Source organism: Odontesthes bonariensis, chromosome 11, assembly GCF_027942865.1.
Source record: "Odontesthes bonariensis isolate fOdoBon6 chromosome 11, fOdoBon6.hap1, whole genome shotgun sequence".
Classification (NCBI taxonomy): domain Eukaryota; kingdom Metazoa; phylum Chordata; class Actinopteri; order Atheriniformes; family Atherinopsidae; genus Odontesthes; species Odontesthes bonariensis.
The window spans coordinates 17,592,425-17,662,010 of NC_134516.1; the positions used below are offsets into that span (position 1 = coordinate 17,592,425).

General features: G+C 43.5%; 4 protein-coding genes across 6 annotated transcripts in view; 2 read left to right on the forward strand and 2 right to left on the reverse strand.

Annotated features, from left to right (window-relative positions):
* Positions 1 to 791: 791 nt before the first annotated feature.
* Positions 792 to 29,238, reverse strand: txndc16 (thioredoxin domain containing 16). Of its 2 annotated transcripts, none has more exons than XM_075477795.1 (20): positions 28,870 to 29,238; positions 28,419 to 28,573; positions 27,461 to 27,543; positions 26,272 to 26,345; positions 24,218 to 24,292; positions 23,943 to 24,064; positions 23,702 to 23,792; positions 23,186 to 23,354; positions 21,743 to 21,912; positions 21,562 to 21,622; positions 21,349 to 21,487; positions 20,568 to 20,714; positions 20,230 to 20,289; positions 18,903 to 19,101; positions 18,678 to 18,814; positions 5,622 to 5,706; positions 4,323 to 4,464; positions 2,825 to 3,012; positions 2,553 to 2,743; positions 792 to 1,600 (listed from the first exon to the last, which is right to left on the reverse strand). In XM_075477795.1, exons 2-20 carry the CDS (start codon positions 28,570 to 28,572, stop codon positions 1,395 to 1,397), a joined length of 2,493 nt encoding a protein of 830 aa, XP_075333910.1. In that variant the 5' UTR covers position 28,573; positions 28,870 to 29,238; the 3' UTR covers positions 792 to 1,394. The 2 variants fall into 2 exon arrangements, with proteins under 2 accessions (XP_075333910.1, XP_075333909.1); XM_075477794.1 differs by having other exon boundaries at positions 28,419 to 28,599.
* A 643-nt stretch (positions 29,239 to 29,881) lies between these two features.
* On the forward strand, positions 29,882 to 43,415 carry gpr137c (G protein-coupled receptor 137c). Its single transcript, XM_075477796.1, has 8 exons — positions 29,882 to 30,554; positions 36,088 to 36,137; positions 36,350 to 36,457; positions 36,564 to 36,702; positions 37,622 to 37,771; positions 39,006 to 39,131; positions 39,208 to 39,329; positions 40,275 to 43,415. The coding sequence occupies exons 1-8, from the start codon at positions 30,180 to 30,182 to the stop codon at positions 40,558 to 40,560; spliced, it is 1,356 nt and encodes a 451-aa protein (XP_075333911.1). The 5' UTR covers positions 29,882 to 30,179; the 3' UTR covers positions 40,561 to 43,415.
* Positions 43,416 to 44,705: 1,290 nt separating this feature from the next.
* acp2 (acid phosphatase 2, lysosomal) lies at positions 44,706 to 60,489 on the reverse strand. Of its 2 annotated transcripts, none has more exons than XM_075477831.1 (13): positions 60,319 to 60,488; positions 57,435 to 57,530; positions 56,464 to 56,550; positions 56,255 to 56,315; positions 56,065 to 56,156; positions 55,877 to 55,975; positions 55,324 to 55,413; positions 51,881 to 51,964; positions 51,752 to 51,800; positions 51,109 to 51,197; positions 50,880 to 50,986; positions 50,573 to 50,748; positions 44,706 to 45,594 (listed from the first exon to the last, which is right to left on the reverse strand). In XM_075477831.1, exons 1-13 carry the CDS (start codon positions 60,457 to 60,459, stop codon positions 45,449 to 45,451), a joined length of 1,317 nt encoding a protein of 438 aa, XP_075333946.1. In that variant the 5' UTR covers positions 60,460 to 60,488; the 3' UTR covers positions 44,706 to 45,448. The 2 variants fall into 2 exon arrangements, with proteins under 2 accessions (XP_075333946.1, XP_075333948.1); XM_075477833.1 differs by lacking the exon at positions 44,706 to 45,594 and adding an exon at positions 49,417 to 49,546 and having other exon boundaries at positions 60,319 to 60,489.
* A 4,594-nt stretch (positions 60,490 to 65,083) lies between these two features.
* The window catches only part of LOC142391757 (insulin receptor substrate 2-like), a 16,737-nt gene continuing 12,234 nt past the window's right edge, over positions 65,084 to 69,586 (forward strand). Inside the window, exons 1-2 of the mRNA XM_075477797.1 lie at positions 65,084 to 68,016; positions 68,112 to 68,611. Coding sequence (XP_075333912.1) covers positions 65,351 to 68,016; positions 68,112 to 68,611 — 3,166 coding nt within the window. The 5' untranslated portion in view covers positions 65,084 to 65,350. The remainder of the gene's footprint in view (positions 68,017 to 68,111; positions 68,612 to 69,586) is intronic.

Sequence of the window (69,586 nt, forward strand, 5' to 3'; positions counted from 1 at the left end):
AGCTGCAGTCTGCAACTCTTTTTCAAGCATAATGCCTGGAACTGTCCGGGGATTCTGAAAGTAGTACATTAAATACCCCAATACAAAAAAAATGAGTTCTCTAGGTCCCCTATATGTCCCGCTAGGTCCCTCCAAAGCCAGCAGGTTTGTTTACAAAATTGCAGACCGGACCGGTAAAAGGTAACCAATCAGGTTTACGAGCTGGGCTCTGCTGCCTGTCAATCACCGATTGTGCACGCGCGATACAAGGTAGGCTCGTCCCCACGCTTATTTATCTGGACTTTTGAACTTCATTACGGGCTAGTCTACTTACTGTGTCTTCCATGATCGCAAATGACAGGTGAGTTGATGAATGAGGAGTCGTGTACGCGCATCTGGCGTGCACGTAGACGTGCACGAGTTCTCATGTGTTTTTATGGGGCGGGACAGGAAGTTGAATAACTTTTTATTTTTCGGTTAAAAAATAAGCATTTCTTGCATCTTGCGACTACGGAGGTCACCGTTTTCAACTTCAAGCGTTCTGATAGATCATGTAAACTCTTAAAATGCCAAAAAGTAGGACTTTACGTATGACAACAACAAATCCTGCAGACTGCAGCTTTAACTATAAAAACTATAAAGCTGATGTCAGGAGTGAGAATGTTTTTCATCATTCAGTAAAAATGTTGTAGTTCTCCTGTTCATTGTGCAGAATAAAAAGACAGGATGTTCTCTGCTTTGTAGCTTTGATTCAAATATTACAGCCAAGCTAGAATGTTCTGTAACAACTTAGCAAGCCTGGATGATCAGAATCAGAATCAGAATTACTTTATTAATCCCTTGCGGGAAATTCCTTTTTTGCAGTGCCCTCGTTACAGAAAAAAGAAAAAAGATTAAGTCAGGATCTTCTCCCACTTCACTTTCAACACCTGTCAATAAAATATTAGTTTATGAGATTTACAAATCACTGTATTCTGTTTTTATTTAATGTTAAACAGCGTCCAAACTTTTTGGGACGAGGGCAGTTAAACAGATTCATCAAACTTACTTACAAACATAGTTTAGTTGAACATCCCTATTCAATGAAGCCCGTCTTTACCAGACTGCATTTGGAGAGATGGAATAAATCCTGTCAAGACATTTTAAAGTGATGTGAACATTTAAAAAAGTTAGAAACCACCGTCTTCACTGAGAAATTATCAAGAAACCAGAGCTCGCTGTAAGAAACAAGGACATTAAACGCTTCCTATAAACAGACAGGAACAAAAAAGTATTCAGTACAATTCATTTCAACACTCACAGTCTCTTTGTTTTGGGAAATCATAGAGCGTCTTACTCTGAGACAACTCTGTTAACTATTGAAGTAACCGATAACCAATTTAAATCAGTAGTCATTTCCATCCAATTCTGTGCTCTTATAGTTCAGAGTGAATGTTCGGATCAATGTCAGAACTGTCATCTATCATCAAATGCTCCTCAACGTTAACTTCTTCTTCTTCTTCTTTGTCTTCTTCCTCTGCAGCAGTGTGCTGCTGGGTGGAGTCGGGCTCCTGCGTGTCCATGACTTTCAGGAAGTCGTAGAAGTCGACAGGAGGAGGCCAGCTGTCCTCACCCAGCATCCCTGCAGAGAAACGGCAACAACGTGCAGTTTGTGAAGCACAACATATGACAATGTGACCATATTATGGGCTGGTTTGTTCACAGGACTCAATTATAAAGTGAAAGAATTCTCCAAGGAGTCCCAAAGTGGTTAATGTTCAGTTTAATCAAATAATAATTTGTGGAACAATTAAAAACACCACTTTAAATGAGCTAACATTAAACTTTTACTGCGAGTAAAATACGAGTTTATTTTCCACATATAGACCCTCAAACTTCTCACTCCTCTTTTGTTATCGTCGCCCTCCGAGCAGAATTCTTCTTCATGTGCCTTTTACAGCAGTAATATGGCCACTCTCCCATTTCATTATCAGTCAGATGCCAACTGAAACATATTTTTATCTAAAGGACCTTTGTTACTGTTACACAATGAATGAAGCCATGTTTCCACTTTACTTTACTGACATGCTGCACATTAGACGCATTTCTCAGGCAGTTATCCATCCCTTTAAAACCTCCCCTCAACATTATAAAACGTTCATAAGATACCTTTATTCTCTACTCAGTGAATGGGGATCTGACACCAGCCTTCCCTGCTCACACTATGCTCTGTTTAGGACATCTAATATCAGGCTAATTTGGGTGTGAATGTTTCAACCAGTGAGCTCCTGAGAGGCTGAATTCTACATAATCAAGTAAAAGTATCAGAATAATTCTTGGCCAAACGAATCCCAAGTCACTCAGCTTCTGGACCAACTCCAGGCTTCTGCTTCTGTCTGGCCAAATCCTAATCCATAAAACCCCTTACAGACATGTTATTAAGGTGAAAAACTTTCACATAAATGGATATAATAAAGAGGGAGGGAGCAGGATGCCATCTATGTACATTTTAAACACACACAGGTTCCACTTCCTGTGGTCTTCTTTACTTTCCTCTGATCGTGCTGCTGTTGGATTTATTCTCTCCTCCTTACCTGCCGGTGTCTCGGTCCCATCCTCGACCCTCTGCAGCCACTGCAGCACAGACGAAGCCACGATGGGGGTGTTGGGCGGGTACTGGTAGATTTCCCCTCTGGAGGGTAAATGTGTGAGAAGCAGGGCAGGAAGTGGGGGCATTGTGCCCAGGTATGAGCCCAGGACCGACATGCCAGCTGGAGTGCGGCCACTGAAACGCACACCAACAAATATCCTTAAATAATAATAATAATGCTTCAAAAAGAAGAGCAAACACGAGTGATGTACGCACAGGTGGATCCAGCAGGCCAGGTATCGCTCCATCTTCATCCCTCCCACCTCCACCACTCCTCTCATCTCCTGCAGAAGCGCCTGGTTCTGCTTCCACCCGACCTCATCCTCCTCGTCCCCCACAAAGAGGAGGAGGAGGGCTTTACCCAGCGAGAGGAAGGAGGGCAGGTTTTCCACAGTCAACTCAGGCTGGAGAAAGAACATATCTTTATATCTTCGGGAAGACGTGGAGAGGAGGCTGTCTTTGCTCCTTCTTATGTCTAAAAAGCTGTGGCATCAGAATACATTGAGTAAAAGCAGGCTCTTAGATTCAAACTATGTGATCAGTATGAATGATTTGGACCGTTTTTGAGCAGGAAAGGACAACTTGAACATATTAAAGTCTTATTAGTCTGGGTTCCCCTCTGAATGTCAACACATTCTGGGATTTACTGAAGGAATCTGTCATTGAATGCAGGTTTGACCTTGACCTTGATCATAGCCAACTAACCAAAGCGCTAACCTAACCCCTAATCAAAGCGCTAACCTAACCGCTAACCAAAGAGCTAACCAAAGAGCTAACCTAACCGCTAACCAAAGAGCTAACCAAAGAGCTAACCTAACCGCTAACCAAAGCACTAACCAAAGCGCTAACCAAAGCGCTAACCTAACCGCTAACCAAAGCGCTAACCTAACCGCTAACCAAAGCGCTAACCTAACCGCTAACCAAAGCGCTAACCTAACCGCTAACCTAACTGCTAACCAAAGCACTAACCAAAGAGCTAACCTAACCGCTATCCAAAGCACTAACTAAAGCACTAACCAAAGCGCTAACCTAACCGCTAACCAAAGCGCTAACCAAAGTGCTAACCTAACCGCTAACCAAAGAGCTAACCTAACCGCTAACAAACCGCTAACCAAAGCGCTAACCAAAGCTCTAACCTAACAGCTAACCAAAGCGCTAACCAAAGTTCTAACCTAACAGCTAACCAAAGCACTAACCAAAGCGCTAACCAAAGAGCTAACCTAACCGCTAACCAAAGCACTAACCTAAGCGCTAACCAAAGCGCTAACCAAAGAGCTAACCAAAGCGCTAACCTAACCGCTAACCAAAGCACTAACCAAACCGCTAACCAAAGAGCTAACCTAACCGCTAACCAAAGCACTAACCTAACCGCTAACCAAAGCGCTAACCAAAGAGCTAACCAAAGCACTAACCAAACCGCTAACCAAAGCGCTAACCTAACCGCTAACCAAAGCACTAACCTAAGCGCTAACCAAAGAGCTAACCAAAGCGCTAACCTAACTGCTAACCAAAGCGCTAACCAAAGCACTAACCAAACCGCTAACCTAACCGCTAACCTAAGCTCCTCCTCTTTTTACCTTTATAGTGCGACCGAAATGAGTGTGGAGCCGAATTCATTGGACCATAACAGCAAATAAAACAGTCAGAGGACCTTTTAGCATTTAAATTAACATGACAGCACAGCAGAGAGAGTAAAAAGCACACAAACACACACCATGGAGTGCAGCAGTGCAGTGTTAATGTGTGTTAGCAGCTCTTTAGCAGAGGAGGACACGGGCAGCGTGGAGGGACGAGCGTGTGTCCTCCAAGATGGAAACACCAACACTGCAGGAGGGTCCACAGCGTGGTCTGCGGCCCTGTGCAGCAAACACACAAAGGTACAAATTTAACACGTCAAAGATGAGCAAGGCAGTTCGGCATCTTTATCTGAACTGTAAGAACTGATAAAAACAGATTTTTCCTTGTTTATCTTTTTAATTTTGGCTAAACTCTAAAGTTTTAATACATGAACATTAAACGTTCATAACGTTAAATTTTCTCATTGTTTCAAAATTAAATCCATTAAAATGACTAAGTTTGATCCATCGGTGGCTAAAAGGAGACCTCGGGTGTCACTTTTCAGAACTTTTTAACCACGCTGAAGGAATGATGTGGTAGAGGAGAAAAAGATGAGGAGGAAGAACATGACCGAGTGGACAAAAAAGAAGAACATGAAGAAGAGGAGGAACAAGAATTAAGGAGACAATGATGGAATAATGAGAATAAAGGATCCATCTATCTCATTGCAATTTAAAAAGTGTGCATTACTTTGTATCTCTCAACTCAAACTTTATTTAAAAACACATTTAAAAACAACCGGGGTTGACCAAAGTGTTAAAGGTTAAAGCAGCATGGCTGATAAGAGAAAGAAATGAAGATAAATACTAAAATACATAAACACAATGCAATGAAATAAAATAAATTAGAGTAAAACTGTTTTTTCACGACTTTTCGCCAACCTGGCGATCAAATTTCAGCCTGTCAGCAAATATTTTTACAAAAAATGTATCTGTGTGTTGATTTGACCCATTTTGTCGATTTGTGAGCAGGTGTTCATCCCATAATCCCATCAGTCTTGTTCTTGTTAGGGCCTGTAACATCATCCTTTCATTGTGTCTTTCACTGACTCCAGGTGTCTTTTGTCAGCCTGTAAATAATGACGGCACATTTCTGTGTGTAGGTGTGCGTGTGCAGGGCTCAGACGGCACATTTCTGACCGTTTTGTTACATTCCACAACTGTAGAATAAACTTTAAACTTTAAACCCATTGGGGGATGAATAAAGTGTTTTTCTATTCTATTCTAGAAAGAGCCACAGAGCCCAAAAAGATCTGCCAACACCTCACCAAACACAGCTTTTGTCCTCTGCATACTCCAGCTACCCTGTGTTTGATCATTTCTACAGTCATTGGCATTTCTGCAGAAACAGCCTTGAAACAGCAAAGATGGAGTGAATGTGAAAGCAGAGCCGGTACCATTTCTCTGCCGGTGCGCCTGTCAGCAGTCCACTCAGCACGTCTCCTCTCAGTGACTTTGCTGCTTCCACAAACGCAGAGAAACCTGGCAGGAGAAACATCGAGGTCACCTTTTATGCAGGCATTAATAAAAAGATAAAGCAGGCTATGAAGACACATGGAAAAGCAGGAAAATTCCATATTCAGTCTTATTTCCGTTTAATCTGCTCTGAACTCCGATATTTGAAGGCATTCAAAATTACATCTTAAAAGATTACAATAGGATCAAATCTGGGGAGTATTTGGAGTCTTTGTACCGTTTTTGGTGTCGAGGTTCAGTGCTCTAACACCAGATGCCAAATCCTGATATTCAAAATACTTTTTAGACGTAATTTTTAGCTTCTTCCCTCCATTTTGAGTGTTTTAGCTGATATATGTTTCAGTTTCTTTCCTCATCACAATAATCTGGTTCTGGTTCCTGAATGGTTCCGGTTCTCTCTGGTTCCGGTTCCTGAATGGTTCCGGTTCTCTCTGGTTCTGGTTCCTGAATGGTTCCGGTTCTCTCTGGTTCTGGTTCCTGAATGGTTCCGGTTCTCTCTGGTTCTGGTTCCTGAATGGTTCTGGTTCTCTCTGGTTCCGGTTCCTGAATGGTTCCGGTTCTCTCTGGTTCCGGTTCCTGAATGGTTCTGGTTCTCTCTGGTTCTGGTTCTCTCTGGTTCTGGTTCTCTCTGGTTCTGGTTCCTGAATGGTTCTGGTTCTCTCTGGTTCTGGTTCCTGAATGGTTCTGGTTCTGGTTGCTGAATGGTTCTGGTTCCTGAATGGTTCTGGTTCTCTCTGGTTCTGGTTCTCTCTGGTTCTGGTTCCTGAATGGTTCTGGTTCCTGAATGGTTCTGGTTCCGGTTCTCTCTGGTTCTGGTTCCTGAATGGTTCTGGTTCTCTCAGGTTCTGGTTCTCTCTGGTTCCGGTTCCTGAATGGTTCCGGTTCTCTCTGGTTCCGGTTCCTGAATGGTTCTGGTTCTCTCTGGTTCTGGTTCTCTCTGGTTCTGGTTCTCTCTGGTTCTGGTTCCTGAATGGTTCTGGTTCTCTCAGGTTCTGGTTCTCTCTGGTTCTGGTTCCTGAATGGTTCTGGTTCTGGTTGCTGAATGGTTCTGGTTCCTGAATGGTTCTGGTTCTCTCTGGTTCTGGTTCTCTCTGGTTCTGTTTCCTGAATGGTTCTGGTTCCTGAATGGTTCTGGTTCCGGTTCTCTTTGGTTCTGGTTCCTGAATGGTTCTGGTTCTCTCTGGTTCTGGTTCCTGAATGGTTCTGGTTCCTGAATGGTTCTGGTTCTCTCTGGTTCTGGTTCTCTCTGGTTCTGGTTCCTGACGGTTCTGGTTCTGGTTCCTGAATGGTTCTGGTTCTCTCTGGTTCTGGTTCCTGAATGGTTCTGGTTCTCTCTGGTTCTGGTTCCTGAATGGTTCTGGTTCTCTCTGGTTCTGGTTCCTGAATGGTTCTGGTTCTGGTTGCTGAATGGTTCTGGTTCCTGAATGGTTCCGGTTCTCTCTGGTTCTGGTTCTCTCTGGTTCTGGTTCCTGAATGGTTCTGGTTCTCTCTGGTTCTGGTTCCTGAATGGTTCTGGTTCCTGAATGGTTCTGGTTCCTGAATGGTTCCGGTTCCTGAATGGTTCCGGTTCTCTCTGGTTCTGGTTCCTGAATGGTTCTGGTTCTCTCTGGTTCTGGTTCCTGAATGGTTCTGGTTCTCTCTGGTTCTGGTTCCTGAATGGTTCTGGTTCTCTCTGGTTCCGGTTCCGGTTCCTGAATGGTTCCGGTTCTCTCTGGTTCCGGTTCCTGAATGGTTCCGGTTCTCTCTGGTTCTGGTTCCTGAATGGTTCTGGTTCTCTCTGGTTCTGGTTCCTGAATGGTTCTGGTTCTCTCAGGTTCTGGTTCTCTCTGGTTCTGGTTCCTGAATGGTTCTGGTTCTGGTTGCTGAATGGTTCTGGTTCTCTCTGGTTCTGGTTCCTGAATAGTTCTGGTTCTCTCTGGTTCTGGTTCCTGAATAGTTCTGGTTCTCTCTGGTTCTGGTTCCTGAATGGTTCTGGTTCTCTCTGGTTCTGGTTCCTGAATGGTTCTGGTTCCTGAATGGTTCTGGTTCCGGTTCCTGAATGGTTCCGGTTCTCTCTGGTTCTGGTTCCTGAATGGTTCCGGTTCTCTCTGGTTCTGGTTCCTGAATGGTTCCGGTTCTCTCTGGTTCTGGTTCCTGAATGGTTCCGGTTCTCTCTGGTTCTGGTTCCTGAATGGTTCTGGTTCTCTCTGGTTCTGGTTCCTGAATGGTTCTGGTTCTCTCTGGTTCTGGTTCTCTCTGGTTCTGGTTCCTGAATGGTTCTGGTTATCTCTGGTTCTGGTTCCTGACGGTTCTGGTTCTGGTTGCTGAATGGTTCTGGTTCTCTCTGGTTCTGGTTCCTGAATGGTTCTGGTTCTCTCTGGTTCTGGTTCCTGAATGGTTCTGGTTCTGGTTGCTGAATGGTTCTGGTTCCTGAATGGTTCCGGTTCTCTCTGGTTCTGGTTCTCTCTGGTTCTGGTTCCTGAATGGTTCTGGTTCTCTCTGGTTCTGGTTCCTGAATGGTTCTGGTTCTCTCTGGTTCTGGTTCCTGAATGGTTCCGGTTGCTGAATGGTTCCGGTTCCTGAATGGTTCTGGTTGCTGAATGGTTCCGGTTCCTGAATGGTTCTGGTTCTTGAATGGTTCTGGTTCTCTCTGGTTCCGGTTCCTGAATGGTTCCGGTTCTCTCTGGTTCTGGTTCCTGAATGGTTTTGGTTCTCTCTGGTTCTGGTTCTCTCTGGTTCTGGATCCTGAATGGTTCTGGTTCTCTCTGGTTCTGGTTCCTGAATGGTTCTGGTTCTCTCTGGTTCTGGTTCTCTCTGGTTCTGGTTCCTGAATGGTTCTGGTTCTCTCTGGTTCTGGTTCCTGAATGGTTCTGGTTCTCTCTGGTTCTGGTTCCTGAATGGTTCTGGTTCTCTCTGGTTCTGGTTCCTGAATGGTTCTGGTTCTCTCTGGTTCCGGTTCCTGAATGGTTCTGGTTCTCTCTGGTTCCGGTTCCTGAATGGTTCTGGTTCTCTCTGGTTCTGGTTCTCTCTGGTTCTGGTTCTCTCTGGTTCTGGTTCCTGAATGGTTCTGGTTCTCTCTGGTTCTGGTTCCTGAGTGGTTCTGGTTCTCTCAGGTTCTGGTTCCTGAATGGTTCTGGTTCCTGAATGGTTCTGGTTCCTGAATGGTTCCGGTTCTCTCTGGTTCTGGTTCCTGAATGGTTCCGGTTCTCTCTGGTTCTGGTTCCTGAATGGTTCTGGTTCTCTCTGGTTCTGGTTCTCTCTGGTTCTGGTTCCCTCTGGTTCTGGTTCCTGAATGGTTCTGGTTCTCTCAGGTTCTGGTTCTCTCTGGTTCTGGTTCCTGACGGTTCTGGTTCTGGTTGCTGAATGGTTCTGGTTCTCTCTGGTTCTGGTTCTCTCTGGTTCTGGTTCTCTCTGGTTCTGGTTCCTGAATGGTTCTGGTTCTCTCTGGTTCTGGTTCCTGAGTGGTTCTGGTTCTCTCAGGTTCTGGTTCCTGAATGGTTCTGGTTCCTGAATGGTTCCGGTTCTCTCTGGTTCTGGTTCCTGAATGGTTCCGGTTCTCTCTGGTTCTGGTTCCTGAATGGTTCTGGTTCTCTCTGGTTCTGGTTCTCTCTGGTTCTGGTTCCCTCTGGTTCTGGTTCCTGAATGGTTCTGGTTCTCTCAGGTTCTGGTTCTCTCTGGTTCTGGTTCCTGACGGTTCTGGTTCTGGTTGCTGAATGGTTCTGGTTCTCTCTGGTTCTGGTTCCTGAATGGTTCTGGTTCTCTCTGGTTCTGGTTCCTGAATGGTTCCGGTTCTCTCTGGTTCTGGTTCCTGAATGGTTCCTGAATGGTTCTGGTTCTCTCTGGTTCTGGTTCCTGAATGGTTCTGGTTCCTGAATGGTTCCGGTTCTCTCTGGTTCTGGTTCCTGAATGGTTCCGGTTCTCTCTGGTTCTGGTTCCTGAATGGTTCCGGTTCTCTCTGGTTCTGGTTCCTGAATGGTTCTGGTTCTCTCTGGTTCTGGTTCCTGAATGGTTCTGGTTCTCTCTGGTTCTGGTTCTCTCTGGTTCTGGTTCCTGAATGGTTCTGGTTCCTGAATGGTTCTGGTTCTCTCTGGTTCTGGTTCCTGAATGGTTCTGGTTCTCTCTGGTTCCGGTTCCTGAATGGTTCCGGTTCTCTCTGGTTCCGGTTCCTGAATGGTTCCGGTTCTCTCTGGTTCTGGTTCCTGAATGGTTCTGGTTCTCTCTGGTTCTGGTTCCTGAATGGTTCTGGTTCTCTCAGGTTCTGGTTCTCTCTGGTTCTGGTTCCTGAATGGTTCTGGTTCTGGTTGCTGAATGGTTCTGGTTCTCTCTGGTTCTGGTTCCTGAATGGTTCTGGTTCTCTCTGGTTCTGGTTCCTGAATGGTTCTGGTTCTCTCTGGTTCTGGTTCCTGAATGGTTCTGGTTCTCTCTGGTTCCGGTTCCTGAATGGTTCCGGTTCTCTCTGGTTCTGGTTCCTGAATGGTTCCGGTTCTCTCTGGTTCTGGTTCCTGAATGGTTCCGGTTCTCTCTGGTTCTGGTTCCTGAATGGTTCTGGTTCTCTCTGGTTCTGGTTCCTGAATGGTTCTGGTTCTCTCTGGTTCTGGTTCCTGAATGGTTCTGGTTCTCTCTGGTTCTGGTTCCTGAATGGTTCTGGTTCTCTCTGGTTCTGGTTCCTGAATGGTTCCGGTTGCTGAATGGTTCCGGTTCCTGAATGGTTCTGGTTGCTGAATGGTTCCGGTTCCTGAATGGTTCTGGTTCCTGAATGGTTCTGGTTGTCTCTGGTTCCGGTTCCTGAATGGTTCTGGTTCTCTCTGGTTCTGGTTCCTGAATGGTTCTGGTTCTCTCTGGTTCTGGTTCCTGAATGGTTCTGGTTCCTGAATGGTTCTGGTTCTCTCTGGTTCTGGTTCCTGAATGGTTCTGGTTCCTGAATGGTTCCGGTTCTCTCTGGTTCTGGTTCCTGAATTGTTCTGGTTCTCTCTGGTTCTGGTTCCTGAATGGTTCCTGAATGGTTCTGGTTCTCTCTGGTTCTGGTTCCTGAATGGTTCTGGTTCTCTCTGGTTCTGGTTCCTGAATGGTTCTGGTTCTCTCTGGTTCTGGTTCCTGAATGGTTCTGGTTCTCTCTGGTTCTGGTTCCTGAATGGTTCTGGTTCTCTCTGGTTCCGGTTCCTGAATGGTTCTGGTTCTCTCTGGTTCTGGTTCCTGAATGGTTCTGGTTCTCTCTGGTTCCGGTTCCTGAATGGTTCTGGTTCTCTCTGGTTCCGGTTCCTGAATGGTTCTGGTTCTCTCTGGTTCTGGTTCTCTCTGGTTCTGGTTCTCTCTGGTTCCGGTTCCTGAATGGTTCTGGTTCTCTCTGGTTCTGGTTCCTGAGTGGTTCTGGTTCTCTCTGGTTCTGGTTCCTGAATGGTTCTGGTTCCTGAATGGTTCTGGTTCCTGAATGGTTCTGGTTCTCTCTGGTTCTGGTTCCTGAATGGTTCTGGTTCTCTCTGGTTCCGGTTCCTGAATGGTTCTGGTTCTCTCTGGTTCTGGTTCCTGAATGGTTCTGGTTCTTTCTGGTTCCGGTTCCTGAATGGTTCTGGTTCTCTCTGGTTCCGGTTCCTGAATGGTTCTGGTTCTCTCTGGTTCTGGTTCTCTCTGGTTCTGGTTCTCTCTGGTTCTGGTTCCTGAATGGTTCTGGTTCTCTCTGGTTCTGGTTCCTGAGTGGTTCTGGTTCTCTCAGGTTCTGGTTCCTGAATGGTTCTGGTTCCTGAATGGTTCCGGTTCTCTCTGGTTCTGGTTCCTGAATGGTTCCGGTTCTCTCTGGTTCTGGTTCCTGAATGGTTCCGGTTCTCTCTGGTTCTGGTTCCTGAATGGTTCTGGTTCTCTCTGGTTCTGGTTCTCTCTGGTTCTGGTTCCTGAATGGTTCTGGTTCTCTCTGGTTCTGGTTCCTGAATGGTTCTGGTTCTCTCAGGTTCTGGTTCTCTCTGGTTCTGGTTCCTGACGGTTCTGGTTCTGGTTGCTGAATGGTTCTGGTTCTCTCTGGTTCTGGTTCCTGAATGGTTCCGGTTCTCTCTGGTTCTGGTTCCTGAATGGTTCCGGTTCCTGAATGGTTCCGGTTCCTGAATGGTTCCGGTTCCTGAATGGTTCCGGTTCTCTCTGGTTCTGGTTCCTGAATGGTTCTGGTTCTCTCTGGTTCTGGTTCCTGAATGGTTCCGGTTCCTGAATGGTTCTGGTTCCTGAATGGTTCTGGTTCTCTCTGGTTCTGGTTCCTGAATGGTTCTGGTTCTCTCTGGTTCCGGTTCCTGAATGGTTCTGGTTCTCTCTGGTTCCGGTTCCTGAATGGTTCCGGTTCTCTCTGGTTCTGGTTCCTGAATGGTTCTGGTTCTCTCTGGTTCTGGTTCTCTCTGGTTCTGGTTCCTGAATGGTTCTGGTTCTCTCAGGTTCTGGTTCTCTCTGGTTCTGGTTCTGGTTGCTGAATGGTTCTGGTTCTCTCTGGTTCTGGTTCCTGAATGGTTCTGGTTCTCTCTGGTTCTGGTTCCTGAATGGTTCTGGTTCTCTCTGGTTCTGGTTCCTGAATGGTTCTGGTTCCTGAATGGTTCTGGTTCTCTCTGGTTCCGGTTCCTGAATGGTTCCGGTTCTCTCTGGTTCTGGTTCCTGAATGGTTCCGGTTCTCTCTGGTTCTGGTTCCTGAATGGTTCCGGTTCTCTCTGGTTCTGGTTCCTGAATGGTTCTGGTTCTCTCTGGTTCTGGTTCCTGAATGGTTCTGGTTCTCTCTGGTTCTGGTTCTCTCTGGTTCTGGTTCCTGAATGGTTCTGGTTCTCTCTGGTTCTGGTTCCTGACGGTTCTGGTTCTGGTTGCTGAATGGTTCTGGTTCTCTCTGGTTCTGGTTCCTGAATGGTTCTGGTTCTGGTTGCTGAATGGTTCTGGTTCCTGAATGGTTCCGGTTCTCTCTGGTTCTGGTTCTCTCTGGTTCTGGTTCCTGAATGGTTCTGGTTCTCTCTGGTTCTGGTTCCTGAATGGTTCTGGTTCTCTCTGGTTCTGGTTCCTGAATGGTTCCGGTTGCTGAATGGTTCTGGTTGCTGAATGGTTCCGGTTCCTGAATGGTTCTGGTTCCTGAATGGTTCCGGTTCTCTCTGGTTCTGGTTCCTGAATGGTTCTGGTTCTCTCTGGTTCTGGTTCCTGAATGGTTCCTGAATGGTTCTGGTTCTCTCTGGTTCTGGTTCCTGAATGGTTCTGGTTCTCTCTGGTTCTGGTTCCTGAATGGTTCTGGTTCTCTCTGGTTCCGGTTCCTGAATGGTTCTGGTTCTCTCTGGTTCTGGTTCCTGAATGGTTCTGGTTCTCTCTGGTTCCGGTTCCTGAATGGTTCTGGTTCTCTCTGGTTCCGGTTCCTGAATGGTTCTGGTTCTCTCTGGTTCCGGTTCCTGAATGGTTCTGGTTCTCTCTGGTTCTGGTTCTCTCTGGTTCTGGTTCTCTCTGGTTCTGGTTCCTGAATGGTTCTGGTTCTCTCTGGTTCTGGTTCCTGAGTGGTTCTGGTTCTCTCAGGTTCTGGTTCCTGAATGGTTCTGGTTCCTGAATGGTTCTGGTTCCTGAATGGTTCTGGTTCCTGAATGGTTCCGGTTCTCTCTGGTTCTGGTTCCTGAATGGTTCCGGTTCTCTCTGGTTCTGGTTCCTGAATGGTTCCGGTTCTCTCTGGTTCTGGTTCCTGAATGGTTCTGGTTCTCTCTGGTTCTGGTTCTCTCTGGTTCTGGTTCCTGAATGGTTCTGGTTCTCTCTGGTTCTGGTTCTCTCTGGTTCTGGTTCCTGAATGGTTCTGGTTCTCTCAGGTTCTGGTTCTCTCTGGTTCTGGTTCCTGACGGTTCTGGTTCTGGTTGCTGAATGGTTCTGGTTCTCTCTGGTTCTGGTTCCTGAATGGTTCTGGTTCTCTCTGGTTCTGGTTCCTGAATGGTTCCGGTTCTCTCTGGTTCTGGTTCCTGAATGGTTTCTGAATGGTTCTGGTTCTCTCTGGTTCTGGTTCCTGAATGGTTCTGGTTCCTGAATGGTTCCGGTTCTCTCTGGTTCTGGTTCCTGAATGGTTCCGGTTCTCTCTGGTTCTGGTTCCTGAATGGTTCCGGTTCTCTCTGGTTCTGGTTCCTGAATGGTTCCGGTTCTCTCTGGTTCTGGTTCCTGAATGGTTCTGGTTCTCTCTGGTTCTGGTTCCTGAATGGTTCTGGTTCTCTCTGGTTCTGGTTCCTGACGGTTCTGGTTCTGGTTGCTGAATGGTTCTGGTTCTCTCTGGTTCTGGTTCTCTCTGGTTCTGGTTCCTGAATGGTTCTGGTTCTGGTTGCTGAATGGTTCTGGTTCCTGAATGGTTCCGGTTCTCTCTGGTTCTGGTTCTCTCTGGTTCTGGTTCCTGAATGGTTCTGGTTCTCTCTGGTTCTGGTTCCTGAATGGTTCTGGTTCTCTCTGGTTCTGGTTCCTGAATGGTTCCGGTTGCTGAATGGTTCTGGTTGCTGAATGGTTCCGGTTCCTGAATGGTTCTGGTTCCTGAATGGTTCCGGTTCTCTCTGGTTCTGGTTCCTGAATGGTTCTGGTTCTCTCTGGTTCTGGTTCCTGAATGGTTCCTGAATGGTTCTGGTTCTCTCTGGTTCTGGTTCCTGAATGGTTCTGGTTCTCTCTGGTTCTGGTTCCTGAATGGTTCTGGTTCTCTCTGGTTCTGGTTCCTGAATGGTTCTGGTTCTCTCTGGTTCCGGTTCCTGAATGGTTCTGGTTCTCTCTGGTTCTGGTTCCTGAATGGTTCTGGTTCTCTCTGGTTCCGGTTCCTGAATGGTTCTGGTTCTCTCTGGTTCCGGTTCCTGAATGGTTCTGGTTCTCTCTGGTTCCGGTTCCTGAATGGTTCTGGTTCTCTCTGGTTCTGGTTCTCTCTGGTTCTGGTTCTCTCTGGTTCTGGTTCCTGAATGGTTCTGGTTCTCTCTGGTTCTGGTTCCTGAGTGGTTCTGGTTCTCTCAGGTTCTGGTTCCTGAATGGTTCTGGTTCCTGAATGGTTCTGGTTCCTGAATGGTTCCGGTTCTCTCTGGTTCTGGTTCCTGAATGGTTCCGGTTCTCTCTGGTTCTGGTTCCTGAATGGTTCCGGTTCTCTCTGGTTCTGGTTCCTGAATGGTTCTGGTTCTCTCTGGTTCTGGTTCTCTCTGGTTCTGGTTCCTGAATGGTTCTGGTTCTCTCTGGTTCTGGTTCTCTCTGGTTCTGGTTCCTGAATGGTTCTGGTTCTCTCAGGTTCTGGTTCTCTCTGGTTCTGGTTCCTGACGGTTCTGGTTCTGGTTGCTGAATGGTTCTGGTTCTCTCTGGTTCTGGTTCCTGAATGGTTCTGGTTCTCTCTGGTTCCGGTTCCTGAATGGTTCCGGTTCTCTCTGGTTCTGGTTCCTGAATGGTTCTGGTTCTCTCTGGTTCTGGTTCCTGAATGGTTCCGGTTCCTGAATGGTTCTGGTTCCTGAATGGTTCTGGTTCTCTCTGGTTCTGGTTCCTGAATGATTCTGGTTCTCTCTGGTTCCGGTTCCTGAATGGTTCTGGTTCTCTCTGGTTCCGGTTCCTGAATGGTTCCGGTTCTCTCTGGTTCTGGTTCCTGAATGGTTCTGGTTCTCTCTGGTTCTGGTTCTCTCTGGTTCTGGTTCCTGAATGGTTCTGGTTCTCTCTGGTTCCGGTTCCTGAATGGTTCCGGTTCTCTCTGGTTCTGGTTCCTGAATGGTTCCGGTTCTCTCTGGTTCTGGTTCCTGAATGGTTCCGGTTCTCTCTGGTTCTGGTTCCTGAATGGTTCTGGTTCTCTCTGGTTCTGGTTCCTGAATGGTTCTGGTTCTCTCTGGTTCTGGTTCTCTCTGGTTCTGGTTCCTGAATGGTTCTGGTTCTCTCTGGTTCTGGTTCCTGACGGTTCTGGTTCTGGTTGCTGAATGGTTCTGGTTCTCTCTGGTTCTGGTTCTCTCTGGTTCTGGTTCCTGAATGGTTCTGGTTCTGGTTGCTGAATGGTTCTGGTTCCTGAATGGTTCCGGTTCTCTCTGGTTCTGGTTCTCTCTGGTTCTGGTTCCTGAATGGTTCTGGTTCTCTCTGGTTCTGGTTCCTGAATGGTTCTGGTTCTCTCTGGTTCTGGTTCCTGAATGGTTCCGGTTGCTGAATGGTTCTGGTTGCTGAATGGTTCCGGTTCCTGAATGGTTCTGGTTCCTGAATGGTTCCGGTTCTCTCTGGTTCTGGTTCCTGAATGGTTCTGGTTCTCTCTGGTTCTGGTTCCTGAATGGTTCCTGAATGGTTCTGGTTCTCTCTGGTTCTGGTTCCTGAATGGTTCTGGTTCTCTCTGGTTCTGGTTCCTGAATGGTTCTGGTTCTCTCTGGTTCTGGTTCCTGAATGGTTCTGGTTCTCTCTGGTTCCGGTTCCTGAATGGTTCTGGTTCTCTCTGGTTCTGGTTCCTGAATGGTTCTGGTTCTCTCTGGTTCCGGTTCCTGAATGGTTCTGGTTCTCTCTGGTTCCGGTTCCTGAATGGTTCTGGTTCTCTCTGGTTCCGGTTCCTGAATGGTTCTGGTTCTCTCTGGTTCTGGTTCTCTCTGGTTCTGGTTCTCTCTGGTTCTGGTTCCTGAATGGTTCTGGTTCTCTCTGGTTCTGGTTCCTGAGTGGTTCTGGTTCTCTCAGGTTCTGGTTCCTGAATGGTTCTGGTTCCTGAATGGTTCTGGTTCCTGAATGGTTCCGGTTCTCTCTGGTTCTGGTTCCTGAATGGTTCCGGTTCTCTCTGGTTCTGGTTCCTGAATGGTTCCGGTTCTCTCTGGTTCTGGTTCCTGAATGGTTCTGGTTCTCTCTGGTTCTGGTTCTCTCTGGTTCTGGTTCCTGAATGGTTCTGGTTCTCTCTGGTTCTGGTTCTCTCTGGTTCTGGTTCCTGAATGGTTCTGGTTCTCTCAGGTTCTGGTTCTCTCAGGTTCTGGTTCTCTCTGGTTCTGGTTCTGGTTGCTGAATGGTTCTGGTTCTCTCTGGTTCTGGTTCCTGAATGGTTCTGGTTCTCTCTGGTTCTGGTTCCTGAATGGTTCCGGTTCTCTCTGGTTCTGGTTCCTGAATGGTTCCTGAATGGTTCTGGTTCTCTCTGGTTCTGGTTCCTGAATGGTTCTGGTTCCTGAATGGTTCCGGTTCTCTCTGGTTCTGGTTCCTGAATGGTTCCGGTTCTCTCTGGTTCTGGTTCCTGAATGGTTCCGGTTCTCTCTGGTTCTGGTTCCTGAATGGTTCCGGTTCTCTCTGGTTCTGGTTCCTGAATGGTTCTGGTTCTCTCTGGTTCTGGTTCTCTCTGGTTCTGGTTCTCTCTGGTTCTGGTTCCTGAATGGTTCTGGTTCTCTCTGGTTCTGGTTCCTGAATGGTTCTGGTTCTCTCAGGTTCTGGTTCTCTCTGGTTCTGGTTCCTGACGGTTCTGGTTCTGGTTGCTGAATCGTTCTGGTTCTCTCTGGTTCTGGTTCCTGAATGGTTCTGGTTCTCTCTGGTTCTGGTTCCTGAATGGTTCTGGTTCCTGAATGGTTCTGGTTCTCTCTGGTTCTGGTTCCTGAATGGTTCTGGTTCTCTCTGGTTCTGGTTGCTGAATGGTTCTGGTTCTGGTTCCTGAATGGTTCCGGTTCTCTCTGGTTCTGGTTCTCTCTGGTTCTGGTTCCTGAATGGTTCTGGTTCTCTCTGGTTCTGGTTCCTGAATGGTTCCGGTTGCTGAATGGTTCCGGTTGCTGAATGGTTCCGGTTGCTGAATGGTTCCGGTTGCTGAATGGTTCTGGTTCTCTCTGGTTCTGGTTCCTGAATGGTTCTGGTTCCTGAATGGTTCTGGTTCTCTCTGGTTCTGGTTCCTGAATGGTTCTGGTTCTCTCTGGTTCTGGTTCCTGAATGGTTCTGGTTCCTGAATGGTTCTGGTTCTGGTTGCTGAATGGTTCTGGTTCTCTCTGGTTCTGGTTCTCTCTGGTTCTGGTTCCTGAATGGTTCTGGTTCTCTCTGGTTCTGGTTCCTGAATGGTTCTGGTTCTCTCTGGTTCTGGTTGCTGAATGGTTCTGGTTCTGGTTCCTGAATGGTTCCGGTTCTCTCTGGTTCTGGTTCTCTCTGGTTCTGGTTCCTGAATGGTTCTGGTTCTCTCTGGTTCTGGTTCCTGAATGGTTCCGGTTGCTGAATGGTTCCGGTTGCTGAATGGTTCCGGTTGCTGAATGGTTCTGGTTCTCTCTGGTTCTGGTTCCTGAATGGTTCTGGTTCCTGAATGGTTCTGGTTCTCTCTGGTTCTGGTTCCTGAATGGTTCTGGTTCTCTCTGGTTCTGGTTCCTGAATGGTTCTGGTTCCTGAATGGTTCTGGTTCTGGTTGCTGAATGGTTCTGGTTCTCTCTGGTTCTGGTTCTCTCTGGTTCTGGTTCCTGAATGGTTCTGGTTCTGGTTGCTGAATGGTTCTGGTTGCTGAATGGTTCTGGTTCTCTCTCTGGTTCTGGTTCTCTCTGGTTCTGGTTCCTGAATGGTTCTGGTTCTGGTTGCTGAATGGTTCTGGTTCCTGAATGGTTCTGGTTCCTGAATGGTTCCGGTTCCTGAATGGTTCTGGTTGCTGAATGGTTCTGGTTCTGGTTGCTGAATGGTTCCGGTTCCTGAATGGTTCTGGTTGCTGAATGGTTCTGGTTCTGGTTGCTGAATGGTTCTGGTTCCTGAATGGTTCCGGTTCTGGTTGCTGAATGGTTCTGGTTCTGGTTGCTGAATGGTTCTGGTTGCTGAATGGTTCTGGTTCTCTCTGGTTCTGGTTCTCTCTGGTTCTGGTTCTCTCTTAACTTGATTGATTAGTTTCTTCCCAGTAAACAAACACAGCCAACAGTCTTGTTTTGGCACATGGATGCTGTCAGGTCAGTTAATTAAGTTAATATAAACGCTAAAAACCAACCTTCTACAGTTGCTTGTATTTGATTCTGAAGGATATCTTGTGATCCGTTAGTTTGAGTAACATCATTTAGACTTTTTGGATTCCGACCATGAAAGGGATCAAAGGTCGTCATCAGCCGGTGAGGTGGAGCGAAGCGGCCTCTTACCCGTCTGTGAATTTGCCTGGAACAGTCCCAGGATCCTGTCAGGTCTGAACCCTGAGAGCTCAGGGTGAGGTACTTCCTGGAGGAATGATGTCACTTCCTCTTGGGCGGACAGCAGCAGAGGAGAGGCCGTGCGGCTCCTGGTTAAAGAGTCAGAAGGTCGACACACGTTTATCTCAAAGTCTAATAAATAACTCCCATGGCACACGTTGGTTATTTTCTTCTCACATCATGATGAAGCGGTGCAGCGCCTCACTACCCAGCATGCCTCTGTAGTGCTGGGCTGACTCCTGGGGGCGGAGCAACAGGACACCGGGAAAGGCCGTGATTGGCTGGAAAGGGACGGCCGCGCCCGGCTCAGCGGCACACAGGTCGGTCCACTCTCCACAGTCGATGGCGCTCATCTGAACATCGTCAACGTCTGAATCTAAAGAGACAATTTAAGGAGACATCTGATGACATCTTACAGATGAGTCATAACAACAAGTCAGAGACTCAAAGCTCAGACGTAAGCATCTGTGGCACCTGCTGTGGGACTGGGAGCACAACTAAAGAAGGAGGATCAAAAGAATCTGCGGACCACTGGAATTAAAGAAAGAGATTATCCTCATGGTTATATTTACCTCATTTAGACGCCAGGAATCAAATCAAAACTTTATTTATAAAGCACTTTTCATACATTAAAAATGTAGCACAAAGTGCACAAAGTGCTACATTTTTGGGAAGGTTCCCAAAGCACAGCCTGAAACCATGCTGCAGAATCCAATGAGCAGCCCATATTATAGGTTTATTTTATCTAAGAAAGCCACCTCGTCTTCAAAGCTTAGTTAAACCGTCAGAAATCTGGGAGTGACCTTTGACCTTTGATCTGAGGTCGGACAAACAAATGAACAATGTTGTCAGGACTAGTTTTTTCCAGTTGCATCTCCTGGCCAAAGTTAAAATGTTTTTAAGTTGACCTTGAGAAAGCCATCCATGCCCTAATAAGTTCAAGGTCAGACTATTGCAATGCACTTTATGTTTCCCAGTCTTCTCTCAGCCGCCTTCAGCTGGTGCAGAACGCTGCTGCCCGTCTTTTAACCAACACCAACAGACGTGTGCACATCACTCCTGTTCTTAACTCCCTCCATTGGCTTCCTGTCCTTTATAGAACTGATTTTAAACTTTTAAATGTTTGTTTTTAAAGCTCTTAACGGCCTCGCCCCATCGTATTTATCTGAGCTGTTAACAGTCCTGGTCGAGCTCTGAGGTCAACAGATCAGTTTCTGCTGGAATTTTGTTGTATTTTATTGCTTTCACTGTTCTTTTATTGTTTTTATTTGTTTTTACTTATTCTTCTCTTTATTTATTATCATTTTTTTTATTATTATCAATGTGTTCCATCCCCGACCCTGTCAGCTTACAGCTGTTTAACAGCCACGTCTAGTCTTTAAACTGCTGAGTGTCGGGTATAACCGACGGTTGGACCTTTTTCATGAAGTTTGGCCACTTGTTAGGACTTTTCCACACGAGAAAGGACTCGTTAGGTCACATCCTCCGACATGCATTCGTTTACCTGCAAGTCTCTCTGCAACTTCAATGAAGGAGCTGAGAAAAGCCACTGAAACAGCATCCCCTGGTGGTGAGAAATAAAAACAGCGCTTGATTTAACCCAGACATGATCAACTTTAACTTTATATTTTTTTTTATTAACAATATGTTTATTGTTTTTTAGAAAGAACATACAGTCACAGGGACAGTAACATTACGAACATCCCTCCTCCCCCCACCCTCGACAGCACAGTCAGGGAAAAAAAAAAACTTTAACTTTATATTTGACACACTGAAGTTCTTTTTTAAAAGAATTAACACAAAAGAGCGATAAACATGCCGCAGGAGTAATCTGCGTCTTACATTTGAGGTAGAAGAGCGCCACCGTGAGGCTGCTTTGTGCCACTCTGGTGTGGAAGTTGTCGGAGGTCAGATGGGTTATCGAGTCCAGGTCCAGCGAGTCGCCTCGGTTTGCAAAGACAGACGCTGCAATTTCATCATCCAGCTTTCCTGGAGACACAAGCAGAACCAGAAATGTACTCCTGCTCCTCTTTTTCTTCCTACTGGTTCATGTTTGATTCCTCTCTGCCACACTCTTGCAAATATGCATTTCTACATATAAAACACTCCACAAAAAAAGAAACAACACAGCCAATACATTTTCAATTAAGACCACATTTATCTTAATACTGGGATGAGCGGAAGCTGGCATGCATGTCCTTGACTTTCTTCATGTTGTATTTGTAGTTTGTTGTTGTAATCATAGTGAGAAATTCAGGATGAGCACGGTTTTTTTGCTGGTTTTTGCCCTTTTTTAGTTAAAAACCGATCCATTGTGCCTGCATCTCGCGCTGGCTAAAGGAGCTAGCGTGCACTGCGGTTTAAGCGGGCTGCGTTGCCAGGTTTAACAGAGCCCCCTTTAGGAAACACCATTAAGCCTTAATTAATACTTAATAAAAATACTTAATACTACAAAAACGCAAACTTAATAAAAATACTTAATACTGTGCAGTATTCGCTGTGTGTTATTTGAAAAAAATGTATTGTTATTTTTACCATATTGTTATAAGCTACTATGCGAGTGCGAGCCACCAACTAAAGCTTGAGGAGCCGCACAATGAGTATCTCTGCTCTACATGTTTACCAAAATGTGAATCCTCCTCCTCGTCCTCCTCTTCATCCTCCTCTTCCTCCTCTTCTTCTTCTTCTTCTTTCTCTTGGTTTGTGAAGAGCTCCAGCACATCATCGAGGCTGTGTAAGGTCAGATACTTCACCTCTGAGCCCTGGAAGCGCACGCAAACACAGAATAAGAGGAAGGAGTAACTTCAGCCTGTCAGTTGGTGTGTGAGCGCCGTACCTCGTCGGGCAGCCGGTAAGCAGCGTTGTATTCGTCGGGGGTTTTCACTGCAGGACTCTGCCTGTTCAACACAGCCAGACAGTGACAAAGATGGACTGAGACTTTGGGGTAACGGTATCAGAGACGGCAGAGACGTGTGTTCAGATGGGAGATCATACGTGTACCTGCAGGTTCTGCACACCTGTGTACAAGCAGCAGCAGAGCGAGCCCACGCAGCCTCCAGGCCAACGTCGCGGCAGTGCCCAGGTCCAGGTGCTCGGTTGCGGGATGAGAGAACAGGAATACCTGCGGGGTCAGCTGGTACGGGAACTGTGGGGACGGGACTGAGGAGGGGTCCACGTATACTTCAGACTGGCAGGGAGAGACAGGACTTATATTCACAGCTGCCTTTTTAATGGAGCTGCAGCAGAGACATCCCTATGTGTGAATGCGTGAGAACACGTGCAAGTAAAATAAGGAGGAGATTGTTGGCATCTTTAACCCAGATAGTCACCGTGGTTCAACTTCAAATCGGACGGCTGTGGCAGGACTTTCCCACCATGATTGGTTAGCAGTTAGCTCAATCTGATTGGTGCGTTAACCCGAGCATCACCACTGGTTACTCACAGGCGAGTGTATTTGATTTGTACCCGTCATCACACACTCAAATATATTAATACAAGCTACAAGACTTTTGTCTCTAAGATGTGCTGCAGAATCAGACAAAACTGCAGCTAAAAGTAATTCATCAAGCACACGAGTCCATGAGTGGACCTGTGGGGCTGGTCTTTATCCATCCTCAGACGGAATGATAAGAGTGCCACAAAAAATAATAAACCTGGAAAAGAATAGGAAAGAAATAAACAAATGTATTTTAAATTAGGGCTGGGCGAGTTAACTTGTTATTATCACGTTAACTCGTTAATTATTTAACGCCGATAAATATTTTATCGCGCATTGACGCAGGTTTTATTATTTATTTTATTTTGTAAAAGTCTGTTGCTGTCTGCGGCGGAACCGGAAAAGAAAGTAATCGGCGGATCCACCAAACATGGAGAAGGGTACGGAACTTTTACTCTGCCATTTTCATTTTAAAGTTCTTCCAGACGACGGAGTCGACAGAACCAAAGTCATCCGTAAACACTGCCAAGTTGAATTGTCTTCTCACCGTAGTAGTTCCAGTCTAAAATATCACTTAAAGGCAAAACACACAACTGATAGCAGCAAGTCATTCAAGGAAACAGACAGTGGAGCGAGGCTTCTACATAAAAACTACAGAAAGATGCTGATGTTAAAAGTGTGTTTGCACAACAAATGTTATGACACTTTCATTCATATGGCAGCACATTTAAAATAAAGCTAAAAGCTATTCACTACTTTTGAATTCATTTTTGCATTTTGCGTACAAATGCGATTAATCGTGATTAATCAGGGAAATCATGTGATTAATTAGATTAAACATTTGAATCGTTGCCCAGCCCTAATTTTAAAAAGGCAGAAATATAAAGCCAAATGTCCCTTTTATGTTTTGTCATTTCTTTGTCTTTAGATGTAAAAATACAGATGTGTTTGCTCTTTAAACGGCGCTCTTATCGTTCCATACGGCAGACACACTCAGAGTCTTAGATGTTGGTCTGTTTTTTACCACCAGCGGCGCCTCCATAAGCTGCAGGAAGGAGTGCAGGCTCAGCGTGGACAGGAGCCTCCTCATGCGCGTCACAGGGCAGCGCTCGGCAGTCATCGGGGTCACGAAACCACTGTGAACTCTGCAGTGGAGGAACCACACTCGAGAGGACAGAGACGACTCGTTGACTCTAAAACAGATGCAGAGAGAACTGCTCTTGTACAAATCTCGACTAAACCAATAATACATCAAACCATTAACTGTCTTCAGCATTAATAACCTAAAGACTTCGCACTGTATTCTATCTAGTTAACGCACGAGTTAAATGTTGATTGTTTTTGCCTTTTCGTGGTGTGTTTCTTAGAGTATTTGCTGGTCTGAGGTCTCAGGAACAAGCAGCCATTCAACTAAATTAGATTTACTCTTATCTTGTTACATCTGATAGGCTTGCACAATATTTTCCACCACAAGCTCTGCTCCTGCCAGCAAACACGGCTGCGTTTGATTCACATCACAAAAAAAAGAAAAGGATCTTACCCCAACTGCTTCAAAACCGGACCTCCGGTTATGAGAATAAACTGATATTTAGATCCGTACACGTACGCCGTCTCCATCATCGATCTGTGCTCTGAATTAACACAATTAAATTCATTTAGTGGCAGTTATGTCAGTTTTCTAACTCCATCAAACATCAAGAGAGCTCACAGAATACTAATTAGTTATCAGTCACTTCTGTTTCTGTCACTTTAAGCCCTTTTTTCCCCCTCTCCATCCTCACCTAATGTCCCCAAACTGCGAACGTAACCCAAAACAATGTCCTTCTTCCCTCTGGCAGCCTTCTCCATGGCCAGCAGGTCGGCGTCTGTGTGGACGTACTTTACCTCTTCACGCAGGATGGCGCTGAAGGAGAAAGACACAGAAACTGGTTTCCATCGATCTCACACGACATTCCTGTGCCTGAATATTCTAGACTTAACTCCGTCTCTGTTCCCCTTGTTCTTTCCAACTTCTCTGCCTTACCTCCATAACATTGTAATTCATGGGCTTACTCACAATAGGACTTCAGAGACGATGGAGTTCACATCAAACACTGTGTCCAAGTCGAAACTCAAGAACTCCTTTCCGCCTCTGCAAACACAAAGACGTGGGGCCGAGTTTCAGAGGGTTCAGTGCAAAGCAGCTCAGCTCACATGAAGGTTACGGCGCTCGTTTGGGTTGAAACAGCTGTGCCGACAAGTATTTCTGTCATTCAGCCTAAATAACCTCTTAGTTGTACATGATTAACCATAAGATTGTGACCACTGACCTGAGGGGGATTATGCTGTCACAATACCACCTGGCAAAGCATGAGATACATCAGGCAGAAAGTCAGCCTTTTGTACCGTGAGTTGATGTGTTAGAAGCAGAAAAAACGGGAAAGTGGAAGCATTAGAGCGACTCCGACAAAGGCAAAACTGTGCGAGGCAGACGGCTGGGTCATACCATCTCCACAACTGCAACACTTGTGGGATGTTTGCTCTGCAGAGGTAAACCCAGAGGTGAACCTACAAAAGGGTATCAGGCAGCCCAGACACACCGATGCACCTGGGGAGCAAAGACTGTCCTCCAATCCAATAAAAGGAGCTAATGCAGCTCACAAAGTTGAATAAGTTCATGGTGGTTCTGACAGAAAAGTGTCACAGTTTGTTGCAGACCTGCTTCTTCTGCTGAAAGCTCTTTCCACAGACAGGTCAGCATCAGAATCTGGAACAATGGGTTTGAACCGGTGCTCCAAATTCTCCAGATCTCAGTCATGTTGATCATCTCTGTACAGGCTTAAAGGCTCGCCTGGTGGCTCGGTGTCAGATACCACAGCAGACCTTCAGATGCAGAGTCCATGCCTCAGGGGGGCCTACTGAGCATCCGGCAGGGGGTCATGTCATAGCAGATCTATGTAAAGTCTCACAAACACAATCAACTCGTCTTTTTTTTTTTATCCTACAGTGACGTCTTATCAGCAGCAATCCATCCAAACTACCAGTTTGCCTCTGGAGGCTGGAACATTTATCTGATTACCAGGCGTGAAAGGAAGTTAAAGCTGGGAGCTTCAATTAGAGGTTTTAATACTGTTTACAAGCAGGTTGGGGGAGACACACTGCTGATGGAGGCTTCTTAGATCAAAAACTGATCCCAATGTAGAACTACGTTTCTCCTACACTGACCATTTTCAGTTTTTTTCTTTGTTAAGCCGCTTAACTCTGACCTATGAATTATTCAGGCAGGAAAAAGGCTCCTAACTCAAGGGATGAACCAGAGTTGTGTCCACACAGAACAGACAACTTAGGAAAGAAGCCATTTTAAACTGGATCTTTAGGCACTTTGTTCCCAGCAGCCTGTCACAGAGACACATCATCTGTTCCCATTTCTTTAGCTTCATCTGTGAAAAACAGCAAAGATAACACAGTCTGACAGACAGAAAACAGGATTTCTGCAGCAACAAGGTGATTCCCAAAGAGCTGTTAGCTGAAAACTTGGCATATCTCAGCATGGTGTGCAGTGTGTCCTTAAAACATTTGAGGAAACTGGACCAGTGGAGGACAAAAGAAGAAGCGTCAGGCCTAAAGAACTATCTACAGCAGATGAACAGGATCTGAAAGTGATGTCCTTCAGAAAGAGGAAAACATCCAGCAAAGACCTGACACAGGAGCTGAGAGATGCATCTGGACCTTCAGCTGATCCATCTGCTGTTGGCCCAAGCCTCATCAGAAACGGGCTCCATGGAAGGGTGGCTGTCAGGAAGCCGTTCTTAAGGAAGGGAAACAGGGAGAAAAGGCTGAGCTGTGCCAAAGGACACAAGAAGTGGGCTGAAAATCAGTGGCAGCAGGTCTGATGGAGGGATGAATCCTCCCCAGAGCCCGGAGCTCAACATTACTGAAGCAGTGTGGGATCATGTTGGCAGAGAACGGAACAAAAGGCAGCCCACATCCAAAGAAGAGCTTTGGGATGTCCTTCAAGAAGCCTGGAGAACTATTCCTGAAGACTGCTTAAAGAAAGGACACAAAGCTTGCACCCACGGTTTCCTGGTTATTTTCTGACTAATCATCACTGAAAACTTCCACTCGACCCACCTGAACAGAAAAGCTGTGTGCCGCAGTCTTCCTTCCGTGCAGTATGTGCGAACCAGCCCTTTCTTACAGCTGACCTGCAACGGCAAAAAGGCAAAAACAGAATGTATCTGCCACACACTCACCTGTTGGTGTGCTAATCTTAAAGCGGACATATAATGGGACTTTTTTCTGTGGCAGACGGCATATATTTGGTATGTCTCAAGTCAAAAACCCAGAGAAAACACAACCAAGGCATTTTGTTTTAGGCCCTGTGTATCATTCAATGAACCATTTAGATGTAATTTATGTCACTTTTCAAGGTTAACCAGCCTCCTCATCAGTATCTCCACCTGACTACAACTTCAGATGGTGTGGAAAGTTCAAACTCTTAGATTTAGTCTCATCATTAGTTATATTCTTCATTGAACTGAAGAAATAAGTGAACTCGTAAATAATGCTCTGGCAGTCCTTTAATATTTTATATCCCAACATGGAAATTTGACTTTGAATTGTGGGTCTTTAATATATTTACCAGCTGGATGTTAGAATTCCTGTTTTCCATTTGTCACTGCTGTCACAAAAACAACTGCTGGGGAAAAATTGTCCAAATAAGCAACGGTTCTTAATGTTAGCTGCTTAAAACTTCGATAAAACGCAGAGGAAAGGAACGACAGTGAAGTTTAAAGTCTATGGAGCCAATTTGTTATGATTTCTTACAATGCGAGTCCTCAGTGGTGTTTTCACCCGACCAGCAGAACTATTAAGTTCTGCGATGTGTTTAAACAACTTGGGCCAGTTCAACACATGACTGGTGATGAGATGGTGCCTTAAAAGAGGGATCAGTAGCCTTTCAGCTGCCCATGGTCCAACTGCAGATGAAGGAAATTTAAGTATTTGAGTATAAAATAACGGGTGAAGTACTTTTCCATCAGTTTGGTTTGTGGTCTGAGCTCTCTCACACGAGCATTAACATGCTCCAGGGTTATTGAGTACTACAGATCTCAAAAGAGGAAAAACCCTGAGGAAAAGAGGGGCAAAGTGGAGTTAAGTTGGTCAGTCCACGTATGAATCGAGGTGGAAATCTTTGTTGTTTTGACCAAAGAATGTCGTGGAGATTTCATTAAGATCTCAGGAAATTGTGTCAGCTTTGGGGAAAAGGGCAGAAAATGTCAACAAAAGGAGCACAAAGCATAGATAGGGCTGTGACTACCTTGCCAACCAGAACTCCATAATCCTGCAGAGCTTCAGCAGACTTCTCCAACTCCACCAGGAACAGAGAGATGGTTGGAGAGACTGGAAACAGGACGGAGCACAGGGAAACGCTGTTAGTCTTGAATAATTCAAGCGTCTGATTACCAGACAGGATAAATGGATCTTCTCATTTATATTATCATCTTCTAACTGAGTCAAGACTGATATTTCACTTTAAATGTGAATCAGTGAATGATTGTAAAAGACCTTTTTACATCAGATCGCATCATAATCAACGTTTATCAGCATCTGGGCAGTCGAGCAAGGAGGGCAAATACATCCCAATTATTAAATGAACCTATCAATGCCAAAAATCCGGTGATTACATTCAAGCAGCCCATATCAATGAGTCGTGCATGAAAATAGTCCTTGACTGGATATAATGTAACTTTAAATGACCTATTATAATTTAAAGTGACATAACATGAGCTAATATTACTCATTCCTATAAAACATTACAACTCCACGAGATATGTGGGTATGACGTAGACACTGAGAATAGCAAGAACATCTTTGTAATTATTCAAATCATATTGTGACATTTTGTAATGCTATTTCATTTCTACATTCCAGATGGACTGTCCTACCTTTTTCCAGCCATAAACCATGGCCTATAATTCTGACTATTCAGCTCGACTCAACACTTAACTGTTCTAGATGTTCTAGATTTCGCATCACCCTCAAAGTAACCCAAACACTTGTGAATCGTTGCTTCTTACATGAAGAAAAAGAGGTGAAGAGAACTGGTGGTGACAAACTATGTATGCTTTTATGTTTATCAGCCATGTAAAAAAAAAAAAAGACAATATACCCCGTTTAAAGTATTAGATCAAAAGAAAAAAATTATCCGGTCCTAAAACATAGTTTTCACACAAAAGATTGAGTTGTTTACCTGTAATATAGTGTGAAAAGCTTACCTTGATGCTCGAAATAGATAAACATAATCTTCCCAGAGTGCAATTTATCATAAAAGTCTGCAGCTGTGAATTCAATGTGGTCTGACGTGTTGGCCTTTTCTGAGCATCCTCCTGCCCTCATCCACAGCAGGAAGGCAGCGATACAAACCCACATCCTGAAGAAGAAACTGGACTGTGTTCTCTGAGATGAAAAATAAATATTTCGTACATTTGTATATATTATGACACAAAGAACAAGAACACAGTGGTCTGAGCAAAAAGGCAAACATGGTTGACTTCAGTGACACAGCTATTTGAACACTGTGCTCAGACTACAGCTGTGTTTTCTTTTTTCACAAGTGTTAGTTTGACTTTAATTCTGATACAATTTGCTCATAATTGTCAATAAGAACACATTAGCCTCTGCAAAAAGATCCAAGCAGAGACAAGGAACAAGGTAGTCTTCGGTTACCTGAGAAAGTAGAGCTGGGGTGCAAAAAGGTTCAACTTTTGTCCTTCCAAGAGACAAACACTTTAGTAACCACAGCTAAACCCGTGGTGAAAGCAAAGAAAGCCATTTTTATACTTTACCACTACTACTATTCAGAAACGTAACGTTATGTGATGCTAGTTTTTAAGCTAGCTTTGTTAGCTGCCTACTGTTGGGTATTCGTCCATGTCTCAAAGCTAAAAGCTAACATTATCTTGTATTTGCTCAAAATAAATGTGTCGGTGTCTGTCCGTGGTAAATGTAGGTCACACAAAGATATACTTCGCAATGTTATTGTTCTTTTAATTCTCTTAAAAGAAAGATGCTCAATCAATGCTCGAGTTATAAGAGTTAACATGGCACTTCCTGTTATAGTTTCAGAATAAAACGCGTAACTTAAACGATTTCGGTTTTGGGGTGAAAATCATCTTAAGAAATAACTCACAATGTAATATAATATCATAAATAAGGTAACTTCTTCTTTAAACGTGCTGTTATTTGAATCAACGTGTTGCTTTTCGTGATTAGCTATAATGTATGCCTTTATTTTGATAGCTCCAAGACTCTAAAATCGTTGGATTTTCCTAACTTGAAGCAACTCGGGAGAAACGTCCAATGAGCCCCATTTGAACCAATCAGATCAGGGAATAGTTTTCAGTTAAACAAACGACCAATCACAAGATCGCAGGGGGCGGGCACGTTCGCAGCTGACATAATCGAAAGCCAATGAGGTGAGCAATGCGTGGAGGTTGGGTGGCCGTTTTAGCCAATGGAATTGTAAACTGGATAAATGGGCGTGGTTGTTTTGATTACAGAAATATTTCTCAGAAACTGGCTGTCTTCTGTGGCTCTGCAGTCAGCTGTTTCTTATGAAAGTAATGCTGGTAACGAGCCAAAATGGCGATCCTTAAAGCGCTAGTTTCCGTTTTTATTGGGAACAAGGGGGTGGGTCTTAAACTGCATCACAGCTGATCTGGAGGTTTTTCCCCCCTCAAGTTGTTTTTTTGCAGAGCGCAGCTTTGCAGACAATCACAGGGACACCTCTGTCTTGTTTTCTTTCTTGTTATTTTTAACCCAGCGCCTTTTAAAACTATATAATTGTTTTTCCTCTTTGGTTTTGCCATTTGAAACCCCAGACTAGTTTAAGAATGCCACTTATTTCCAGAAGAAACTGCTTTTATCACAAATATCATTGTCTTTTTGTCATCCACGGTGAATTTAGCCCAGGTTTGACCCACTTTTAGCGTCTTTGCCTTCAAAGCATCTCGTGTTAGTGCGAATCGCCAGTGGAGATGTTTTCGGCAGGAGAGGAGCTTGATTCCCGTTTGTTTACTTCACTAAAGGAGTCATCCGGAGATGCAATCTCCCCAAGACTGGAGCTCAGTTTGACAACCATCTACACCGTCCTCTACTCTTTCCTCTTTGTTTTCGTGTACCTGCAGCTCTGGCTCATTTTGCACTACGGCCACAAGCGCTTCAGCTATCAGAGTGTGTTTTTGTTTCTGTGTTTGCTGTGGGCAGCGCTGAGAACGACCCTCTTCTCTTTCTACTTTAAAAATGTGGTGCAGGCCAACCAGCTGCAGCCTCTGGCCTACTGGCTGCTCTACTGCTGCCCCGTCTGCCTACAGTTCTTCACCCTCTGCCTGCTCAACCTCTACTTCACACAGGTAAGGCTTCATGTTCGTGACAGATGTGGTTTAAACAGGCAAGTTTCCTTCCCATACCTCTAAATGGCATTGTCCTTCTCCTGTGTGGCACTGCTCACTCCTTTGGAGGATGGCTAATGTCCTGTGGGCAGAAATCTTGCCAAGGAAACTAACCATGTTATCTTAAGGACAATTATTTCTCAATGTGCAGTTATCAAAACTACATCTCCCAGGAGGCTTCTGTGGCCTGCTGCGTTCAGTGTGCCTCTGGAAGTCAGAACTCAAAATCATTCTACCTCTCAAGATGTTTTATTGGATCAAGATTTGACAAAATCTCCGGCTCTTGGTCTGAATCATACCTTATTGGGCATTCTTACAAGGTGACTTCTTAGCCATTTTACTTATCTGCTGGTGTGCCCCAAGGCTTTGTACTGGGACCCATTGTCTTTTTGGTAAACTACATAATCTCCTTGGACCCTGTCGTTTGCTGTCATGGCTTCTCACATCATTGCTACGTAGATGAAACCTAACTGTATCGACCATTCCCACCAGATTACCCAGAATTTCAGCATGACCCTCAGCTTGTCTCTCTGACCTTCAGCTAAATCTCTCAAAGGCTGAGCTTTTAGTCGTCATCTGTCTCTACAACAAGGAACCCGGCTGTCTTTTTCAGACCGTTTTTATTTTACTCCTCGAAGAATCCAATGCAGTAAGATCTGAACTGAAGACCATATTAGCATATACAGACTTCTTATATCAGTGGGTGTAATGATTTAGATCGGGGTGTGACTGCTGTGTCAAATCACTGAATTTAATATTCCAACCTTGACTTTAAAGTCATTAAACCCGGCTACGAAGTAGTCCTCCACATAAACCGATGGAAAAACCACAGCTTGTTGTTTTGCGCTCTTTGCTTTTTGCACAAAGCAAACGGGATACAACTCCTCCTTCACTGTAGTCACAAGCTTCTTTTTTTTAATTGAGTCCAAAGTGTGGGTTTACATGTCAGGTTGGCCCAGCAAGGTAACCTTGAACTTAAATGTGTGTTTGCATAGCTTCTGTAACAGCAAAGCAGCTGCCCAGGCTGGTGTTTCAAAGGTGGTCACCACTGCCGTGCACGTACTGCCGTGCAGTGGGGCCGAGTGGAAGAAACTCTGGAGACGGTTTGTGTCCGGGTGTGAGATGGGCTGTGCTCTCACAAATCAGTAAGTGGGCTCAGCTGTTCAGTCCCAGTTGGCTCAAAATGTCAAGAAGAAGTACCTGTGTGTGTGTGTGTGTGTGTGTGTGTGTGTGTGTGTGTGTGTGTGTGTGTGGCACCACAGCTCAATTACTGCTTCAAAGAAAAGCACAGCGAAGCACAAAAGGGAAGGAAACTCGTCTAATTTCTGGCTGAATGGTGATTTAGCAACGCACCTCCCTGCGTGGTATGACTGCTGAATAAACATCATGAGCCCTCAGCTGATCTCTGGCCATTTACTGCATGCAAACCAAAGCTGCTTTCAGTAGAAGGAACCCACGATGCACAGAAACTGACTCACATCCCATGTTTGGCATCGACAGGAGTCCTTTCTTTTTTTTTGCTTTTATACATAGGAGTGTTCCTCCACATCTTCTTATCCGCTCATTATTTCCTTTAAAATAGAAAAGCATGTGACCGGCCGGCTGTGTGAGCAAACGTTTCCTGCTCGTGGTTTCATGTCTGGCCAGTTCAGGTCTGAGTTATAAATCAGATTCATTATTTCTTTCACAGCTCAAACTGGAAGCTGCCTTTGAGTTTAATATTTACCGGCTAACTTTGACCGTTGTTGTCATTTTAGCCAGTCAGAATTACACAATCCTTTTTAATAACGACATGATGTAATTCTAACCGATGAATTATAGCCTCTGTTTTCCATCAGTCTGGTGGCAGCTGAACACATCGTTACTACTACTAGTAGCTACTCTCCTTTGTCCCAGTTGTACGCACGAGAAGGCATTAATTACTTTCAGAAAATGTTTAAAACATTCAGCTGCTTCCAACTTACTCTGTGGGCGATGATGGTACACGTAAGTACAGCTGAATTCACTGCTCAGGCGTTGTTTTTAAGTTACTTGAATACTGATTTTTGTCAGCTGAGGTTATAAAAGGAGGATTTTATTAGAGCAGATCGATGGTTTGGGACCGATTTCAGTGACCACGAGTTGACACGCAGTCATAATGAGCTGATTTTCAGTCACATTTGGTCGTCTGACAAAAGACAGAAAGTATGTGAATGAGAGCGGCTTCATCTGGATTTCAGTTATATTAAAATACACTTTTTTACAAAAAGGTCTAAAAAGATTCAACTTTGAAGCAAACATAAAGCACAGAGGCCCATCCATAATACTGTATTTTCATCTCGCTTTGAGAGGCTTTATTTTGTACCATTTCTGCCGGACTGACATGTTTTATGTCCATTTTAAAAGTGCAGCTTTGGTCTGACTGAAACATCGATTTAGCTTTTAATTCTTTTGGAGAGTTTGTTACAAAACGATGAGCCTGAACCCATCAAAGACCATCTTTGGTGGATGCTCTTTTTATACCCAAACCTGGCACCCTCGCCTAAACGCGGTTATTTGCATATTCTATAAACTTTTCTGTCTTTATTTGCCTCGATGGACTTCTTCTAAGTGTGTTGCTGCATTCAGTTCTAGAGTTCTTTAAATATTCATGTACAATGTAAAATTCATGTAAAACTTCCCAACAGTTTAAAAAATGAAGCTTGTATGTTATGCAACGATATCTTTACATCTTTAGATTTAAGATATTCAAAAAGGATCATTTAGATATCATGAAATCTATATTTCATTCATCATTTGTTATCTTTTGGGTTTTTGGAGCCTTTGTTTCAGTGTGGAACAGTGGGTGGTTTTCTGCAGTCAGACATTTGAAAAGAGGTTGTTTCATCAGCTCATAGATGCTCACAGATGAGACCTGAGTATTGCTTTGTTTTAAAAGGACACCCCGGGTGAGAACCAGCATCTTTACCTGTATCCATCAGCCGGATTGAGAGACTGCACGGCACTGTGAACGTGACGCAATCAGATTATCTCTTTTATCCTATACCTTGGAAATATTGGGTTTAGTTACATAACTGAATGGAAAATCCTCACACATGACAAACTAGAGCCGGATAATGTTTAACATTTCTGCTCTAAAAATATCCAGAATAATTAGCTGCCACGGTTAAGCAGATCCATTCATCAAATCCTTTCAGATTCACTCGCACATACGTGTGATTAAAGTTAAAACCGGGGAACTCGGGAGTCTAAAATATGTTTTAGCAAAGCCGTATTAATGAGTGACTAATGATTTGTTCAACCGGTGTCACACGCAGGTTTTGTATTAGCACATAAGTGATGAAGAGCGCTATTTACCCTTGAACTCTATGAAAGCGGACGGGTATTACGCCACAACTCGCACATGCATGTGTGGAAATGGTGGTTTTCTGATGAGTCAGGCGTCAGTCCTGCCCTGTGATTTACTTCCTCCTGTTGCACACCCCTTCCTGCAGAAAACAAGGGTCCTTCTGCAGAGATAAAGTGTTTATTCTCTGTGCACTGAAAGAAAACCTGTCATTCTGGGGCAGACGTGGACATTTAGAGGCTACAAATCGCCTCGTTCTGGTCTACTTTCACGTGTGTTGTTGCGTTTATCAAACAGAATAGTAGCCACCGTTATATCGTTCTAAATTCGAGCATTTGCAGCGTCAGACAGTAAAGAGAGTGAACATATTTGTGCTCGTCTCGTTTCCTAAAAGCCAAATAAAGTACATTTTGGTAAACAACTTTCAAAACCTCGTCTTTAACGGGGTAACTTGGGTAATCCTGATCGGTTGAGGCCACTGTCCCGGATTTTGCACACACAAACTGAAGCTGTGCAAACTTTATATGGTTGTGATAACGTGCTGACAACCCTGTGACCAGCAGCCCGTGCAAAGTTTTCGATGCAATTAAATGCATATTTAAGGATTTTTACTTGTTGTATAAGGTCAGTTTTAGTCAGTTTTTCATTGTTTTACAAGCTAAAGCTCATGTGAATGTTACAAAAGCCGGCAGATACTGAGATACTGCTCTGGAGCCCTATTATATTGCTTTATATGTTTGCTGCAAACATGGGCATTTTTTATACAGTAAAAACTTTTACTCTTTATAAAGACAGGTGCTGTGTCTGGTTTAATGTGTGGGAATATATCCCAACATACTGCAGATGTCACATTCAGTGCTCTGGTTGTGTCAGAGTACAGTTTTATCGTCTTAGAGGGACATTGAGTCATTAAATAAAACAGAAAACAGGGAACAAAAGGTTGGGGAAGGTCTGGAAAATGTGAAGAAGACTGATTCTTTTCCCAGCCAGCAGTGATCACCTTCAAAGCACACAGTACTATGATATTTCATGTTTAGTCTGGTCAACTTATTTTAATTTATGATGAAAATAACAGTAAAGATCATTAAAAATGGATGTGTATCCATGTTTACATTTCAGACCTGGAAGTAACCGGTTCTGACTTGCATTTTGCTGAATGTCTCATACGGTGTAATGCACAAAAAAAGCTGTTTTTGTCCTGTTTTGAATCATTCTCGACCTTCATTGGAGGAATGGAAACAAGTTTTATTGAATCCAGTCCGAGATGGCAAACAAAACACTCCTGAGGCCGACATAAGAGTGGATGAAAATCCATCTTCTTTCTCACAACACTTAAAATACCACCTGAAGCATTTCAGGTTTCACTGTGTCACATTCTCCTGGTTTCCCTTATTAAAGGTATATTTCAGGTTTTTGAAGCTGGTTTGTATGAAGTACTTTGGAGTAAATGATTTGAAGAATCAGACGCTTTCCTAAAGCTAAAGCTTCCCACAAGGGGGCCTGCTTAAAGACCCCATCTCTTCCAACTGAAAGCACTTTTTAGGAATGATTTCACATTGCGCCACTTCTGCAAAATGAAGTCAGATCGGGTCACTTTATGTTCACTTTTAGCAATAAAAGACCCGTTTGTCCCCCTTTTGTTCCTTCCTGACCGAAGCAAAGCAACTCAAATCATTTCTAAGATGTTGCATCTGGTATATGTTTCTGACACTTTTTATGCTATTTAAGCACAGCTGATGTATAATCCTTTGTAAATGTTCAGTATGGCTCTAAACAGCTGACATGTACAGAGTAGAAGTCACGCTTTGATCTTGATATCTGAGGCAGAACGTTAGAAACGGTACGTTTTTTATTTGATTAGGTCATTTGAAGCCAGGCTGAAAAATGGTGTGTGGCTTCGTACATAAACACTTTCATGTAATCTGGCTTTGTTTTTGGCTTTGGCCTTCTTATTCTTCTTGTGTGATTTAAAGTCATGCTACACACAGCTGTGTGTTTGCTTACTTCACTGACATGCAGGAATCTCCCCGAGCTCCGTTAAAGTTCACACTCTTCTCCTAAAACAAACCCACCGAGCCTCTCTGCCTTTCTCTGCCTCGACATTAGTGAAAAATAAGATTACGAGCGTGAGTTGTTTTCATATTTCTGATCTCTCTTATCTTTCTGCAGGTGATGTTTAAGGCTAAAGCCAAGTATTCACCAGAGCTCACTAAATACAAGTAAGTCCTGGATTGTTTGGACTAAAATTAGAAAAGTGTTGCATGATTTTACTCACTAATCATCACCTTTTCCTTCTTATCCTTCCCTTCCCTTCCACATAAACACAATCAGAGCTTCATAGCTTCAGCACATGGCACCTTAACTAGTTGTAATGAGTGAATAAAGTCCCGTTTTGTGTCTGTTTTTTTTACCAAACTCTTTCTCTTTGCAGGGTTCCTCTGCGTTTGTTCTTCCTGTGTCTCGGTATATTTTTTCTGGTGGTGAATTTAACTTGTGCGTTGTTGGTGCAAGGAGCTCTGGTGCACTCTGAACCGCCAACGTAAGCACAAATAAGATGGATGCCAGTCATGCCTGTTCATTTTCTAACATGCAGCTTTGAAATGAGAGCGAACGCTTGACTGTGGTGCCAATCTTTTTGTGTCCAGTGATGGTGAAATCCGACATGCAGTCTTGGCCCGCGTCCTGATCAACGACAGCCTGTTTGTTTTGTGCGCCATATCTCTGGCTGTTTGCATTTTCAAGATCGCCAAGATGTCCTCTGCCAATGTTTACCTGGAGTCCAAGGTAGAAAAGCACAGACGCTTCTATCAATACAAAAAGTTTCGAAACACGAAAATGCATCTGGAGTCACTTCTGATCGGATATCTGTTCCTCTCTCTCTCAGAGGCTCTGTGTTTTTTTTGCTTAAATTGAAATGCAGTTTTTGAGGGCCAAAGGGGGGGTCGGCTCTTCATAGGCGATGCCATAAGTGTGAGTTTATATTCAAACGGTGTAAACCAAGCAGAAGTAGATGCACCGAAGAAAAATAAACCGGAAACAAAGAACAACAGCGAGGAAGATGGTGCAACTCTCTGCAGAAGAAATAAAAAAATAAGTTGAAACCAGCTGGAAGGCCCCCTATCATCAGATATACTGGGGTCAAAAATTGAGTTAATTACATGGCTCAGTCCAGCTATAACCGTAGCATGTATTAGTTTTTCTGGTATGCTTTTTTTAAAATACTGAATCATGTTACTGACCTGTTGCCAATTAACCCAATCAACTGTGACTGCTAGCTTGTAATTCCACAGCTGGCCACCGGGTGGTGATATTTAGTCAATTCTGTGGAAAAATGGCAGCTAAAGTCTTCTGATGCTAACTTAGGCTAAGCCACATTAGCACAAGCGTCCTGCAGCTTACAAGAAAACCCATAAGGACCTGATGCTTGTGTCATTTTTATTTCAACTATATTTAGCAGTGCTGCTAAACTATATCTGCTGCAAAGGAAAGCTAATTATTTTAAAGTATGTGAACACGATGTTGCTATGATGTAAACACAGGAAGAAGCTTAGATTTATGCCCCTGAAATCTAGATTTCTGGCCTATAAAGAGCTGTTTTTGTAATGCTTGTGCATCAAATCTGTGACTTATATCTAACATTACATCACAGGACGGTAGTGGACTGATGCTCAAGCTTGTTTTGACACAATGAATCTTCCTGCAGGGTACATCAGTGTGCCAAGCGACAGCTATAGGAGCCGTGGTGATTCTCCTCTACACATCCAGAGCCTGTTACAACCTCGTGGTGGTGGCGATGTCCCCACAGGACAGACCAAGTCCCTTTAATTATGGCTGGTACAGCGTCTCAGATCAGGTAATGTGACCAAGTGACCAAGTATTGTAGATGGGAGATATATATCTAAAGCCAGAGAACCAGAGTTTGTGGACAACCCAGAGCAATGCTTAGTGGGGTAAAGGGCTTTGTCTGGCTATAAATAACTCTGAGTGTGTGTGTGTGTGTATTGACCTAAATCAAGGCTCAGGCCTTGAGACACTCTACCCATTTCAAAAGGTTCATGCATGTGTGTGTATTTGCTGGACATTCTAGACTTTATTATGATTTAATCGGTCTCTGTAGACCAGCTGTCATTCATGCGAACGTCATTCTTTTCTCCCACGTGCCTCACAGGACCGTGTGCTTTATGCATGCACTGAATTATTTAATGAGCTAATTAAACTCGCCGCTATATTACCAGCCAGGGTATGGAATAACCCAACCAGTGGGTTTGAACGCATATAACCAAAGCTGTAGTACATTTTAAGCTCTATGTTCTTCTTCATGTCTATGTGCTTATTTTGAAGCCATCATGTAGTTAAGCATAGAGTTTACATTAAAGATGGATGCACCTTAAGTGCTTTAAATCTGCACTCCTTCATTTCAGCAGGGGGCGACTTCTATAGTTGGAAAAAGAAGTCTTCATTGAGCTAATATCTAAAACAAATTACCATGGTTACTCAGACTTTTCCTCACAAACTTAGCTGGATCTCAGTTGTGAGCCTTATTCTAATCCCATTTTATAATTATAGCCAATGTAGTGTTAAAACACTGCCAATGCAGTTTCACTATTCGGACACAACGCTGAAGTTGCCATCCGATTCGCTAATCAAAGGGATGGGCATAAAGGGCCATTTCACTGAATTTTTTTGCATTTTGATCGCCCAAAACAAGGTTTCACAAATCCCAGACAAGGTTTTAATGAATCTATAGCCTCTTTACAATAATTCCATCCAGATTTGAGCAGTGCAACTATTGTAGTTTCCATACAGGACTTAGTTTAGGGTGATCAGAATACAAAAAAAGCAGTAAAATGGCCCTTTATGCCCATCCCTTTGATTCGCGAATCGGATGCCAACTTCAGCGTCGTTATTCGGACCTGGTTTTAACTTCACCAAAGTTTTAGACTATTTAATTAAAGTGTGATCATCAGAAAAATGATCTCTTTACACTGTGTGAGAAACAAATGATCTTAAATGAGAATGTGCACTCACAAGATAGAAAACGCGTGAGAGTAGATAATAAAACGGGGTTTTGTGTATGTGTGTTAAAGGCTGACGTACAGGAGATCAGTGGTAAGGCCTACATTGTGTTCGGGATCATTCTTTTCTTCTGGGAGCTGCTGCCCACCAGCCTGGTTGTGCTTTTCTTCAGAGTCCAGAAACCCCACCAAAACCTGGTATGTTGAGATCTGTTGCCAACTTTCCAAACAGCCTTAACGTGTGACGTGGTTTTAACTGGTCTGTATTTTTCAGGCTCCGGGGGGCATGATCAACAGCCACAGTTTCAGCTCCAGAGCTTATTTCTTTGACAACCCCCGGCGGTATGATAGTGATGATGACCTGTCTAGAAGCATCAATAGGACTGATCGGGCCAGGTGTGCACTCACATACAGTCTTTTATTTTATTCAATATTAGTATTACTAAGGGCCTGAGCATTTATTCTGTTTTTGAGCAATTGTTTCTAATACAAATGTATTGAATCCCCTTATTTCAATCTTTAAATGCTGTTTTCTCAAAATCGTTTTTTTTGTATTTTTCCAGTACTGTATCAATATCTCAGCCTATGGAGCACCTACTAACACCAAACTTTCCAGTTATACACTTAGCAGTATTCTGAAGATGTTTACAGAAGGATTTGTTTATAAATCATTCCTGGCCTGACTTATGTGACATTATAATAAAAAAATATGGCGAAAATCAATGTTTTTTTTTTTAGGCTGTGGACAGTATATTTTGATTTCCTAGGAAATGAAAACAGATATCCTGAAATCCCTCTGTAATTTTCTTTTCATTTTGTGTGTAAACAAACTGTAAAAAAGGATTTTGCACCTGGCTTTATCATATTTTCAGATCCATCTTCCGGAAATATATGCAAATTTGCGCATATTTAACGAGATAATGCCACATTTGCATAATTAAACATACAAATTTCTAAAACTTGTAATTCTGTAATACTTATTCTAATCCCCTTTTATAATTATAGGCAATGTAGTGTTAAGACACTGCATTGGCTTCACTATTCGGACCTGGTTTTAACTCCTCTTTGCAACGACAAAATAATGTACTTCACCAAAGTTTCAGACTACTTGATTAGCGCATATTTGATGAGATGATGCTGAATTTGCATAATTAAACATACAAATTTCTAAAACTTGTAATACATTTTTTTTTCTTACTTGTATAAGTAATCAACTGAGGAAGTTTCATGGTGATATCTATTATTTTAAAATAATACCCTATTCACCTGTAGTGTCTGTAGTGTTATATTTTGCCCTTTTCCTCATCTTTTATCCTCTTAAACCTTCTCTCTCGCTCTCAGTCTCCTTTCCACCACACCCCAGCTGGCACCATCCAGTTGGTATGGCTCCATCCAACGTAATGGGACTTTAGCGACGGGGGTGGCATCTGCCCAGCAGCCACCACCTTCCACGGCCCCCCTCCTCTTCGCCTATGGAAACATCCAGAGTCACCATCACCACCATCACAACTACTACTCCACCCCACAGAACAACAACTACCCGCATCACCATCACAGTAACTACTATTCTACGCCACAGAATTATTACTGCGGCTCACAGATGTATTTCTGCACTCCACAGAATTAAGCAGGGTCCACAGCAAAGAAGCTGATTTTGAGTGATTCTGTGTTTTTGTCAGAATTTTCTTTATCCTGCCGCATTTAAACCGCATTATATTCTAAAAATATTGACCTACAAATAATTTGGGTCACCAATTACGCAGAAATGTGGGGATTTAACAAGCCAGAGAGTCAGAGTGCCATGACTTCTAGCTTTTTTTTGGACATCAGCAACTCTGAGCGTGATGTATGAACCGCAAATACAGAGTTTCAGCATCAATGGCTGATATGCCTGACGACCTAAAAGCTTTTTCTGTTGAATACTGTGGTCGGATTATCCTAAATTGAGACAGATAATCATCATTCCACTAGTAAATTTCAAAGTTCTCCACACACAGGGACTTTACATCAAGCCAAAATGGCGAATCCCGAAGCTGTTAGTCAGTAGTTCAGGATTTTTGAGACGTCCTACACATATACTCAAACAACACCTGTCAAATAGTTTTTTGAGTTATGTGACTGTGTTTGTGATGGGCGCATATATGATAATACAATCATTTAAGGAGCATTAAAAGGGTAATTTAGGCTGCTTGGGATGCTGGCCAGCTAGCAGGATATTTTCACTCGTACTCCCAGTTACATGTGACAGGAATTAGCTGGTGCTAATTCGCCAGTGGCTACAGAAGCAGGTGTGCAAGGTTACACCCAATGCTAACAGTTAGCCTAGCCTAAAAAAACATTCTCAGAAACGTTGCTAAATGAAAACACAAATAGTTAAATCTATCACAGACTTGGTAGCTTTATGTTGCTGGAATTTATCACTTTGGTTCAGTTGGGGTAGTTAATTTTGCTGCCACACGAAAATATGTCGGCTAGCTGGAGACTTTAGGTTGCTTAAGGTAGCGGCTAGCTAGCAGAATATTTTCTTTTCACTGTTAAGTTTATGTATTAGTTGGTAATAATTTGCCAATGGCTGCTGAAAAGGGAGTGTTAGGCTATACCCAGTGCTAACAGTTAGCCTAGCCTCAAAAAAATACATTCTCAAGACACTTTTTTTTGCAAAATGAAAACAAAAAACTATAATTTATCTCATAGTTTCTTGGTAGCTTTATGTTGGGAGGCAATTTCTCTTTTGTTCAGCTGGGGTGGCAAATTGCTGTTAGCAAGCGGAAGACTTTAGGTCGCTTAGGGTACTAGCTGACTAGCAGAATGTTTTATTTTCACTATGAAGTGACTTAGTTGGTGGTGATTTGCTGATGGAAAAAGGGAGTGTTTTGTTATACCTAATGCTAACAGTTTTAGCCAAGTCCCCAAAAAACATTCTCAGAAAACACAACAGTTAAATTAACCACAAAGTTAGTAGTATTGTGTTACTTATTCCTTTTTAATTGTTCATTTAAAAAAAAAAAATGCTATCAGCAAGTATAAGACATTTGGCTGCTGGCTTAATCCTTTACCCTGATTGCTACGTGTACATTTTGATATGTAATATAAGCTTACAGTTCTTTTAACTGTCTGGCTGTAATCAAAATACTGATTTTAAGTGTTTAATCATCAATGTTAACTTCTCACAGCCCAGGAATTCTTTCCATGAACTTATATGTAGCTGCAATATGGGAGTCAGTATTGGTAAGGGAAAATTCAAGCTTCCTTTGTCAATATAGAGTGAAACTTATGACCCGGCGCCCAAATCATGTGAAGAACGTTGTGTTTGAAACAAACAACTCTTATCTGGATCATTTGGAAAACATAAGAGATTCCATATCAGTGTGTGACCTGCAATTTGGAGACGACTCAGCCCGTACACTGTTTATTTCCTGACTGGAAGAGTCTCTGAAGCTCATTTGTGACCAAATATTCTTCACATAATCTGATGTTTTGTGAGCTGTGAGGCAGAAATTTGCACTTAGACGAAGATAACCTTCAGAGGAAAAAGGCCACGGAGCCTGAATGTAGGTTTTTCGTCTCCTATCTTGTATTTTTCTTCTGTAATAGTCTGTATTTTACTATTTATCCTGTGAGAAAGGAAGCATCAATGTGCCATCACATTTTGTCATATCTAATACCTGCATTCCTGAAAGAAAATATTTTTGCACAAGAATTTGTCCGATGATGTACGTCTTTAATCATTTGTGTCTCTACACACCAATCAGTTTTTAATATGTGTGAGATCTTAGATTTGTTTTCAAAGTTTAGTGTGCTTTTATATTACATAGATTTTTACTAATAGATTTTATATTTCTTTTCTCTCTTTTTTTTTTTAGCTTTTCCTCTGTTCTCATAACCTATTTCTGGATCTCATGACAGAGTACAGCCTGTCAGCAATACTCTGAAGGAGCATTTTTGTTGTTTATGACCCACCTCTTAGACCAAATCAGTGCATCTGTGCTAAACAACAGAAACGCTGCACATTGTTGTACTTCAGCTGACACAAAAATCAACCTGTAAATGACCATGAAAACTTTGACTTCTTTACAAACTGAGAGTCGGAACTAAATTGGCTGTTTTATTCTACAAAATAATCTGTGAAATCATTTAAACTGATGCTCGTGCTTTAAGATTCCCTCGCTTTTGTCATTGAGGTTTACCGGATACTTTGACATGCAGCGGATGAAGTGAAGTTCTCATTGTTGGGTCCAGCTGTTTATCTGCAGTGTAGAATGCATGTTTCTGCTTCCCGGGGTCGTATTCTTTGTGTAAAATGTTATTTGCTCTTTAAAAATGCAACTAATTCTTTCATGGACTGTTTCATGTTATTGATGGTTTTATCTGTGGCCATGATGAATGTAACCTGTGCAACAGATCACTAATGATGTATGCGAGGAAAGCACTACCATGTTGAAATAAAGGCCTACTGCACTGTTGTCAAAAACAAAAAGTAAACCGGAGCCTATTCAGTGTTTCTTACGATTAGACGACTCACGAACCTGTCTACCCGACCCAGACCGATGCCAGAGTGTGGCGAGGAGATCAAACCGCCGCACAATGTTCTCATTGTGTTTGCTACAGTGTGTCTAACTGCTTCTGACCTTTCCCACCAAAACACGCAGCACGTCATGTGGCTGCATTTACCGGTTAACAAGGTTACGACTGGAGTCAGGACAGCAGCTGGCCATCTCTCCTGGGGGGTGGGCAGTCGAGTTTGTTGCTGATCTGTGTACAGCAGCTTATTGCACCAGGAAATACATTTGCTGCTGTGAATAGATTTAAACTGAAACAGGTGAGACGCATATTTAAAATCCCTGGAAGTTCACTGGAGTTTTTTTCTTGGGCTGTCATAGTGCCACACTGATACTGAGGGCTAAACCCATAGCTGGCACCACTTAAAGTTTTCCATTTCTTGTTTTGGTCTGAATTTAAATGGCAGTTTTACCTGTGAGATAATCCAAATTTAACTCCCAGTGGGCAGGACTTGGTTAGATGTCGTCGCTTGGAAACTACTGAATTTTGTGGTAAAGACTTGGGAAAAGCTTTAAGTTGAGTAGCCAGAATAGAGTGCATATTTCTCACATTTTTGCCCTGTTAGATTTAGAGTAGACTTTAATATTCCATTTCTGCTTTGTACCACCTTAAAAATCTCATCGTTCCCCATCAAACCACAAGATCTCTTTGCTCTGGCCTGCTTGTAACTCCCAGAATGGGAGGCAGAGCCTTCAGATTCCAGGTTTATCTCCTTTGGGACCAGCTCCCAGTTCAGATCTTTACTTAATTCATGATCATCTTAATCCTCATGTTTGTATTTTGACTCGCTTTTATTGGTTTGTGTTAATATTTCAGTGCTAGGGCAAATGATTTTCATGACTTTTGGTCATCTTTTACTCTTATTTCTTCATAATAATTATATTTTTTCTTCAATCAGGCACATTAAACGTGTGAAAAGCCCCATAATAAATTAAGATGAATTTATAGTCTTCCGTTCGACTTCCTAATTAATTACAAACTAAGGAGTCAGCTACCCTCCATCTGCTTCCTTTTATTCTGTAGAAAAAAGGACAAATCTTTCTTAAAGTATTGAAAATGCCTATTGAGTATCAGTTCATATTCCACTCAAACGTTTCACAGGAGGACACTTTGACTGAGTTTGAATGCCACTGCACATCACATTTAAGCTTTAAACAGCAATCTAAATGCACAAAGTCATCACTTTTCTATCACTTTTTCCTTAGACGAAACTCATGATTTATCATTTATTTTGACACAAAGGAAAGTAAGTAGACATTCTTGAAGTCAGATCAATCGTTTTGAAGAAAAAAATGAAAATTTAGGAAAAGTAAGTTGTTAAACAAGTCTGGATCCTGACTTAAAAGAGCCCGGTTGTTCCTGATTTAAGCCCACTTGTGCGATCAAAGAAACATTCAAGTTTTATCCACAGTCTGTTTTTCCATCTTATCCCTTCAGAAATGGAATATAATGCATTTAAATCACAAATGGTTCAAAAGACTAATATGGGATTTATATTTTAAATCAATTTGTAGCTGCCTCGTCTCTAAAAAGGCATGGATTAACACGCAAAAGTACTTTTTTCCCAGTGTTTATAAAGTTGAAAAATGATCATATTTGAACAAACTCTTCATTAATGACCCTAACATGCCTGAAGGAGCTGAAATTAAAGGTTTGAAACCCGGCAAGAGACAGAAACACCCCATTAATTAAATATTTAAGGCATCTTGGTCATCAGGCTTCAGAGGAAGCACAAACATATACAAACGTACAAAATACACGAGCATCCCCCACACACCGGATCTGTAATGGCGTTTCTTTCTGACCATTAGCACATCTAAAAATCAATACTTCACTGTATCGATTTCCAAAAACTCTCTGCAGGCGACCGCGTTAAGAGTTCAAAGGTCGTCGTCGTCGCTGCTGTCCCAGGAAGCGAGGTCTGTCGACCTTTGAGAGAGGAGTCTGTGCCTCTGTCAGGATTCCTCCCCGACTTCCTGGTTTATCACATGATGGTAGCCCCTGCTTCTGGTTGGCTCCTTCTGCCAGCAAATGACCCCGAGGAGGAGGGCGATGAGGATGAGAAGCAGAAAGCCGGACAAGGCCAGGCTGATGATGACCTCTGAAAACGGGGAAAGAAAAAACAAAAATATGACGGTAAGAGGGGTCATAAGTGGCTATGGAACTGGAAACCTGCACATCTGGAAAGGCTCCAATGCTGAAAGGTATAAACAGGTGTTAGAGCAACATCTGCTCCCTTCTTCAGGGAAGGCCTTGCTTATTTCAGCAGGACAGAGTTAAACCACATCCTGCATTTGTTCCAACAGAGTCCAGCTGCTGGACTGACCTGCTGCAGTCCAGATGTTTCACCACCTGAAACATCTGCACTGACCTGCCTGCAGTCCAGATGTTTCACCACCTGAAAACACTTAAAATACAACAAAGAAGCTCCAGAATCTTCCATCAGACAGGAATGGGACAACATTTCCTCTCCCAAAGGTCCAGCAGCTGGTCTCCTCAGTTCCCAGATGTTTACAGATGTTCTTAAAAGAAGAGGGCTCGCACAGCGTCCCAACTTTTTAAGTTCACTCTCCTTTATTCATGTAGATCTGGGTTTTAAAGAAGTGACGACTGAGACTTTATGTGAACATTTTGAAATGTTGTAAAGATAAATAATAAATCAAAATAACTATTTAAACTTCTCAATTTGAATTTCCTTACATTATCGTTGCTACAGTTTGTGACAGTTTTCAAAAGTATTTAATAAAAAAAAAAAAAAAAAGAGAAAACAATACAACAAATTCTGGGGTGCCAGTCAGGTATCCCTCCTGAAAAATAGGATAATTTAATTTAAATACTTTCGTATATGATACAGCCACACAAAGGTGTCGACCCTTAATTGGTTAAATGACAAACAGAAATGTTCTTTTCGAGCAACAGCACACAGGGGAAAAAACAAAAACTCAACAACAATATCTCTACTTTTCTGGTTTCGAACGACAGATATGGACACAAGATAGGTTCCTCCGTTTCTGTGATGGATGAACATTGATGCAAAATTCCCGGAATTTTCAAAGACGGAAACTTTCCATGGAAATTTAAGGGAATTAACTGGAATTTATGGGAATTTTCAAAATTGGTTTAAAAAAAAAAAAAAAGTTTGGCTCTTCTAGGGAACTTAAATATAGTTGAGGAAAGTATATTTTAGCATAATCTTGACTAAAACAAACAGATGCCATTCCTCAATCACATGCACAGAGCACACTGCTTACTGCACGGCTATAGGGCTCGGGCACGTGACGTCACTACGTGAGCGGCGGCCATACTGGAGGCTCAGAACTGTTTTGTTTACATTGTTTTCCACTGCGCGCAGACGTACTCCCGCCTGGTCTCGGAACTTTCTTTGTTGGTTTATCTATTTTACTTATTGTCTTTGCCACTATGGTCGCACGTTGCTGTGTCGTGGGGTGCAATAGCGTAAGCCGTGACAGGAATGGGGGGGGGAAATCGTAAATGGTTTATCTTTTTACCGGTTTCCTGCTTGGAGGCGCACCCACGGAGATAACAAAGCGTCGTCGACTAGCATGGATCGCTGCTGTAAGACGACCAAGCATAACTTTCCACTCAATCCCGGTGTTGATGAGTGTGTTCTCTGCATTTTCATTCTGGTAAGTTACAGACTTTTGTGTGCTGAGGTAAAGATCCCCGCCTTCACAAGAGGACACTGTCAGTTGGAAGCAAGGGATGTCTCAATGGGTTAAAAGCGGAGGACAAATTTCGTGTGTATGCATGTATACATGACAATAAATCTGATCTTAATCTTAATTTAATGTGGAAAATACAAGGAAAATTGCCCATCTCCATATTCACATGGAAAGGGCGATTGGAACTGTCAGAAACAATACACCTTTTTGTCAGCAAAAGTACCTATCAACATAGTTTTGCCATGCGAAGGTGAAGACAAAACATTCTTTGACAAGATTGTGTCTGTATGTTGTACTCTGACCACCATGAGCATGAGTGTTGTGCAAAGTTGAAGTCGTCTGAAATAAATATGCTTTGAGATACAGCCAAGTGTGTGTTTCATTATTTATTTACAAGTAGAGTAACATGACAAAAGTGTAAAGTGTCATTATAATTGAAACTGTTGCAAAGTATAAGCACTGACACCACATACTATATACGCAATTATGTCCTAAAGGGTGACAATCCATTCCTTGCTCGGTATTTCATAAGGGTCCAGTCCGTTTAAAACCCCAATCTTCTGTATGTACCGATATCTGGCTTCCTTCTGTAATGTATCCCGGTATATCCCACATCCTTTCTTCGATTTTAACATGCTTTTCTCTCACTTTTCTCTCACTGTTTGGTCCTTGATCTGCGTCTTGCCTCAGGGTTTGTTTACGAGATTGTGCCTCCAATATGGCGACCATATCCCAGAATGCAACGCGTGTGCCCGAGCCCTATTGAGACCACACCCCCTACTGGCACTGTGCATGCCTCCATCACATGTACAGAAGATTTCTATAAGACTGGACCACACTTTTGAGCCTGAAGCACAAAGACTATTGAAGGCACACATTTGAGCCTGTGGACTTAACAAAGTGAAGTAAGTTTTGATGATATTCTGGGGAAATATATTTATTAAATGTTTAAATTGCAAATATCAAACCAAACCTAAGGCTCTGACACAGAGCCATCCTCAACAAGGCTGGAAAGTGACACTGAAGAGGAAGACTCAGAGTTGGATGTTGCTGAGGCCCAGGAAGAGTCTATTGACTGAGCAAAAATGCAGAGGATTGCTTGAAGGAAGATTTGCATGTTTAATGGGACGTTTTGGAGGAACATTTAACATTTTGAATGGGACTTTGTGGAGATTTTTGGATGGAGGGGGGGGTTGCATTTTTGAATGAGTGGGGTTAGGGGATGGGTAATATTGAACCCAACACTCCTGTTTTTGTTCATCCATGAAACAAGTAATTAGAACGTGTTCTACTCTACTTACAAATAAATCTGTTGAAATATCTGTTAAACATTTTGTATGGATGTTTTCTCATGACTTCTGTTTATATTTATGCTTGCATATTATATTCCCAGTTAGTTCTCCTAAATTCCCATTAGTTCCCATAATTCCCATGGAAAGTTTCCAATATGGAATATATCCAAAATTCCCAAGCTTAACTTCCCATGGAAATTTACCGGAAACTTTCCGCCCCTTTGCAACCCAATGAACATTATATTCAAAATCACTATAGAGCGTAATAAATATTTTACTTTGGGAACTTACGAAAGTTGAAAGATGTCGCCATGTGCAACTGAGAGTTCCAATCTGGAATGCACGCTTGTCACGGTTTGTAAATACGTGTGTCCGCCTCTAGCGTCAAAAGGTAAACGGCCACTTAAAAAAAAAAAAAAAAAATGAGGTACTGGCGTCAACTTGAACACGGACCACTCAGGTGAGTACACGGCCATGTTTGGGGCGTGTTCGTAAGTATGGCGTAACAATAAGAGAGACGAAAACTGTGCAACACAGCTCCAGAAATTGGTACAGATGCATGAGAGCGAGCACACAGACAGATTTTATTGATCTCAGCCGGGTGTGCAGACCATGTGGATGCTGTTCTCGTTGTATTTGCAGTTTGTGCACATGGACCGATACATTTTCACAGACGCCGTGCATCCCTGAAACCGCAGAGCCCCCCTATACTGCACGCATTATGATGCAATCATGGAAAAAAATGTTACAGTGTTTTTTTTAATTAAAAATGGTCTCAAAAGAGCATTTTTATATTTTTTTTGAAAAAAAATGTTTTAGGGGGGGGGGTTATTTTGGGTATGTTGCCATACGGCAACATTGTGCGATAAAGGAACGAGCCATTGTGAATTATTCACAAATATACCCAATATTAATGAATGATTAGAGACCTGTTCTTTATAAATAAACTGTTTTTATTGTTTCATATATCAATCACTGACTTCATTCATAAATTCACAAAAATAAATTTAATTCCAGTTGAGATCTTTTGCCTTGGGGGGAACGGGTACTGCAACCGGTTCCTCCTCTTGCTCTTCAACTACCGGAATAAACAGATGGAAATTTTTAGTTTGTGCACAAACTCTCTCTCTCCCTCTTCCTCTGTGTGTGTGTGTGTGTGTCACACGTCTATGTGTGTGTGTAGCCATGCACGTGTTCGTGTGCATAGTTGCAATGTACTGTATGCCTTGTTTTGGAATGCTATAAAATGCATGACATCAGCTCACCACTTTTGCTAAGATACAATATACAAACTTTTTCATTACACATATTCTATATACCTGAGTGACACATGACACTGTACATACCTGTCTCTTCATCGTCTGAGTGAGCTAGGCCTAATTCTGCCTGCACTTGAAACTCCTCGTCGCTCATCCCTAACTCATCCTCACTTTCTGGGTCAGGAATTGCCACCTGTACTCTGGTTATGGCCTCTCTTATCCTGACATTCCCATAAAAAAACTGCTGGGTTCATTTTCTAAACAAAATAATGCATAAAAATGCAAAAATACATGAGCAAGGTGCATTCAAGCATGTATGTTTCAAAACTCTCCCAACAGACCACACTGCATAAGTATTAGCAAATGTTGTTCCATTACCGCACAATGTTGCCGTATGGCAACAAACCTATTTTACTGAATAAAAAAGTAAATAATATGTGATATTATATACATATTACATAAAAAGGCTATAACTTACCCCAGTTTCTTGCAGATATTTTTTGTATTTTGAAATGATGTCACATTCAGGAAATAATCTTCATAAAATCAGGAGCATTTCTGACAGTGACTGAAGCCATCGCCAGCGTGGGAAAGAATGGCTGTGAAAGCTAGAGGGATGTCCTGTGATGTTGTCAAAGCTTGTCATTGGCTGTAGAAGGGTTCTACCATGGATTTCAGACGAATCAGAGTCCACGTTTATTTTCAAATTTCCAGAAATCCCTCCAAAAAGGGTATGTTGCCATATGGCAACACCGTGCAGTATAGGGCTAAAATCCCGATTCACCGCCTGGACACAGCCAGGTTTTAGGTTTTATTCCGCGTCAGCAGCAGCGTGTGTTCCTCACCTTTATCGCTCCCGTGGGAAGGCAGCTGACACTCCTTGTCCCTGTCCTCTGAGATGGAGAGCTTTGTAATTCTCACAAACTCATCTAGGGGGCAGTGAAGGGTGCAGCCCGGCAGCTGGAGCGGGTACGGCTCCACGGAGGTGTCGTTTCGGTAGAACATCGACACTGAAGCAGAGCTGGGCGGACACAGAGAGGCAGGTTCAGCCGTTTTAATGCATTCTCTGTTTAAACAGTTAATATCAGAGCAATGGAACACAGGATGAGCATTACAAAGCATAAAAAACTATTCCAATTGAGTTCTATCTACCCGTTGTCGTCCGTGTGCAGCTCAAACATGTGACAGGAGGCGTAAGGTGGCTGTTTTCCATTGAAGACATCCAGGCTGGCCTGAAGAGCAGCTACGGTGGTGTCGTGCTGCAGAACAGACACATTTAAGGATATTCATGCTCTCTGAGGAAGCTCACATGACCGCGCAGCCCCTGAAGGTAACAAAAAAGGTCAAATAAAGTAGTATCCATCAACATTAACTGGCTCACCGCTGAGAGCATCATCATCTTAAGGTGCTGCGTTGAGTCTGGGACGGCCATCTTGGAAAGATTCTTGACTATTTCATTCAGCAGAATTCCTGAAAGATAAACGGCGTCTTTTATTTTACTCATTAAACCATTTAGTTAAGGACGAGTGGTGATATTTTACTGTTTTATCAATTTCTTTTGAACTCAGATAAAGCTCATAAACACCAAATATTTGCTCCAACTAGAACTCAGCTCCATTTTTAACACAAAAAATAATGCACCATTTTCTCCTTTCTTCCATCTGGGAAACTAATCATGGGAAGTTTTTTTGGAATGGGAAAAGAGCCAAACGTAAGTGTAACTGCCAACAAAAACACATCTCATTCTGAAATCAGCAAGGCTTTGCACATCAAAGATCTTGGCTGGGACTTTTTAAGCAAACACATTCTTGAGAAAACATGCCGAGTGAGACTGAACACAAAGTCTTCACGGATAGAACGTCCCACGGAGGGACACAACGAGGTGCTGAACGGTGGAGTAAGATAGCAGAGGACCAACACATAACACACAGAAAGAATTTCTCCAGTAGATAAAAGGTCACATTTATCATCTCATGGAAGAAACAAACACAAAGTTCTGAGTACGTCACTGCCCACACACACACCTCCCTGTAGCCGACTCTTCTCTTGTCGTTTGTAGACTCCAAACGTGATCTGCACACATTGAACATCAGATATTAATCCCTGCATTTCAAAACGTACGATTAGAGCCAAGATGCTGCGGCAGCTTCTACCTGAAACCCGAAGTCTTTGAGCATCCTGAGCTTCTCCATGACGCCAGGAGTCACCCAGTCAGGAGCCGACTTGTTGTGGCGGGACTGAAAACGCAACAAACACAGTTCGATGTTTAAAACCCACAAAGATCCAACAGGTCGACCCACTTTCTCTGTGCATGTGTCAGTTCAGCAGAATCTGTCCTGGCTTCTGCTGCCACTTCACACATTGTTGCTTCATTCTTGGGTGAATGCACTCCGTGACCCAGCAGCATGGCGGCATGCTAAAGTTTGGACACCCCTGGTCAGAGTTTCAGTCTCTTTGAGTAGAACACGACCCATAACCGAAAAGGCACAAAGTTAAACATGACTCATGTCTTCCTGAGTGAAAAGTGTCCTCTGCTCTCTTTCACTTCTTGTTTTTTGGGGGATTATCACACATTATTTACTCAAAAGGCTTCCTGTTTTGTGAGATTCTTGAACTGGTTTTTCTTGAGTCGCTCGGGAACCTGAGCCAGAGCCTTCTGAGGAAGTCCGCTGTGGCAGTGACGTGCATTTGGGATCATTGTCCTGTTATAGAAGCCGCCCTCTTTTCCTCTTCAGCCCCTTTACAGACATGTGACGCTTGTTAACAGAATCCTTTCCTTCCAGACATATGATCTTCATTCAAGAGATCCCTGTCCAACAAGTTCTGTTTTCACTTCATCAGCTGAAAATCAGTCATTTAAGGTGCATTTCAAGCAGAAATGATTATTATCCAGGAAGCTTAAATATTATTTCAGCCACAGGTCGTTTGTTTTTCCACTGAAGTGTGATTTATGGGGCGAATTAAAGTGTGACATCCCGCATCAGAGCGTTGGAGCTGCTGCTCTGATCAGTTGAAGCAGCAGTTGGGCTAATTACTGAAATATTGTGCATTTTTATGTTTTTTCTTAATGTAACCACTGTGAAACGCTAAGATATTAAAGTTTTATTGCTCTGATTTAGTGTTTTCTGTGCATCTTACACCCTTCCCTTTTTTACAATACTTATATATTTGCACTCTCTTTGCACCGTTTTTGGTGGCTTTAAATTTCGTTGTACCATGTATAATGACAATAAAGGCATTCTGATTCTGTGATCAGACCTGCTTCTCCTTCATAATCAATCCTGCTCCACCACCAGTTTGCACGAACGTCGAACTTTGAATGTTGTTTTCACAGACGGTACAAACTACCACTTATTATCAGGAGTCTCGTCTGAACTTTATACTGTGTTTGCATTTAATAACATCGTCAGGTGTTCATTATGCTGTTTATGTGCATGTAAGTGGATAGTAAAGAGTTACATTTACTTGAGTAAGTTTTTGAAAAAATTATACTTCTCGGAGTAGTTTTAAATCTCTCTACCTTTTACTTTTACTTGAGTAGATTTGTACAAAAGAAACTGTCCTCTTACTCCGCTACATTAGGCTACAATGAGCTCGTTACTTTTCTTCTTACCTCTTTGGTATTCTACGCCTCATTATTTTTATTATTATGTTTTATTCTGACAGAGAGAGACTTCCGCCAAAGGCTCTACCATCTGACTGTGTTTCACCAATCAGACGTAACCGTGCAGTTTGGTCACGTGACCATACTCAATCTCAGCGGTGGGACGGGTTAGCTTTACAGTTTACAGTCGTAGCAAACAAAGAAACAGATGAAAAATGTCAGAATCAACGGTGGGAAATGCAGACACAGACGAGGCCTCATACTGAAAGCATGTTTACCTTACAAAGAGTGAGAAACAGCAGCTACATTATGTGTCTTCTGTGTCAACCAAAACAAACGGACATTTCAGCAGAAACTCAACATCTAACTTGAGGAAACATGTAGCGCTAAGTTTCCTGAATTCATTTCCCCCCCATGGATAGGTGAATGTTTGTTTTTTAGGTTACATATGTTTTAAACATTTCCTAAGTCTCTTTTATTTTTTATTGAAGTACTTGAATTTACCTGGATTATTTTTAATTTAAGCTATTTTGTAATTAATTAATTGTAATTTATTTTATCAGTTGGATGAACTCTAATTTGCCTAAAGATGATTATTTAGTATTTTTGTCTGTCTGATGAATTCTTGTGTTAACAAATAAATCAGACGTTACTCAACAGTTACTCAGTACTTGAGTAGTTTTTTCACCAAGCACTTTTTTACTCTTAAAGTAATTATTTGGATGACTACTTTTTACTTTTACTTGAGTCATATTATTCTGAAGTAACAGTACTTTTACTTGAGTAAAATTTTGGCTACTCTACCCACCTCTGCTCTGCACCAACATATATGGCAGTAAGCTAATATCTGTTAGCTAACACACGGTATTTTGAGCAGGATGAGAAGAAAAAGAAGTCATTTAGAGGTGTGAGCAGCATTATTCAGTGAGTTAGTCAGAACTAACCCTCATCTATAAGAAAACCAATGCGATTAATTTTTACATAACTGTTGGGATGATGTTTGTCTAGCGCTGGATACGATCCTTTATGAATGCATGTGATGTTTATTCACACCAGGCCTTTGAATAGAGCTCTATACAAAGCTTCAGCTGTGTCTCCTCGTGTCCCGTGAAGAGAGCAGAACTTTAAAGAATCGGATGTTATAATATTATCAGATCTCACTGGAAATAGCGTGTGTGAGTCCCCTCATTGTTCAGAAAGACCCGTTTGGCTTTTGAGGCCCCTCAAAAACAGCATTATTAAACTATGTTGGGGGAATCAAAAGATCTGTTTGCTTGGAAAACTGACAAACTCTGACCGGTTGTTGTTTTTGTGCAGATAAACTGAGTGGTTTTCTATAGAAACTCAGAATACACCGGGGAGGGTCAAACATGTGTTAAAAGAAGTGTTTAACGTGACATAATGACATGGCTGTGTGCTGGCTCCCTGGCTGTGGAAAACCAAACCAGTTCTTAACTCAAAGCAGCACAGAACTGCATAAAAGTCATCTGAGAAACTTACTGAGGTGTCCAAACTTTTGCACAATTGTTTTCTCTTTTCATTGCGCTCTCTAAAGGCTTTTTGAGTTCTCTGAACTCTGCATTGCAATAAAAATGGACCCAAACGCCGCTCAGCCCAAAGTATTTAATAACTATTAGGCCAAAGAAACAGCTGGCTGTTGCACGGCGCTGCTCCTGAATCAGCTTATTTGCTAGAAGAGTTCTTTAAAACCTGATAAAAATCAGCAGAATCACAGCCAGAACACATGAGATTCGATCAGTTAGTCTAAAGATAGCTTCATTAGCTACACAGCCGTTGGATTGTCTCGATTAACAGAATATTTTTGTAGTTGTAGAAAATGTTTCTGGTTCATTTATTCATCGGAGCCCTCGAATAGTCACTCATGTCTGAATAACCTCCATATGAATAAGAACCAGGGGCTTCTCTAAATGCCATGTTGTTGTTGCCGATACAAAAACACGGATAGGAGTGTGTGTTTGAGTGCATTCTGACCTCACAGAACAGCGTGTCATACACACTCCAAACCGACTCCACAGTCGTCTTTTCCAGTCCCGTTTTATTCCTCACCAGCTCTATGATGTCCTGAAGAAGAAATACAAACAGAAACACAATGAAATGAGGAATATTTATTCTACAGATGCACACACTCATGAAAAGCAAGGATTTGTGACTTTCATATCAGAGTATTGGACTTTTTTCTGTAATTTTGAGTTATCCCGTACGGTACAATACGACCCCAATTCCAAATAAGTTGTGCAAAATGTCCCTGCGTTCTGTTTTTATTTACATTTACACATCGTTTCAAACTATTTTTGGAACTCAGATTGCATATCAACCTCAGAAAACATTATTTTTTGGAAAATCTTTTCTATTTTTGGAACAGAAAAGATCAGATTTTTTTCTTCTTTAATTTAGGAAAACTATTCTAAACTCTTCCTAACATCAGATGATCCCCAAAGATTTCCAAGAAATATTGAACAGACACAGTGTGGACGCGGCCCGGAGCGTAAGAATAAAGAAAAGGAGACGAGATGGGAAGCTGCACCTGGTATGTTTTGGTAACGTTAATGAATTCCTCTGTGTGTTCAGTTTCATTCATCAGCTGTTTGTAGCGAGGACAGTCTCCCAAAGGATATGAGAGAAGCTAAAAAAAAAATTTAAGAAATACAATTAAAAGGATGACAATAGGTTGGGCTAAATCAGCTGATCCAATCATTTCCATTTTCTACCAACCCTCTCCTCGCTCCCCGGCACCGTGTGGACGGGTATGGGCTGCCACTTGAAGCCTGGTCTGAACACCTGCTGACCACTGGGGGGGTAGAGACCTGGATGATGGTGACGGACAGCACAGACTATCAGGGTGAGGAGGAAAAGGGAGTTCTCAAAGAAAAGGGAGATAAGAAGGGGTGTCTCATGCTCTGACCTGCTAGGTTGGCCTCAGCACTCATCAGGGTGCGATCATAGTCTGTGCTGCGAACGAAGATCTGGCAACGGGAAGTTGGAAAAAACAGATCCGAACATGTTTTATCATCAAAAACGTACCACTGTGGTTAACTAGTATAATGCACCAATACAGAAAAGGGTTCCTCTGATTAAACAGATGTTTCACGTGATGGAGCGTCCACCCCGTACCTCGTGCCGGTTGTAGGATTCATTGAGGAAGTTCTTGTATCGAGTCCTAAGAAACTGGCCCAGCTGGAAGTGCTGCCTCATCCCCTCCTAGCAGTAGATTTATGATAGAAAATAAGTTTTACCCCTGTTAACATGTCCATAAGATGCACTTATGGGTTACAAATAATATCACAAGCGAAACCATCCATCAGTGATGCAGCTGAGGATTTCTGCAGAGGCGCAGAAAGACGAGTTCAGACAAAAAAAAGACTGGAAGAACCAGCCTGCTGGGTGGGACTGTGCAGCTACTCTGCCTGCGCTGTATGAACCGATGAAAATTCAATGCACTGGTGTTGTCTTTAATTCACCTGGATAGGGATTTTGTTAGATAATGCTGCAGTTTATATTTAAAAAAATAATAATAAATCAAGATTTTATTAGAGTAGAGCGACGGTGTAGAAAATGTTTTCAGGGACCACGAGAAGACACGCAGTCCGGACAGATCTGCAGGTACAGTTTAGTGAAACTATATACATGAGAGCAGCTTTATTGGGTATTCAGCTGCATCAATAAACACTTTTTTACAAAAAGATGGGATTTTAGAGCCATTTTAATCCAGTTGACGTGTACATGACTCAGCGATTCATTGCCCAACCACTTCCTCTGGATGCGTTATTCCAATGTTGTCTGATTTCAGCAGCACTAACATGTTAACACATCTTCGAAGTCCTGTTTTTAGTTGGACGAACTCAACAATTCATTTTAATCAATTACTTTTAAGGTTAATTTAAAAGCTTTAAAGCATCAGCCTGTTATCTCATTGTGTTTTCCAGCTTATAGCTCACAACTCCAGTCACCTTCAGCAGTTTCCAAAATGAACTCAAACTTAACGTTCTAAAATATCTCTTAATTTACTTTAGGTCTTTCATGGACTGGTGCGTTAGGACATTTTTACCGAAACAGAATGGTTCATTGTTAAACACTCCTTGTACCTGTGATAGCTGTCCAAAGCCTTGTGGCCAGTCACTCTCCTGGTAGGGGTCGGTAGGATAGGCTTTGACTGGTGATCTGTCACCGTGCCGAAACAGCTGAAAATAAGGAGAGAAGATGTGTCAGGTGGCATGTAACTGATGATGACACAAAAGTCCCTTTTCGAGGGAGATTTCAACATGAAAACTTCCATTATTGCTGCATAAAAAATGCTGACAAGACTCACAATGTTGGATATCTGCAAGCTGAAAGTTAGTTAAACCTTTCACTAAATAAAGACACCGCCTTATGCATGCAACATCTGCAAACACAGTGCAGCTCAACTTAGGTGCTGTTTACACATACCCGGGTATTTTGACAAACGAAGACCTTTCCCTTCGTTTGTGCCTTTCGTTTATACACAAACGGAGTTTTTTCCTCCGAAAACGAAGCTAAAAAAAAACTCCGGCAAAAGTGGAGATTTTTTAAAAACTCCGTTTAGCGTTTGTGTGTAAACTGGTTGAAAGAGACAAAAAGGGAGTTTTGGGAATGGAATGAGGAGTTGTCGTCATAGTACAGAGCCCCGCCCCTATCCGCCATGTTGGCAGGATGCTAGCGTGAAAACGCCATTCTCTCCGTCCATTGTTTATCTGGCAAGCATGGAGGTACTAGCAGCATTTCTGTTGTTAAGAGCTATACTCGCTTGTGTGATTTTGAAAATTACAGTCATACAATGTATTGAACAACAAAGACATTTTTCACGGCTTTAGCAGTTTTATAGTCCAGCGCAACGTGTAAAAGTAGCTCAGTCTCGCTATCAGTCCACACACATGAGCCTGGCGCCATATTTTCTTCTTGAAAAGGATCCGGACGTTCTTCCTGTCAGCGGTTCTCTATTAGGCTTCTGATTGGCTTGTGTGGAATTCTCATTGTTCTAACACTGCCACCGTCAGGCTTGGCGTAATTTAACAGCTCCTGATAGCATATTTATGCTGATCAACGTAGACGTGTTTTTTTTTTTTTTAAAACGGGGCTGTGTGCACCAAGTTTTTTTTGCAAACGAAGGTTAGAAAATATGCGTTTATCAAAATACCCGGGTATGTGTAAACAGCACCTAAAATTCACACCACCTAAAACCTTTGTGCTGCTTGTATCTGTGCGAGTAACGGTTATAACATTCAGTCAGCTGACGGTATAGATCTTTGTCAAACGCTAAAATCATTCACAAGCCATTGGGATGAACAGCTTTTAGCACCAGATTCTTAAAAAGAGCTGCAAATAAACAGTAAAACCAGTTTGTTTATGTCAATCATCATAACACATCTCTAAACATTACTAATATTGACATTTTACTGGGATTTTTTTATGCAAAACTGCTTGTTTTGAGTTGATTTGAAAACTACAACACTGATATAGGTAAACTGCTGTAGCAGAATCCAGTCAATTAGGTTTTGTTACTGCTGCCCACAGTTTCTAGCTCACATAAAACACTTTCAATTTCCTCTTTTCAAGCCACTAAAGAGACGTGTAACTTTTTGGTTTTTACATGCATATTGAAATCACAAATGCATGACTGATGCATCCATAACAGCCAAAAAGTTTGTAAACTCTATTTGTAGGATGGATTATCCTTTACCAAGACCTACTCTTGTCCCCTCCAGGAGCCATTCCCAGATCTCTAGCAGGAAACTAGGTAACCGTTTCTAAGAATGAGTGCAGTAAGAAGATCGTGTGGCATTAAGCGAGCTGAACAGCAGTTTCTGTAACAGCCAAAAAAGCAACTGTCATAGTAGGAAATCAATGTTGACCGGTTAACCCAGGCTACCTCTAAGTGTCATATCTTAACACTGAGATGCACAAGATGCTTTAACACTGAAAAAACATGACAGCGCTTAAAGCTATTTCAATTCTCACGTCCCTGATAGAATCATTGGCTCTTAAGTTGGATAAATAGAGGGTCAGAAATGGATCCCAAAGTAGACTGGCATAAAATGAAAACATTTTGACCTGTTCAATGAGGTCTTTGGCTGTGTTTTAGATAACACTATTTTGCATATGTCTCGTTATTTTGCATAGAAAGTAACGAGGCAGACAAAATTCACCGACCAGTGACATGCAAAGGTAATAAACACAAAAGCTTGAAGTCTTGCTTTCAAGTTATATTAGACTAAGAAGAAAAGAAACCCTCAAACCACCCACAAGGCAACAAAAATGCCATTGTATATTCCTTTGTTCCTGTCATGATAATAACTTGTTGCTGGTTCCAGGTCAGCTCTCTTAACAACGTTTACAAAGTGATTCCTTTAAAACCTGTTTGAAGTGGCCAGGTCAGACAGGTAATGCAGCACTGGCAACCAAACCACAAATATTTGAACATTTTTCAAGTTTCGGGTTGCTGATGGAGTTTTGATCACATAGCAATTACAGGTGTGGATTCAGCAAACCCCATAGCATTAGATATAAACCACATAGAAGAAGAAGAAAAATAGAATAGAAAAATACTTTATGTATCCCCCAATGGGGGAAATTCAAAATGACGTTGAAAAATTCAAAACATGAACGGTATTATTTGTTCAATGCTGAAACCTGTTACTTTACCATTATCAAAATTTGCAGTTTAACTAGTGACTTATTGATGCTAGCTAGCTAAGTGAACCAAACACAAAAACGCTATAATTTTAAAAATAACTACCACTGAAATGTATTATTTTTGTGCCGAATTGACCACAACACTTAAAAAACTCCGACAGGCTTAACTCGTATCAGATAAATAAGCATTTTTACACAGAAGTAAAGATAAACACAACACTTCCCGATATTTTACATACAGTTTTGGTGAACCAGGGATTCGCTGCTCAGAAAAAACGCAGCTTCCGAACCGTTAAAACGGAAATGGAAGTTACTCACCACGGTCACGTATACTAGTTTTTTTTCAGCAGAAACTTGTCCACACACAGAGACCACCGTGAAAAGAAAAAGCACCGCGGCGGTCACCATATTGCTGTCTGTGTGACTGGACGGCTCTGACAGAGCAAAGAAGGGCTTCATAGGGTTCCTTTTACTTCGGCAGTCAAGCCGGCCATTGCTAAATACTAACCAAGCCTGAATAAGACCGGAAGTGAAAAAATAAAATATGATGTCATAGTAGAACAAAAGCAGCAACAAATAAGTAAGGGAGATGTGCTGTTTCCATTTAATTCAAAAATATTTTTTCACCGTATTTTACGTTTTCACCCTCATGTGGACTCTTTCCTGATGAAAACAGCAGACGTTGCTTGTCCAGTCCAACATTTTATTTTTATGGGCACGGTTGGAACGGTTAAAAACAGAAGTGAGTGAACAACCAATCAGTGCCCGAGCTTGTTGTCAACGCAACGACTGTAAAGTTCAATTGAGGGATTTTTTTTCTTTAAAAACGTAATTATGTTGTCGATGTACGGGTGAAATATTAACGATAAAGCTAAACAAGCAGTTTTATGTGATGTATTTTAATTTGATTTAAAGAGGCCGACCCTGGGATGACACTTTTCTATCTCATTTAAATGTCAATAACCTATAATGATTGGGTGCCACAGAATAAATAAACCGTTAAAGATTAAGAATGGGGATTGAGTGAGAAATTAGGAAAAAAATCTGTATACAGACACACACATATATATATTATGTAAACATGCAATACTATTAGATAACTTGAACTACTTTGAAACCACTAGTTTTGGACTGAGTATATTTTATTTGCAATTAAATTAGAAAATTAGTAGAAAGGCAGAATTTGTGCATTTATTGTTCTTTTGTGTGGAACAGCTTCAAGTATGCCAGCTGTGTATTCACCAATTTACACACTTGATTAGTAAAATAAAGTTTACTTACTGTGTTTTACTTAAGTATAATATAATTTACTGTAAAAATGCCACTAATAAGCCAAGTAACCTTGAAATGAGCATGCTTCTCATATATTTAATAGACAGTACACTTTTATATGTGATTATATATATTTTAACAAGGTTCTTTGTACCAAAAGTCAACGTTATGCCTTGATTTGATAAAGTGGTTTGGGTCACAATAAAAAATGTTAATTCATGTAAAGCATATTAGTAAAAATGTATAATATATTTTGGAAATTAAGTAAAATACAAGCAGCAACTATCAAACAACTTAGTAATTTGGTTGTTCAGTTTGACTTGTTGCATTAGGCCCATTTTTTGTGTTGTTTAGAACATGAAACAGCATCAAACTTATAAACCTTGAGTTTCCATGTAGATCTGTACAGTTTCACAACTCTGAAAATACACAGTTCCATCATTGAAAGACCTTCAATAACTGTCCCATGCTGTCCCACATCCACAGTCATATGCAATAAGAGCGGACAACAGAAACTGTTTGAAGATTTAAGACCAAGACAAGATTGAAAGACTACAAACATAACCTCACAACAATCAGGAACACTGTCTTGTTGACGAGAGATTTACATTCTTCACATTGATCTGGTTAAATCTGGTCTCTAACCTTGTCAGTCAATTCCCATGTGAACTTTGTAATTGACAAGCGCCCTAAACATTCCTGTAACATCGGGCCCATGAGGTCATGCATTTCTAGCCACATGACATCCATGCTTAACCTATCATGAAAGTTCTAGTTACTTGATTATTTTATAAATAACTACACTTGGGTTTAACTGTCAGATTACCCAAATTCTCCCAGTACAGCAGAAAAGTACAGTTTATGTAAGACGAAGAAAGACCATTTGAATACTGACAGTCGTATGTAGTTTTTCCTTATCTAGTTTATGCCATGTACAGTCGTCATTATATACTGTTCGTACTTTGGTACAGCTCGACTCTCACTAATTTTTGCCTTGAAGTTCTTCTTCTCTGCCACTAGAGGTCAGTGTTGTTATTTGTATCATTCAGTCCAACCAGCTGTGAGACTTGGACTGCTGCTTTTTTCTTGCTGTGAATTGAATTTGCAAGCATACCACTTGAAGATTTTATACTGGACATTCGTGATAGGTCTTTTAAACAACTAATAGAATCAAAGTATGGTTTATAATTAGTGGTAAACAGAGATCTTTACTGTCTGCCTCCATGCGGCACCGGGTCATGCTCTCTTTAAGAAAGATTCAGGCACAGATGTGTTTAAAGTTAAACACAAGGTGCCCAGGTCCTGTGGCTGCAGAACCAGCCCAGATCATCAGCCCTCCACCACCGTGCTTGACAGCTGGTGTGAGGTGTTTGTGCTGATATGCTGTGTTTGGTTTCCTCCAAACGTGCTGCTGTGCATTATGAGCAAACATCTCCCCTTTGGTCTGCTCTGTCCAAAGGACATTGTTCCAGAAGTCTGGTGGTTTGTTCAGATGCAGCTTTGCAAACCTAAGCATCACCAAGACCAAGTACCGCAGCCTTGGGGACAGAGCGTTCTCCATCGCTGCCCCTACCCTTTGGAACTCCCTGCCCCCCGCCATCCGGAACTCCGATACACTCCCCTCATTCAAAAGCCAGCTCAAAACCCACCTGTTCAAAATCACCTACAACACCTGATAAAATGTTCCTCTGTCCCCCACCCTATGTGCCGAAAGTCTGTAACAGTGTTTTTCTCTTGTCTTTTTGTTTATAATGTCTTGTTTTTGTCTCTGCTTTCTGTTTGTTCCTTATGTAAAGCGTCTTTGAGCATTTGGAAAAGCGCTATATAAAACTTATGTATTACTATTATTGTTATTAAGCTGTGCTGCCATGTTCTTTTTAGAGAGAAGAGGCTTTCTCCTGCAGCCCATCCAAACAAGCCATACTTGTTCAGTCTGTTTCTAACTGTGCTGTCATGAACTTTAACCTTTAACATGCTAACTGAGGCCTGCAGAGTCTGAGATGTAGCTCTTGGGTTTCTGACCTTGGGGTGACCTTGCTGGGACGTCCACTCCTGGGGAGATTGACAGCTGTCCTGAATGTTTTCCACTTGTGAATAATCTTTGTCTCTGTTAATGATGGACTCCAGATAGTTTGGAAATGGCCTTATAACCCTTCCAAAATCGATGGGCAGCAACAGCTGCTGATGTCTTTCCTCCTTGGCATTGTGTTAACACAAACCTGAACGCTGCAGAGCAGCAAACTGACAGAACTTCTGCTTTTATAGAGCTGCTCACACTGACTGATGGTCAGTTAATCAGGTCAACGTGCATGCACACTACATTCAAAGACCACAAACATAATATATAGTAGGTAAACAACATCATCCAGAATTAATCCTCCAGTATTGTTGTCAAGTGATTGTACATATTTGCTTGTTAAATGTCAACTATAATCTCTTTGTTGCTTTGTTTTTGGCTGTGGCTGTTTATATCAAACACAATGTGTCACTAATTCCTTTATGTTTATGTTTTTGCTCGTACTTCAGATTATAGGTGGCTGCTGATGCTTAAAAACACATGCTGCAGTCGATCTTAAACCCTAATGATTTCACACCTGCAAAGACAGGAAAAATGCCTTCAATCTGAATCGGACACATCAACAATAACAGTAATAAGAGCAATAGTGTTAAAAGAGGGCAGGGATTAGCCTTAATCTGTAGTATCTGTGAGGCTGTTGCTCATTAAGAAGCAGGATACCCTCATCTATTACACGGACAACTCAGAGATTGAGGTATAATCTGCTTGTTGGGAGATTATAAAAAACAATCCAAGTGTGTGCTCACAGCAGGGGGGTCCTCCCCCTCCCCACATGGACATGACTAATGATGATGAAGATCACAGGCAGAATTACTGACATAATTACCAGGATGATCTGATGAGCAGATGCCAGAGCCTTCACAGCCTCCTGCCGCAAGCGCTCATTAATCACCACTGTCCCTGCCGCCTTTTGCTCACCTTTGATTATGATTCTTACTGTAAAGACGTTGTTTTTTTTTCTCTTTGCATGAATCATTTCTGGGAAAGGTTGAGTGAGCCCCAGCTGCCAGATGATGGCAGCATTTCTGCAGCTCGTGGCTGGACTCGAGCCTCTGACGCATTTGCTTTTGCCTCCTCAAAGTGTGAGACGGCTGTTTTCCCCTCAGCACGAGCACAACAGAACACCAAGTCCCGGGCAAAAACACGCCGTTCCGACTCCTTCTTTTTAAGGAAACAAAAGCCACTTTTCCAAGAGATAATGAGCATGGAGATAAGTACATTTAGTCAGAGAGCTGGAGTGGAGTTTGAATGGTGATGGACTGAAATGGGAAATGCAGCGCTACAGCTGGAGAGGAATACCCACAGGTTTAAAAATAGGCCACAACACTCCTTATGTAAGCTTGAGACGTCAGGGTTGTTTACAGTCTCACTGCCTGACAAATGAATGGTTACAATCCAGCATTGTGTTGCACATTTCAAATCCTTATTAATCCAAATGGGCTCAGTTGGCCCGCTCGTCACATTCAAAATGCCTCCCTGCTTTTAAGTTAAATATACTTAAAGCGAGGCTTTGGGTGTGAGAGAGTTTTTGCTTTCATTTCACAGCAGCATGAACGGGAATGCACATTTCTTGAAGGGCTTGTGATGTTTTCTGTCTCTGTACAGGAGAGCGGGGGCGGGGCTTGCCTTTCTTGAATGATTGAACCAGCCAATAGGCGGCCAGCTGGGGGGATGATGGACAGGCACTGCCCCTGCACGACGCCCCGCCCCCCTATGACTCTGTGTTTTATTCTGTTTTTAGAGCAGCAGCGTCACATGTTGTTTTTCTCCAGGATCAGACCAGTCACTGGTTCGCTCTCACTGCACTGTTTCTTTTTCCCTGGCGGACATTCATCTGCGTCTGTTATGGATTAGACTTTTTATTTGTTGGTTTTGTTTTTTTTTAAAAAGAAAAAGAAGAAAACTGGTTACATTTCAAGTCTTTTTTTCCTTTTTTGTCACTGTGAGTTTTACTGCGTTGCTGTTTCTGCCGATCCGGACTTTTAAGAGAAGCAGAGAGAGATGGCAAGTCCTCCGGCACCGGGAGGACACCTGTTATCTAATGGGACCAATGACGTGAAGAAGTGCGGATACCTGAGGAAGCAGAAGCACGGACACAGGCGCTTTTTCGTGCTCCGGGAGCCGACGGAGCGCTGCCCTGCCCGGCTGGAGTATTACGAAAGCGAGAAGAAATGGAGGAACAAGTCCGCTGCGAAGCGGGTCATAACTTTGGACTCCTGTCTGTGCGTAAACAAACGGGCCGACGCCAAACACAAGCACCTCATTGCCCTCTACACCAAGGACGAGTACTTCGCTGTGGCTGCAGAGAACGAGCAGGAGCAGGAGGACTGGTTCATGGTGCTGACCGACCTAATAGCAGAGGGGAAAGTGTTCGACAGCCCCGCTTCCACCTCCTCTTTAGTGGGCTTTGAGGAAGCCAGCTACGGACTCATTGCTCCTGCAGCCACTGTCTATAAGGAGGTATGGCAGGTCAACCTGAAATCCAAAGGCTTGGGTCAGATAAAGAACCTCACTGGAGTGTACAGGCTGTGTTTGTCCAGCCGGACCATCAGCTTTGTCAAACTGAACTCTGAAACAGCTGCTGTCAGTTTACAGCTGATGAACATCAGGAGATGCGGCCACTCGGACAGCTTCTTCTTCATAGAGGTGGGCCGGTCTGCGGTCACCGGGCCCGGGGAGTTCTGGATGCAGGCCGAGGACTCGGTGGTGGCGCAGAACATCCACGAGACCATCCTGGAGGCCATGAAAGCGATGAAGGAGCTGTCGGAGTTCAGGCCGAGGAGCAAGAGCCAGTCGGCCAGCACCAACCCCATCTCTGTGCCCACGCGACGCAACCTCAACAACCTTCCCCCGAGTCAGACCGGCCTGGTGAGGAGGTCCAGGACGGACAGCACAGCAGCCACGTCTCCAGGGAGGAAGTTCACTTCCTGTCGGATCAGAACGGCCAGTGAGGGGGACGGCAGCGTGACCCGGCCCGTGTCCATGTCCATATCTGTGATCGGGAGTCCCACCAGCCCCAGCTGTGGGAACCATCTCAGCAGGTCCCACACCCTCAGCAGCGGGCGCACCTGCAGAATGCTCGAGTCCAATCTCCATCACAGCCGCTCCATGCCCGTGTCCAACTCCCCCCCGGCCGCCTCCAGCCCCATCAGCATGTCTCCCAGAAGAGGGGCCGGCGTCTCCACCCCTGACAAAGCCAGGCGGCCCTACAGCTGCAACGCCTCCATCTCCGGCTCCCTCAGCGACACCGGCTTCATGCTCTGTGATGACTACAGCTCCAGCCCAGGTGAGCCCAGGTTCCTGTACCTGACCCGCAGCGACACCCCAGACTCCCTGTCCAGCACACCTCCATCCCGGGACACCAGCGACCCCTGTGGCTACATGATAATGGAAGGAGCCAACGGTCTGGCAGCGGGGGGCGAGGGTTCGGCCTTTGACAAGGCTTACAGGAAGCGAACACACTCCCTGACCACGCCACGCCAACAGAGGGTGGTGGCGCCGCTGTCCTCGGCCTCCCTGGATGACTACACGCTCATGAAGATGGCCAACAGACAAAACTCCCACTCCGCCTCCCCCAAAGTGTGCTATCCCGAGGATTATGGAGACATAGAAATCGGTTCATCCAGGAGCTCCAGCAGTAACCTTGCCGATGACGGCTACATGCCCATGACGCCGGGTGTAGCGCCTCAGTCAGGCAAGACAGACAATTACGTGCCCATGAGCCCCATGTGTGTATCGGCGCCGAAGCAGATCGTGAACCCTCGCGTGCACCCCCAGGCCGCCGGCGGCGGCGGCTACAAGACCATTTCTCCCTGCAGCAGCTCTCTGGAGGACAGCGGCTACATGAGGATGTGGTGCGGGTCCAAATCCTCCATTGAGAGCCCGGACAGGCATGGTGAATACATGAACATGTCGCCTGGAAACCCACCTCCTCTCCAGACCTCACCTGATTACTACCTGGGCCTGCTGGCTGGTGAACCGGCATCGGTTCGGCCGACCTATCAGAACGGCTCCCTCACGCTGCCCGCTAAACTTCAGTCGTCTAAGAGTGAAGACGGCAGCCAGTACGTGTTGATGAGCCCCCAGAGTTTGAGGCAGAGGGCAGAGTCGGACTATTATTCAGTGATGCAGCCGAGCGCGGCTCAGACTTCCCCGCTGAGCCCCTCGGTGCCGTCCCCGGTCAGACACAACCGAGCAGAGAGTCTGACCTACCGGGGCAGGCTGGGCCGGCCCAACAGGCTTTCTCTGGACACCCTGAGGACCCTGCCCAGCATGAACGAGCACCCCCTCCCCGGAGAGCCCAGGAGCCCCGGCGAGTACATCAACATCGATTTCAGCAGCAGCAGATCCTCGCCGCCCTCCGTTGTGTCCACAGAGAGCCAGTCTTCATCGCTTGGGTCCAGCGGTGGGGGTCCGGGGAGGTTGTCTCTGACGAACTACATCAACCTGGAGCTGGGGTCCCACTCGCCAAAGGAGGCTGGCACTCCCGCTGAGCGCTTGGACACGCTCCCAGAGTTATCCTCCTGCTCAGAGGAGGATAGGGTGTACCGTGTGGAAGGTGAGAAAGGCTCCCAGCGCCTCGATGATGAGGTGAAAAATGACTACACTGAGATGACCTTTGGGATGACCAGCTCGCCCCCGCAGCTCGTCCCACAGAGTTCAGCAAGGTATGTAAAAAGTCCGTGAATAAACGTTGTGTCCACTGGTAACGAGAAAAGCACGAGAAAGAAATACACATGATGTTTTAAACGCTGTTTTCCAGCTGCCAGACCAGCAGGGAGAGGCCGCCCTCCCTGGAGGATCAAGGTGTCCCAGAAAACATCGGCGTCTTCCTGCTCGGCGCCGCCTCTGCCTCCACGGTGGACCCGGATTGCGCCGCCAAGGTTATTCGAGCCAATCCGCAGGGGCGGCGGCGCCACAGTTCGGAAACCTTCTCCTCCACCGCCACCGTGACCCCGGTCTTTCCCTCCTTCGCCCACGGCGAGGCGGTGAAGAGGCCCAGCTCGGTGGAGAACATCTCGTCCCGGAGCAGCGAGGGCTCCGACGAGGAGTACGGCAGCCCGGTGAACCGGCAGAGCTCGGCCGGCTACTCTAACGGACTCAACTACATCGCCTTGAACCTCCTCGACAACAGGGACGTGGAGAAGTGCGGAGACCTGGTGGGCTTTAAAGCCACCAGCAGCTGCAAAGGGGACATCAATGGATTACACAGCTCACCATACGTCTGTTTGGGCTTCAAGGAGGCTGCAACCACTGCCAAAGGTGCGTGAGCTTTATATCAGCTGCACAGCTTTTAAATGACTTCTCTCTGAAAGTCATTTTAGCCGTTACCCAGATAGCAAACATGGTTCACATCTGCAGCTTTCTGTGACCCACATTTGGTTTTGAATGGCAGCGTTGACTCAGAGTGAATGCAGCTGCCTAACAGCACGTCACATCTGGCCCATATAGTACCTGCAGTAGCCTAAGGGCCGGCTCATGACCTCTGACCCACGACTGCCCCACTTTTAACACTTGCCAGCGCCACTACTGTGCCATGAGTGCTAAAAGTAGCCCAGATGAAGCCCAAATGTGTCTGCTATCTGGGTGCTGTTTGACAGGTGTGAAGTGTCTCTTTTTAACTGCTGAAACACCCAAAGATGAAAGCGAGCTGCGTTTCCTCTGATTTCAAATTGGCTCTGTGGATTTCAGAGCACATAAGTTGGTGGTGCTGACGCTGCCTTCACAGACTGCTCCTGGGCTCTGAGCTCTGAGCTCTGACTTTGGTCTTCGCTTCTGGGAACAATCCACCTTTAGGCTTAAACAGCAGGGTGCCGTTGTGCTTCGTCCAAACAAAAGGGAGATTTACCGTCATTCTCTGAAAAAAAATTTCCCCTCCCTGATTTTGAGCTCCTCAGTGTAATGCGACACCGGTATTTCCCGCACTGTCTGAATGCAGCACAAGGCTGCCGTGAAACGTGATCAGGCTGAGAGCTACGAAGTAAACAAGGCCGCCTTGCTGCAGATGCCTCGTTATGAATGGAAGTAACTGATTAAAGATTAACGTTCTGCAATACGCCTCCAGGAATTTATAATACGGAAGCGTGAAGGTTGATCTTTATTAAGTGTGTAAAACTCAAACGCTGACAGCCGAGCCTTTTCTGTCAGTTGTAACATCACCCCGAGCCGAGGGCATTTCCGGCCGTTGTTTTTCAGTTGGGTAGGCATTAGGATGTGTTGCACATCAATGTGACCTCC

Coding starts and splice junctions, on each gene's coding strand:
- txndc16 (XM_075477795.1), bottom strand. CDS start 28,572: ATGTGGGTTTGTATCGCTGCCTTCCTGCTGTGGATGAGGGCAGGAGGA. Junction 23,355..23,701: donor CCGGTTTTGAAGCAGTTGGG/GTAAGATCCTTT, acceptor CATCTGTTTTAG/AGTCAACGAGTCGTCTCTGT. Junction 21,913..23,185: donor TTATGGAGGCGCCGCTGGTG/GTAAAAAACAGA, acceptor TCTCCCTGCCAG/TCTGAAGTATACGTGGACCC.
- gpr137c (XM_075477796.1), top strand. CDS start 30,180: ATGTTTTCGGCAGGAGAGGAGCTTGATTCCCGTTTGTTTACTTCACTA. Junction 36,703..37,621: donor ATGTTTACCTGGAGTCCAAG/GTAGAAAAGCAC, acceptor ATCTTCCTGCAG/GGTACATCAGTGTGCCAAGC. Junction 39,330..40,274: donor AATAGGACTGATCGGGCCAG/GTGTGCACTCAC, acceptor TCTCGCTCTCAG/TCTCCTTTCCACCACACCCC.
- acp2 (XM_075477831.1), bottom strand. CDS start 60,459: ATGAAGCCCTTCTTTGCTCTGTCAGAGCCGTCCAGTCACACAGACAGC. Junction 56,551..57,434: donor GCTTTGGACAGCTATCACAG/GTACAAGGAGTG, acceptor ATCTACTGCTAG/GAGGGGATGAGGCAGCACTT. Junction 55,976..56,064: donor TGCCGGGGAGCGAGGAGAGG/GTTGGTAGAAAA, acceptor TTTTTTTTTTAG/CTTCTCTCATATCCTTTGGG.